Source organism: Nelumbo nucifera, chromosome 3, assembly GCF_055504915.1.
Source record: "Nelumbo nucifera cultivar China Antique chromosome 3, China Antique-T2T, whole genome shotgun sequence".
NCBI classification, from domain to species: Eukaryota; Viridiplantae; Streptophyta; class Magnoliopsida; order Proteales; family Nelumbonaceae; genus Nelumbo; species Nelumbo nucifera.
Window position 1 is genome coordinate 692,729 of NC_142651.1, and position 60,515 is coordinate 753,243.

Here is a 60,515-nt window from a genome sequence, read left to right on the forward strand (position 1 = left end):
TGTTAAGTGGCATTTGAAAAGATATAAATGCCCTTCGAGCATAATTTTAATTTTCTTAAATAAAAAATTCAAGAATTTAGGATTATTCATTTTTATCAAGGTTTGGATGATTGATAAAAAGAATTAGATGACATTTTAAAGGTATATGTGTTCAATAACTGATTAACAATAAATATCGGATTGACCCATTTTAAAAGTTTGGATAATAAATTATCACATTTTAAAGTTTAGAAACCAAAATCACACTAGCCCACAAAGTATAGGATATTAATTGAAAATTTTGATAAAATTAGCCGTTTGTTAATCCTCAGGCTTTCCCATTTGTGGCGCCTATGTTTGCATCCAAACATACATGGCAGCTGCCAGCTGGTGCCTGGAGTCCGGATCCGTGTTGGAATGGGTTTAGTTGGCAGGAGCTCCCAACTCCAGCTGGTATCGCCTATGTTTGTGTCCAAACACATATATAATTCTATGTAGCTGAAAACTGAGAAGTGAAAACACTAAACAACTAATTGGATTTGGAGCTGACACTCTTCATCGGTGGCACAAAATACCAATTACCGAACACCGTGTTTTGGTAAAAAATACTTAAGTCATTACCTCTGTTCGGGGTGTTTTGGTAAAAGCAGTGCGGACTTACCAAGTTCCTTAACCCCAATCCGGAAACGGAAAAGGACAATGATGGTACTTTAAGTATTTTTTACCACAAAGAGAGGGTATCCTCGCCGTTGAAAATCTTTTCCTTAAATCGTTGCTTCCGTAGCGTTAAACACCTCTCTATCCTATCACTTATATAGTTAGGTAGATTCTGTCTCTCTCTCAACGCCTCCCCGTGCCGCAGAAAACACTCCGTTAGATCCTTTTATTCTTGTGTTTATTCGACTCCAGATTACGAACCGATCGAACTCGGCTTTGATTAGCTTTCTCCGCAAGACAAGTCTCGGTGGTGGTTCTTTGGATCTCTTCTCAAACAAAAGCCCAGGTAACCACCTCATCGAATCTCCGATCTCGGTTCTTATTATCAGCACACATCTAGATCTCTCTTTCTCTCTCTCTGTAACAGCTTCGTTTTTATCGCTTTCGTTTCCTTCGATGATGAAGTGATTCTGAATTATGAATGCTTCGTTAATAATACTCTGTGGTTTCCGTTCGTCTTGTGATGTTGCTTCGATACCGATCTGATCTTTCTCGTTTTATTTCGGAGGTTATAGTCGAAAATTTGATCGATTTTACGGATCGTGTTAATTAGTTACTGTATCTGAATCCGATCTAGTGGTGCCTTTGTGATAGTAAGAACTATGATTTTCTTCTGTGTAACATAGCATTGTAAAAATTTTCCTCAAGTTTTTGGTTCTTTTAAGTGTCCTACTTTACGGATCTGGGAATTCTATCATTCAACATCGTCCAGAGGGTGATGAATTTTTATCTGTGATCTTCCTTTTCGCGTGTTGCTTTTCGTTTTCTCGTATCGAGCTATTCCATTATCGTTTTTGATGCTGTTGCTTTTTGTTACTTTGTTACTGAAAGATCGGGCTTTTGAGCTGGGCTTATATTCATGAGGGTAACATAGATCGTATGCTTTTTCCGTATCCTCAATTAAACATGGTTATGGTGTCATTTATTTAACACTTGACCATCAGCTTCTACCCATGGTGAGAGACTTGGAGTCTCTCTGATGGATGTCTGGATGTTTCTTCTCTTTACGGTTTGGTGTCGGGCCTTTTTATCTTTTCTTATTTTCCATTTCAATGTGGATCATGTCTCACTGTCTCATGTATGCTTTTATGCTTTGTTATATGGGGTTATTGCAATATTTGTTTTCCAAATTTTTTAATATGTAGCTGAAGGGTCAAGCTTTTTTAGCAGTATAAACATCATGGCATTGTTCCGATAAGAAACCTGTCTTACAAAGACAGTCCTAACATTTTTTTTTTGAAATTTTCTGCTTCTGTTATTATGTGACTGCTTGTTAGTGTTTTGGTGGCTCACCTATCAAGGTGCCACACATTTGAGGGGTGTTGCTGCAACACTACCTGAATTCTCCGAACTTCCATAAAGGTGTTTCGTCTAAAACCTTCAGCATGGAACTATAGGTATTGTGTTGCTGCTTTTGAGGAAACAGGCACCCACAAATATATTTTGTGCCCTTTTTGCATGTTTCTCTCGACATCATAGTTTTCAAGGCTCCAAGACGAGGCTAGGCAATAGGGGGGTGCTTTGTTGCCTAGTCGCCTAGGCGATGGATTTTTTTATGTTGAAAGCATTGATCCTAGGGTAGTTCCCTAGGTACTATAACCAAATTTCCTTAATAATTATTCATAATTTTCATAAGAAAAGTATAAAGTTCATATTTTTTTGATAAATAAGTATAAAGTTCATATTAAAGTATAGAAAATCAACATATTCATGAGAAGAAAAAGAAGGAAAATAAAATCCAAAAAATATAGGGGATGAACCCTTATTTTTGTTATAGAAAAAGAAGTAGTAGAAGAAGAAGACTATATGGAAGAATAAAATGTGCTGACTAGATAAAATTTTAAGTTCTTCCTTACTTATTGGTTCAGGTTTTGAAGTCTTTGAGGGTTCAATACAGCATTTAGCAATGTTTGTGTTAATTAAACCCTAATAAATAAGAAAACAATAAAAAGAAATTAGTATATAAACCCCCACCGGATGGAGTGGTAAAATTGAACTTTGATGGCAGCTGCCAAGGTAACCCAGGGCCATCCGGAATTGGAGGAATTCTGAGAGATAAAGACAGCAATATGTTGTCTCTTTTCTCAGGACCAGTGGGTGAAGGTGATTCTGTAAGGGCAGAGCTACTAGCAGCGGTACAAGGTATACAAATGGCTAGGAGTGAACAATTTGTTAGTAGAAGGAGATTCCAAGGTAGTAGTGGGCTGGCTGAATAGCCCAGACACAGTTTGTTGGGGCTACAGGGATCTGTTAAAGAAAGTTAGGTTCCAGTGGGTTAGCAGATCAGCAAATGTAATGGCCGATTCTCTGGCCAAGCAAGGGTGATCTGTTTTGGGCTACTTTGTAATTTGTATCTAAGGTTTGGGCATGTTTAGTGTTTATGATTCAATCCTTGGGGGAGGTAACATCTTGTGCCTCTTCCTAGGCTGCTTGTATTTCTGATATTTATTTCAATAAAATTACTCTCATTTATAAAAAAAAAATTAGTATATAAACACACAAAATGATTATTTTAGTTTAATAATGTTTATTTTATAATTATAATCTCAAAAATGAATAAACAAAAAAGTATTTTATAGTAGGAAGTTAAAAACTGCTTGGCGAGCCTCAAAGGGCGCCTTGTCGCCTAGGTGCCTGCCTAGGCATTGCCTTGACAACCATGCTTGACATGCTGTGGGGCAAACTCATGCAATGCCATGGTTAAAATGCACAGCCATTCTGAACTCTACCTCAATTAGTGACATGACCTTTTTTTCAAATTTAACATTCCTCGTTTGCATCATTTGACCATGATTCTATGATTTAATAGGCATTTTTGGATGTTTGCATGTATCTTTTATGACTTGATTCTAGACATATTTATGTTTCTTTTTGGAGAGAGAGCTTTTGTGGGTTTCAATATCTCAAGAAATTTGGCATGGTTGGTGATTTGTTGCAGGTGTTAGCTGTTGAGATGGCATCAACAGCTGGGGCCACAGGATGGTTGAGAGGAAGGGTAAAGGCTGTTCCTTCTGGAGATTGCTTGGTGATAATGGGAAGTACCAAGGCAGAAATTCCCCCAGAGAAGACTATCACATTGTCATCTCTTGTTGCCCCTAGACTGGTATTTCCAGGAAACTGAATTCAAGCTTTTAGCAGTCCTCATTATTAATTCTCTCTCTCTCTCTCTCCCTCTCTCTCTTTCTCTCTCTATTTTGATGAGTACTTAACTCTTATTGATAAAAAATGAATACTTAACTCTTTTTCCCTGTAAGGATGCCATTGGTTGTTAATATTTAATGTTTAGTTATCATTCTTTGACCATACCACTGCTCTCTCTATCTACCAATTTAGGTTCTTAGTTTCAAGGTTTAAGCTTAGTTGCAAGCATTTGCTTCAAATTATTATCCCTTGTGAAAGAGTATCTGAAGAAATAGGAAGGGATATGATAAATATGGAGATTTAGATTAATATTGGAGAGGAAGTGGAGTGAAAGAAAGTAGATATATGGGAAAAAAGAGGAAGTTTTCAAAACTTGAAGTAGAACCCTTGAGTTTTGTTGAAATGTGAAATCATGATGCAATCTTATATAAGATTTTGTTCCTGGTGTAGGCCAAAATTGTCTCATAAGTACATTGATTTTATCAATCAAGATAACACATATACAAGAATAGTACCATTGCCCATGAAGTCCAAAGATTACAAAAGGTTTCTAGGTGATACATTGATTTTATCAGTCAAGATAGCACTTATACAAGAATAGTGCCATTGTTTGTGAAGTCCAAATACTGCAAAAGGTTTCCAGGTGCTAAGATTGGCATATGATTATGTTGTGACATACATAGATATTGGAAACAGGGATACAACCTCCATTTATTGAGATCTAGGATCATTTTTACCTGACATGTGCATGTGTGCCAAGTATATAGTGCAAAGATTTCTGGCATGTACCTCAAAATTCATTGCATGGGAAACTGATGCGTAGCAATAAACAAATATTAAGTTACTCAAGTAGTTTCAGAATGCAGTAAAAGAAAATTAGAACATTTTTTTTTCAAAATCTAACTGTAGCTCCTTTTTGGATGTATATGCTTTCTCATGGCACATTGTTTAGGACCAATAAGTATGGTTTTGAAATTAGGAATAGCTCCACTTGGTGATAAAATGAGAGAAAGTTAGGCTAAATTGGGTTGATCATGTGCATAGAAGACCATCAACAACACCCTTAGGCTGCGTTTGGCACATCAGCTTAGAGCTTCAACCACACAATAGTGGAAAGGAAAAATTGCTATTGGCCAATATTACTACAAAAGTTATAATACAGCCCAAATAAATTTCTGTCTATAAATCCCTTGTTTTTCTAGAGTATCCGCTGTTCCATTTGTAGTCTTCACCCAATTAAAGTTAATGGTCAAATCCTTTGAGGGCCTTTCTATCTCCTTGAACACATGCTAGTAAATCCAAGTTAGTTGATTGCTACTTGTCCAAGAAATAACCAGCTCCGAATCAGTTGATAGAAGTTTGATTGCTTTGCAAATCTCAAACAGTGCCACGAAGCCAATAGTTCAACTTTTAGGGAGTCTCCAACCCCTATAGGTCTAGAATACAGAGCCACCAACCTACCTGAGGAATCTCTAAATGCCTCCTATACTTGCTAGTCCCAAAGTGTCCATGGAGCTCCCATAAAAAATTAGCTTTGTTTTATTACTTGCTGGGGGTTTCTATTCCATGATCACTCTATCCTGTTTTTAGACAATTGTCCACTTCAGCCCATGTTCTCATTGTATAATTCACCGAAAAGGTTTTGAATCAGACACCTTTATCCAATGTGCAACTTTAAACTTTATAATCTTTTAGATCTCCTTTGACTTGCTTTTTTTATTGAAGATTCTCCCATTTCTTTCATCCCATGTAGTCTATACCTTTGCTGCCCTGATCGCTTTTCACATGATTCTCCCTCTTTTCTGTGGTTGTCTTAAGAAGCTTAGACTAAAGAGGCTTATTACATCCTAGGGGAACCTGCCTGTGCGTTGCAGACTTGCAGCTAAAGAGAGAAGAAGAGTACTCCCAAACATAAAGCTCATTAGGGTGGGAGAATAGTACATGGGACAAGGTTTTACCACTTGCATTACAAAGGGAACATATATGGGGTGAAAGGCATTTACTAGGCCTTCTTTTTTGAAGCATGCCACAGGTATTTATCTTTTCAAGGAAAACATCCCTACATAGAGCTTGAACTCTAGGTGGGATAGCCTTACTACAAATCTCTTTCACTTGGAACTTCTCCTCCAAAGGATTGGACTATGCGAGGGCATTTGAGAATGAAGCACATGTGAAGAAGTTCTCAGGAGAAGCTGACCAAATTTTAGTGTCTTTCACAGTTTTGATTCAAGTTTAACCAACAAGTGATAAGGGACTCACATTCATTATCCCTTAAGTCCTTTCTAAAGCCAAAATTCCAATTTATCCCAGAAAGAGACAAGGTCCTAAACCTAGGGATAGACTGAGATTTGCAATTTGACAAGGAGTAAAGTACAAGGAATTGCAATTTGAGAGGAATTTTGGCTAGCCAAAGGTTTTCCCAAAAAATGACTTTATTCCCACAGTCCACACCAAATCTGGTGGAATTAATGAAAGTCGAATACACCTATTGTATTGATTCCCAAGTAGATGTTGAACTTGAAAGAGGAGTTGCCTTTTGCATCCCAACCGTCGTTCATCATATTCATCCCATGTATGCTTGCAAGGGCCCAATGCCACATCCTATGATCCTATCCCTTTTGATTGGAATCCTACAAAACCATTTTCTAAAGATAGCTGTGTTCCTATGAGTTAGGTTCCCTATACCAATCCCTCCCTGCTCCTTAGGTTCTCTATACCAATCCCTCCCTGCTCCTTAGGTTCCCTATACCACATCCTATGATGCTATGAGTTAGGTTTGCTATGAGTTAGGTTCCCTATGAGTTAGGTTCCCTATACCAAACCACTGGGAGGGAACCCAATGGTTGAGAGTTTTTGGTACCCTGTAATTGAAAGATTCTCCAAGAGGTTAGCAAATTGGAAGAGGAATTAAATCTCTTTAGGGGGTAGGATAACCTTAATCAAGTCAACCTAAGCCAACTTGCCAGTTTATTTCCTGTCTACCTTTAGAGTACTAATGAAAGTAGCTAACCAATTAGAGAAGATAATGAGGAATTTCTTGTGGGAACCAGGGGATACTAAGAAGGATCACTTAGTGGAGTGGGAGGTGGTTTCTAGGAGTGGGGATAATGGAGGCCTTGGGTTAGGAAATATAAGATTAAGAAACATGACTTTGTTGGGGAAATGGATTTGGAGACTACCGATGGAACATGACAGACTTTGGTCTAGAGTGATTGTTAGTATTCATGTATTGGCAGATAACGGTTGGGATGCAGGACTCGACCCTCGGGCTTCTCAGTGTTCTCCTTGGAAAGCTATTCAAGGTATTTTGCCTCTTATGCTTCCTTATTTCAAATATGATGTTTTAGTTGGAAATAAAGTCTTGTTTCGGGAAGATGTTTGGGTTGGTGAAAACTCCCTTAGAGATAGATTTCCTTCTGTTTACTCCTTGCCTAAAAACAAAAGAAAAGTGATCTCTTCAGTGTTTGTTGATAACTCCTAGGATTTGGGCTTGAGAAGAGGTCTAAGGGATTTTGAAATGGGGATGGTTGATGATTTGATCACTCAGTTAGGGGAAGTCTTTCTTGATCAGTCCTGTAGAGATAGCAGAATTTGGAAACCTTCCCCTTCTGGTTTTTTCAATTGCTCTTCTTTCTATAACATTTGGCTTTAGACCTCTAACCTTGTAGGGAGCTTTCCTTCAAAGGAGGTGTGGGGTAGCCCTGTACCTCCTAAAATTTAGGCCTTTTGTTGGGAAATGGTATTCCAAAAAATCAACACCTTGGATTTATTGCAGAAAAAGAGGCCAAATATGTGCCTCTCCCTCCATGTTTGTTGCCTCTGTTTGGGTTCTGGTCAGACAATTTCACATTTACTAATCTCATGTCCCTTTGTGTTCTTTATTTGGTATTGGTTCTCTTCTCTCTTTGACTACAGGTGGACTCCCTCCTCAAGCATGGTGAACCTCTTTGATCCAACTTTTTACAGGCAACCAACGGTTCGTGGAAGGATTATGTGGAGAGCCACTAGAGCTGCTGTATTGTGGTCAGTGTGGGAGGAAAGAAACAATAGGATCTTTAAAGGCAGATGTAGATCCAAGGAAGAGGTTGTGGAAGGAATAACTACTAAGGTTATCTATTGGTTGAAATCTTGTGATATTTTTAAGGATTTCTTAGTTGAAGACATTTATAGAAGTTGGGGTATTGTGGCATCTACTACTACTTCCAAAGCTATGATACAGGAAGTTTGGTCCCCATCAGCACAACAAAGGGTGAAATTGAACTTTGATGGAAGCTCTATAGGTAATCCAGGCCCATCTGGTATAGGAGGTGTTTTCAGAGATAATGAAGGCAAGATAATGGCTTTGTTTTCAGGTCCAATAGGAGTTGGAGATTCCTTAAGAGCGGAAATCTTGGCACTACATCAAGGTGTAAAACTGGCCAAACAGTTGGGGCTACAGTAGATTGAGATAGAGGGTGACTCCAAGTTGGTAATTGGGTGGATGCAATCAGGGCAGCTGGGAATTTGGCAATATAGACAGCTGATAAGGGAAATTCTTAGCATAACAAGGACAGTGCTGTAATGTTTGATGTTTATTGGATCAACCTTTTCTAATAAGGGTTGAATTCTGTATTTCAGGTTAATTTATCTCTAATGAAAGTTATCGTTTCCGATAAAAAAATGATAATGAAGCATGATTTTAAAATTTGGTGATGTTCCAATATTGAAATCTTAATTATTTTGCCTGTACTTATTGAAGGAAAAATTTGGGAAATTTTCCTGAAGTTTTGGGATTTCATACATGTATTTCACTTGAAACTTTGAATTAAGTATTAAATTTGATGACAATAAAAGCAGGCCGTCACCCAAATCTGGTCCCAGGCTTGTGAGAGTGGACTTGGTATGAAGTGTGCTACCCAGACATGGCTGGACCAGGAGTTGGGTACGAAATTTGCACTAAAGTTGAAGTATCCTACAATATGGCAGTTTGTACAGGTGTCTGAGTGTCAAAGGATATAGACCTAAACTCCTGAAATTTAGCATGAAGTGACTGCTCTCAAGCTTACGTGTTCTCATGGTTGTCAGCTGGAGATTTTGCAATTGCACCAAACAATAGTCCTTTAAACCTGATAACATTAAATAATATGAGGTGACTGCTTCAGGCTCATGCGTTCTCATGGTTGTCAGCCAGAGATTTTGCAATTGCACCAAACAATAGTCCTTTAAACCTGATAGCAATAAATAATATGATTATATATACGACATATTATAAAACAAAATTATTACTGCTAAAGTAATACACAAATTGTCAAAAGTAATTTATTATAATTTCTTGCTGGATATTGGATCCAAAATGGCTGCCAATATTTCTAGAGCTAAAACTACTAAGTTCTGATTTCTTTTACTGACCTTTGCTTGGAACTACGTTAACATGCCACATCGAGTGTAATGCCATGTAGTGGTTCAATGTCAAAGTGTCAGCATTGTTTTAAACCCATTAGCTTTAAGGGTCAAACTCTGCATTAACTGTATTTGAGTTACAGTTACAGCTATGTCTTTCTCATTTAATGTGTTGTTATCATGCCTTTATATTTAGTTTTGTGTCATTTACAATGCTTAATCTTGCTAATTTAACAAACTTATAACATCTATATTTTGTACGGTTTATTTGGTTGAAATACATTTTCATGTTTTAGAAGTATTCATCATATGAAATATACTGTAAAATTTCCTGTGCAATTTTTAGTGTTGTGTAGGGGGGTGTACCATGTTCATTGCAGGTACCTATGGTACCCGGTTACCTGTGAGTGCTTTATATGTCTGTTTCCAACATGATATGTACCTCATGCAATAGAGGATACTGCATGAACATTTCTAATTGTCTATGCCATTGCATCAACACATCCAACCTATGTAAAATGGTACATTTAACAAGTCACTATATTTATAACTAGGCTACAGGTAGCCATTGTATGCGTCCTCAATTTCAGCCTCTTAGGAATAGAAAATTGTATTCCATTACCCTTAGTCCATATCTGGTCATCTTAGACAGGTTCACTAAGCATGTAGAGGTATATCTGCATATCATAATGATAGGAATCAAATTTGGTTGAAATTTCAAATTTCAATCATATGATTAAACATCTGCAGTGTTTAAATGTCTAGGATGTCCTTTATATTTTTTAAATTGTTATTTGACCATTACTTCCTGCACTGATTTAACTTTTTCTTGGATGTTGTTCATAAAATGTAGGCAAGAAGAGGGGGGGTCGATGAACCGTTTGCATGGGATAGCAGAGAGTATTTGAGGAAGCTTTGCATAGGAAAGGTGCTTTTCTCTGAGACTTATTATTTCCTATTCGGTGTTAGTAATATTACTTTCCAGAAAAGACAGGTCTTATCTTACTTTTATTATATCATCTGGATTACCATAGGAAGTCACATTCAAAGTGGATTATACCGTTCCATCGATAGGGAGAGAATTTGGCTCTGTTTTCCTTGGTGATAAGAATGTTGCATTGCTTGTTGTTTCTGAAGGCTGGGCAAAGGTATCTACTTATTATTTTCTTTTGTGCAATGTACAAATTGGTGAAATTTAAGATTTACTTCCTGATGATACTTAAATAATATCCAAAACATTTGGTTGCAGGTTAGGGAGCAAGGCCAACAGAAAGGGGAAGTGAGCCCATTCTTAGCAGAACTGCAGCGACTTGAAGAGCAAGCCAAGCAGCAGGGTTTAGGTCGTTGGAGCAAGGTTAGTCTATCTGTTTGTAGACTGTAGCTTACACCTCAAATTGGAGTATGTCTTTTCTGCCAGGGGTTTTGGGCCTACATTCAGGACTAAGAGCCAATCGTGATTATTTTTTTAGGACTGTATATTCATTCAACTATATTGACATGCTTATATGTGATTAATTGGCTCCTTGTTGCTGTGCAGGTACCTGGTGCTTCAGAGGCATCCATTAGGAAATTACCGCCTTCTGCTATTGGAGATCCTTCTAACCTGGATGCAATGGGCCTCTTATCTGCAAATAAAGGAAAGCCTATGCAAGCCATTGTTGAGCAGGTTCGCGATGGAAGTACTGTCCGTGTCTACTTGTTCCCAGATTTTCAATTTGTTCAAGTATTTGTTGTTGGAGTCCAGGTAAGATATAATCATTTGATTATTTTTAATTCATTCAAGTATTTGGCTCCTTTCTTTGCCCTTATGCTTATATAACTGTAAACTCTTTGAGTTAGGCCCCATCAATGGGAAGAAGGGCTGTTGCAGAAGCAGTTGTTGAACCTGAAATAGTTTCTGATGAACCAAATGGAGAGGCTTCTTCTGAACCTCGACCTCCACTAACATCGGCACAGAGACTTGCAGCCTCTGCAGTACCTTCTATTGAAATTTCCCCAGATCCTTTTGGAAGGGAAGCTAAGCATTTCACAGAGATTCGTGTTCTAAATAGAGATGTGAGAGGGTTCCTCTTTCTGAATTGTGTTATTTTGCATCAATGCCCTGTCTATATTCTCACTTTTGTAATTTGCAGGTCCGCATTGTTCTGGAGGGTGTGGACAAATTCAGCAATCTTATTGGTTCAGTATATTATCCTGATGGTGATTCAGCCAAGGACCTAGCATTGGAACTTGTTCAAAATGTATGCCATTTTATTTCATGAGGCATTATAGTGCAAAAGATTTTCCTATATAAGTAAACATAGTGTTCAGTTTACATCTTATGGTCATTTTGATTTCAAACCACTTGGGAAAATACCAAAAGGTATGATATCAATTTCCCACACCGACTAAGGATGGTGCAGAAAGCTCTTGCCACAAGTTTTCCTTATTTCTAAATTTATGCCCACCAAGTCCTAAATCGAGTACAAATTCAAATTTTGTGCTCAATATTGTATTGGTTATGAACAAGAACAAAAAATAATGCTTATTTATAATTCTTTGTCCCCATTAGTATGAATAATAGTCTTTTACAATTATATATTATTTTCCAAAACCCTAATAAATAAATGAGTAATTGAAGACAGTAAATGCAAAAAGTAAAAGGTTCATAATTTTAGCCTTATAAAAGTACAAAACAAAGAGAAGTAAAAGAAAAATTACTTAATTTTTGGTGAAGTTCTATTAAACATTAATAAAAATCAAATAATACCATTGGATGTCTGAAAAGACATTTGTTGTAGTTGGGTAAAAATTAAATATGCAGAGGACCTAGTGGATACAAGCTTCATTTTGAGGAAAATGTTTGAAAAGATTTTGTTTTATATTTCTTCATTTCAAGTATCGGTCCAGGTATGCCCATATTAGTAATTTTGTCTTTTCATGAAAATTAGAAATTTCACAGATATGCTAATTTGATGAAAGTGTTGCAACTTGCTTTTTGAACCTTCAATCATTAATAGGCCCCACAACCATATATAATGTGCAAAATGGAACCTCTTACATACGGATTATATTCTGATTTTGTTGTATTAGACCTTAGCAAGCAGCAGTTCCTGGAATTTGTTTGACATAATTATATGATCGATTCCTTGGTTTCTTCATGGAATTCAAGGAGACTTGATTGTCAAAAAAAATTATTAATTTGTTATTTTTTTCTCCTTTGCAGCATACCTATAACAATTTTGGCAATATCATTTGTATAAAAAGATTTTTTAATGTTCACAAGATGCATCTTAGTTTCACAAAGCAACAGGAAAACAAGCTTCCATTGCTTGATTGAATAACCTATAATTCAGTTATTCTACATATTTTTGATGAATGAATAAGTAGTTTTATTATAGAGAAAAAAGGAGAGTACAATCAACCTTGGAAGAGGCACGAGATGCTACCTCTCCATTGGGAGGAGTACAGACCCATATCTTTAATGATGTTTAAAATTATTGAAAGCTCTTTTTTTTATGGCTCTTTCTGTATGGTTTGAGTTGGTACTTCATAATAGGCTCATGGATTATACATGCTTGGAGCACCATGCTGTGATAGAGACCCATCTGTGAGAATTCATATTCTGCAGTATTCCACTTGCTACAGGATATGATATTCTCCATCTGTTAAGGGAAATGCATCATGAATCGGAGTTTTGGGAATGTAGATGTGGGTGAAGCTGGGATAATGAAATTAAGGCCCTTTGCATGATGCTGAGTGAAAAATGTGGATAAGCCACTTTAGGATCTAGTTAAGTAAATCCAAGATTTATAAGTGCAGTAGTATTTACTTGCATAGTTCCAACTTGACAAACAAGAGAAACACCATAAAAATATGAGCTTTTTGGACTTAAGTTATTGAAGAACATATTGTACCTTAGGCCATTTAATAGTTATACCAACGGCAGCCATTCTGAATAGTCTCTCACTCTCATTCTCTCATGATAGGGTTTGGCCAAATTTGTGGAGTGGAGTGCTAATTTGATGGAGGATGATGCCAAGAGACGGCTGAAGTCTGCTGAACTTCAGGCAAAAAAAGACCGGTTAAGGATATGGACCAATTATGTTCCCCCAGCAACAAATTCGAAGGCAATTCATGACCAGAACTTTGCAGGGAAAGTAAGTTTATCTCTTTGTCAATCAGTTTCTAACTTATTGGTTTGTCAAACATTTCTTTGTTGATTGGATTTTCTCATTACTTTTTTTTCCTGTTGCCATATTCATTGGTTTACTCCAGGTTGTGGAGGTTGTAAGTGGAGACTGCATTATTGTTGCTGACGATTCTATCCCATATGGTAGCCCCTTGGCTGAACGGCGAGTCAATCTCTCAAGTATTAGGTCTCCTAAAATTGGCAATCCTCGTAAAGATGAAAAGCCCGCTCCCTATGCCCGCGAAGCAAGGGAGTTCCTGCGCACTCGCCTTATTGGCCGCCAGGTACACATGCAGTTTTCTGGTCTTAATTCTCTACAGGTTGTCCATTCAGAGCTGGTGGTATTCAATTTTAATAATATTTACATGATTTCAGGTAAATGTTTCTATGGAGTATTCTAGAAAGGTCAACATGACTGATGGCCCAGTACCAGCAGCTGGCGCAACTGACTCTAGAGTCATGGATTTTGGATCAGTCTTCCTGGTATCTCCTTCCAAGGTTGAGGGTGATGATGCTACACCTACGCCACCTTCTGGCAGCCAACCATCTGGGATAAATGTTGCTGAGCTAGTGGTTTCCCGTGGTTTTGGCTCAGTCATCAGACATCGAGATTTTGAGGAAAGGTCAAACTATTATGATGCCCTCTTGGCTGCTGAATCACGTGCCATTGCTGGGAAGAAAGGGATCCACTCTGCCAAGGATCCTCCAGTAATGCATATCACGGACCTGTTAATGGTTAGATTTGACAACTTAATATGAAATTCAATTCATCTTATAAACATTGGTTTTTAAACTGATGATATCCTCTAATGAACTGTTCCTCAGGCATCGGCAAAGAAAGCCAAAGATTTCTTGCCATTTTTGCAGCGTAGTAGGAGACTGCCTGCTGTTGTAGAATATGTTCTCAGTGGTCATCGGTTTAAATTGCTTATTCCCAAGGAAACCTGCAGCATTGCATTCTCGTTCTCTGGAGTCAGATGTCCAGGTCGAGATGAGCCTTATTCAGATGAAGCAATTGCTCTAATGAGAAGGAAGATATTGCAAAGGGATGTTGAGGTACTTCTATTCCTTTAACATCAAATATGCTTTCTTGCATATTTTTTGCTCAGATATTAATTTTTGTGTCTTTTTCAGATAGAAGTAGAAACAGTGGATAGAACTGGAACATTCTTGGGATCATTATGGGAATCAAAGACCAACATGGCTGTGACACTTCTGGAAGCTGGGCTGGCAAAGATTCAAACTTCTTTTGGCACTGACAGGATACCAGATGCTCACCTTCTTTTGCAGGCGGAGCAGTCTGCAAAACGTCAAAGATTGAAAGTAAGTGAAAATACCAGTCACTGCAAAAATTAAATACAGTAACAATACTCATGTCCTCCTCCCCCCCTCCCGGCCCATAATTGAGCTTACATATTTGTTTCTGCAGATATGGGAGAACTATGTTGAAGGACAAGAAGTTGCTAATGGTTCAACAGCAGAAAACAAACAGAAAGAAGTGCTTAAGGTACTTGGTCACTGCATTTTGTAGTAGGACAATCTTTTGCATATGTCATGAATTAAGTTAACCACTCATCTTTCTGATCTTTGTACCCAGGTAGTGGTTACTGAAGTTCTTGGTGGTGGTAAATTCTATGTCCAAATGGTTGGAGATCAAAAAGTAGCTTCCATCCAGCAGCAACTTGCTTCATTGAACCTCCAAGAAGCTCCTGTTATTGGTGCGTTTAATCCTAAGAAGGGTGATATCGTCCTTGCCCAGTTCAGTGCAGATAATTCTTGGAACCGAGCAATGGTAAGTTTGGTGAACTAGAGATCAAATATTCAAGTGCAAGACTAAAAATGATTTCTTTTATAGTACCTTCAAATGATTTGTCAGACTACTGTCTATGAAGCATTACAATGCCATAACTGTATGTTATGTGTACACTACAAGGCCTTGCATATTGCCTGCAGTCTATGATGCCTGGATACCTGTAAATGCCTAGGGTACTTGTGTCAGACATGTATATACCCAATACGACACCAGATAGTGCGTGGACACTTCTTGATGGTCTATAGCATTTAACGCTTAATATGTATACTATTATGTTAACTAATCATACTATAAAAATCTGTTTATATTAAAACACGTCTTGAGAAATGATAGCTCCTTTGAAAACTTGACAAGAAGTATGTAAGCATATTATATTCTATATTCCTGTACTCATGTTCATGTCTGGGCCTTTTGAAATGGAGAATCATATATCAGTTATCCTTACCTAGTTACCTTCGATAATTGGCATATTGGGAATGATTTTGTGAAATTCAAAACCAATTAAGTGTCAATTTGCTGTAAAATTGTCATTTGCAGCGAATTCACCCTGTCAGCAAGATCCATGTAGATTATTAAAATGGAACAGTCTATTTGGCACATTCAATCGGTTCATCAACATGAGATGAGACTTCCAATTATGTGTTTCGGTTGTCTTTTGACCATGTCCACTCATCCATGTTTAGAAGGCACATTGGCTCTTTGATGCATCATGCATAAAAGTTGTCCACCCTGTTCTATATTTCCTGTGTTATTTTATTGCTTCCATGTATCAGTGGTTTTCACATGGCAGTCTGAGAAAGTTTTACTTTTCCCAATGCACAGTGACTTATATGTACATTTTGACACTATAATGCAATACCTTACATTTAGTTAAGAAAATATGATGGCTGGAAGACATGGCGTTATTTCATTTATTCCATTTTTTTTGTGTAATAAACTTCCCAGATTGCATTCATGCACTTATATGTACACATGTATGCATGTACATATGCATGAAGTATTTTTGTAAGTTTGCACAAATGCATATTAAATTATTAATATAAGTATAGACATAGTTATATAAGTAATTATGCATGCACACTTTTTTCATATTTTTCTATTAAGCAATTCTGAAAAAAATCCATTTTTATTATTCATCTAAAAGAGAAAAAAATGCATTTTTATTTTCCTCACCCCAGTTTGATGAAGTTACCTCTTAGGATTATGCCAACTAATTGTTCTTTTGTCATGGGCAAAATGAAAGTGTCAATATGCTGATAAAAAAAGCGCAAGTGTCTATACGTTAATGGCTGTGATTCACAGCTTTAGCCCAAGGCTACACCAATGGGCACAGTAGATATTTCTCCAAGTAATGGCCCTTAACATTTAAATTTGCATCATCATCATCAACAAGTATACCAACTATATGGGGTCGGCTACATAAATCTTGTTTCACCAGTCCATTCTGTTTAATGCCATATCATTTGTATTTGCATGTGATTATGTGAACCAAGAAGTAGTTCCTAATAGTGACTTTATATTTATATTTAACATGCAAAGATTGTAAATGCCCCACGGGGAGCTGTTGAATCACCAAAGGACAAGTTTGAAGTATTCTATATTGACTATGGGAACCAAGAAGTAGTTCCTTATAGCCGACTACGGCCTCTGGATCCTTCTGTATCTTCTGCACCTGGTCTTGCTCAGCTCTGCAGCCTTGCATATATAAAGGTCCCAAGCTTGGAGGAGGACTTTGGTCAAGAAGCAGCCGAGTATCTGAGTGAGTGCACACTAAACAATACAAAAGAACTCAGGGCGATGGTTGAAGAAAGGGATACTTCAGGTGGGAAGGTGAAAGGGCAGGGAACTGGGACAGTTTTAGTTGTGACACTGGTTGACGTGGAAGCTGGTAGCAGTATCAATGCTGCCATGCTACAGGTATTGATGCTGAACCCCCTTTGTTTCACTTCTAATAAAATTATTACTTCTTGATTTGTAGTTGATTTGCTCCAGCTGTTTCTCCCTTGCTAAATGTTACAACAATTTATTATATGCTAATAACATCATTAACAAACTCTGAAACTTTGACTTGTAACCTAAACAGTAGCAATTTGATGTCCTAGGGCTTCAACCCAATCAAGCAACAAGAAACTGATGTCTTAACCCTATAACATGGATGCTTGCAATTAGGGGTGTCAATTGGACTGGATTTGGTCCAATCCGATCCAGTTATAAATGGACCAGGTCCAATCCAATCCAATGAATGTTTTGGACCAATTTGGACCGGTCCAATTCAATGTCTGGACCGTCCAATCTTTTCAAATTTATTTTGATTTAAATTGGTTTCAACCCAAACCCGGTCCATTGACACATGTATTCTTATCTTATACCAATGGACCAGATATTGGCTTAATCCAACCCAATCCAATATAAATTTGTTACAGACGGACCAGGTCCAACTCAACCTAATTAATATTTTGGACCTGATTGGTCCAATCCAATATGTCTTGTTGGTCCGTCCAATCCGTCCAAATTGATTTTGGACTGGAGGGGATCCAATCCAAAACCGGTCCATTGACACTCTTACTTGCAATGGAAGCTTGCTTGCAAGGCATTTGTTTTTGATTTGTCATTGCAATAGTAAAGATTTAATATATCATAGAAAAAAGGAAAAGTATCTTTTTTACCCTGTGAGTTGGAGGTCCCAGCTGAATCCTCTTGTATATTGAAGAAACATGTCATCTGGTCTTCTGGAAGCCTGGAATTTTGTCAAACAAGGCCTGAAGTTTCTTAGGATTTTGTTTTTTCTACTGCTTCAGGTGCATCTTTTCTCTGTTGCCCTAACCAGTCATTGAATTTTGACTTGTTATTGACACATTATTATGCACTAAAATGACAAGTTCTGCTTACAAATATTCTGTTTTTAAATTTAGCTAAGCGATAATTCAAAATGATATGCTTTTTTTTTTTTTTTTTTTTGTATTCGGTGCCCTGCACCATTAATAACTTCCCCCTACACCTCTTTTTCCCCCAAAATGCTGGTTGTGGGATTTGATTCCGCATTGAAGCTGGAACAAACCAACCAATACACCAACGAGCCAGCCCTCAGTAGTTTATGCTAATACTTATAAAAATGTGCAAAAAAGAACTATCTTGCATATTTAAGTTGACTTCATTTGTGAATTTTTGCATCCCATACATATGATTCAAAGTATTGATTGCATATTGAGAGTTTCAAATGATCTATACTCACTTTTTTTTTTGTTTTCTCCGATATTTTTCAGACCTGTCACATCATCTAATTCCATATAAAACAAACCAAGATATGATACGATATCGGCGTATTGTATCGATAATTTGAACTTTGCCCACACGTAACTAGACTTATAATACATTAGTTAGTATTTATAGATATTAACATATGTTAAATATTTGATGTGTAAAATATATTTTTTAATTCTGGATGCATTTTGCGTATTGATGTGTAATAATGGATTTTTCTAAAATTTTAAATAAATAATGTTTTTATCAGATAGGCAGTTTTACATAAATTATTTCGAGTAAACATTTACATATATCTAAAAATTACAGTGGATTCATCTCTATTTTGCATTAAAATATAAATTACAATTGTTTCTTTTAAAAGTATGCATTTTTATGTGGTTATAATGTAATGATATCAATTTATTTTTGATTGGTAACAGTCAATTTTATTGATATTTGATAAAAGTAGTGCCTCTTCCCAGCATGTTACTCTGAACTAATTTGACTACTGAGAAAGCAGGCCTTAAGACTGTTTGGTTTAATAGAAAACTAGCAAGCGAACCCATGCAACAAATGCATTGGGGGGGGGGGTGCTGGTTAGGTTTGGGTAGGCAAATTTGAGTTTTGACATCAATTTGATTTCAGGCCAAGGTCCCATGTTTAAGGTTTGTCTTGGGTTGGCACTTAACCCCATCTAATCCATCTAATTTATACCCGTATTACTAGACAGGGTCAAAAGGGGTTCAAAGATATGCAAGCGGGTTTAATGGGAGAGCAAAGATATTACAAACATTGACTATTGAAGAGGGAGAAGGAGACTTTAGAATGATTTTTATTAGTGAAGAGTAATGAGAAAATTAAGACATAGGGGGGTTTTTAATTTTTCACATGTGTGAAGGAGAGAAGGGGAGAGTCCTTGTATTATATAATAGATAGGGGAGAAACAGAAAGTTGGGAGAAGGTTCTTAAGGAATTTCGCAAAATTTGTTAAGAACTTTCCCTCAACTTTGATGGGAGTAGTAGGGGGAATCCTGGACAATCAGGGATTGGGGGTGTTTTTTTGGGATGAGAATGGGGTCATTTCTGCCTTGATCTCAAGCCCAATTGGAGTGGGTGACTCTTCAGAAAGCTAAGGAGATGAGTATCAGAAAACTCATAATTGAAGGGGACTCGGAGGTAGTGATAGGGTAGCTGGATAAAGACAACAATGGCTTATGGAATTGTAGCAATGAGAGGAGGAAATTTAAGTGGCTGGTACGGGAGATGGAAGTTAAGATGAGTTGGGTTAAAAGATCAGCTAGTTCTTTAGCTGATGGATTAGCTAAACAAGGGGTAAAAAGGGATTTAATGTTTTGGGTTAAGCTATAATTTTATTGTTTCTTCCTGTTCCTTTTCCTTTCTTTCTTGAGGGCCCAAGTTGTATTTGGAAGATAAGAGTGTTTGTCTTCCTTTTTGTAATTATTCTTATGTTGAATTAATGAAATTGTTATTGATAAAAAAAACTTTCCCTCAACTTTATGCTTCTCTCTTATTTTCTATTAAACCAAACATGGCTAGGGTTATTTATTTATAGAATTAGTGTTATTGATGTATTTGCGAGATTTATGTGAGCCTCTACCATATTCATAAGGGGCTTTACCTGGCGCTGGTCCTAGCCATGGGGGCGCTTGGGGAGGGGTGAACTTGACACCTAACCATCGGCATTTTTTGCACAAGGTGGTTGCTCACAGACTTCAATCATGCTATTGCACAAACCAATGGCCCCTTCCCTAATTCATCATATCCATGGACCGTGGCATATCATAATTATTCCACTGTATACTTGTGTTTTCCAATTGTATCCCTATACGCCTCTCGATATTGCATCTATAACATTTTGTGGCTTATAGAACCTTGACTCAAACCAAGTAAAAGATCAAAGGCAAATAGAGTCTAGCGTATGTCATGCCAGCTACTAGTGGGATGAAATACTATCGTCTTCTCTCCTTTGTGGGCTCTTAATATTGTATCTATCGAGCACTTGTTGTACTTTACCAGATTTTTTTTTAGTTTTCTAATTGCCAATCTTTAATATAAATTTGGATCTGACCTACACATTGTTTTCCCAATTTCCAAAAGCTGCTGCTTTGGTTATTGCCAAACGTTTACTTGGGACTGTAGAAAGTCTTTGTTGTTACCCATTCCCATTTGACGTGACAGTATTGGAAGTGGCATCTAAAAGTGAGGAGATTTGTATCTATCAATTGGGTGGAATGGTTTTGATATTGAGACGTAATTGGTTCCATTGTTTTGTGTACTTGAGATATTTATTTGAACTGTATTATCTATAGGAAGGACTTGCGAGGCTAGAAAGAAGAAAGAGGTGGGACACCAAAGAAAGACAGTCGGCCCTGGATAACCTGGAAGAATTCCAGGCCAAGGCAAAGCGTGAGAGACTGAGGATGTGGCAATATGGGGATATCCAATCAGATGACGAGGACACATCTCCAGCTCCACCAGTCAGGAAAGCTGCTGGCCGCAGATAAAAGAAACGAGTCCGGCAAAGCTATGCTAATTAGCACGATCTAAGTCGCACAATCGCCTTAGAACTAAGCTAGCGAAGTAGGAGGATGGATAGTGGAAAGTTGAACTTGTTGGCAGAGCCTTGTTTTTTCCATTCTTCTCTTTACGATTTTTATTTTTATAGTTGGTGCAGTTCTCTAATTTTCCCGAATCTTGAGGAGGTGACAACAATTTTTCATTTTTACATGCTTTTTTTTTTTTCTTTTTAATAAAGGCAAGTGAAACTCGCAACGGCGGAGACAATTTTCTTTATATTGTTGGTGAAATTATATGTTGAGGTCTTTAATTTGGTGGTATACTTAATTGTGCCTTTTGTTCTCATGTTTGTGATCATTAAAACTAACGCTATGTTTATTTAAAGGAAAGAGTAGGGAAAGGGGAAATGCAGGGAAACCTATACAAGATTTGTAAAGGTTTTTCTTCCTTTACTTTTCCTACTTTTTCCTTCAAACCAAACATAGCCAGCCTTAAGGTGAGGGATTGTTAAAACTTAAAAGTGGTTGGCCACAGACCCCCGGTGTTGGAATATGAAAATACCGAGACACTTCTTGTGGTAAATGAAAGTTTGGGGTGTATAGTTCCTCTTTATTTTAATTAGCTGCTATCATATAAGACAGACAACTATCAGCTTTTGCCATAAAACTTGGAATCCGGCTTCTATCAGGGCGGAGTCCATGAGTGCATCGTTCGCGCAGCATGAGGATGCACCACGTGTTTGTCTCATGCGTGTGATTGAAATGTGAGATGGATTAAACGAGTTCAAATCTGTGCCTCACAAGGGGGCATTCCACAACGTTCCACAACATATCCCCGCCGTGTATTGGGAGCATTTCTTGATAATGATATCATCGAGGCTGGTATTATCATCGGAGAGATGTTCACAACACAGGATGGGGATGTGCTGTGAGATATTGTGGGGCGCAGATTTGAATTTGGATTAAACGCTGTTAGCTTCTTGTTTTATTCCACTTCTCGCTCCTCTCTCACCAGACACCAAATCAAACCAGACGTGTTCACCTTTCTAACTGGCGGCAACCAACATATCACAGGCAACCAGAGAAGAGTGGGAAGTGTTTAACAAGGAAATGTCACTCTACCATAACCAGCCATGAAGAAATTTTTGAGTCTCAACTCAGTGGTGGAACTGGAGACACGCTCAGTATGATGACTTCCAAGTACCCTTGTATCAATGCCATTAACTTTGATCTCCCTCATGTCATACAAGACGCACCCTCCTATCCTCGTAAGTAGTTAACCTACCTCATATCCTTTGTATCAAATAGAAAAAGTTGTTGTTGCTCCAGGAAATGTCTTATCTGGCAGCAACGATTTCAAACAAAAAAAGACATTGTTTCTCAAAAAACAGTGCTTCCTACCCATACATCAACAGCACCATAAAACGGTACTGCATCTGTAGCATCTAGACCTGTTCATGGGCCGGGCTGGGCTTTGACTCTTTATTAACAAAAAAATGTTAGGCCTGAGCTCGAGTCTGGCCCGACCAACGGGCTTACAACTTGGGCCCAAGCCCGGCCCTGATAAAAAGCTCGAAGCCCGACCTAATAAAAGAATTTCAAAATTTTCCCTATTCAAATAGACATTATCTATTTTAATTCAGATGTTTTTCCCCTATTTAAATGAACAATGGGCCTACAAGTGAATCAACAACCATCTCAAATAAAAAAAAATATTCAAATGGACATCACATAGGGTTTTTACTTAGGTTTAACTATAGGTTAGGCCGGGCAGGGCTCGGGCCGGGCTATTTTGGCAAAGCCCGAGCCCGGCTCGAATTTTATGTGGGCTGGGATTTTTGGCCCGAGGTTAAGCCCGCGGGCCAAAAAGCCTGTTCAAGCCCGTCCGGGGATTGGGCCGGGCCGGGCCGGCCCATCGGGCCACCCGGCCCATGAACAGGTCTAGTAGCATCGATGCCAAACATATACTAAACAGAAGAAAATAGTTGTGTGATCAGATCACCTTGTGCTATCTATCAAAAAAAGATCACCTTTATGAATGCTTGAGAAAAAAAAAAAAACCCTGAAGGGGTAAACATAAAAATCTTGCCGCTCGAAAGAATCTATGGAAGTAGACACTAAAATAAATATGATGAGGGCAGACTTGGCCCTCCACTGACATCATGACACATGGTATATCAGAACAGCTGGACTACATCCCAGCATCACCTAGGCGACAACTTGCGTTAGCCAAAATGGGGTCCCAGCTGGCGACCTGCCTTTGCTGCCGACCTGGCAACCTACTTTTGTTGTCGACCTGGCGACCTGCCTCTACTGCCGACCTGGCGGCCTACTTCTACTGCCAACCTAGCGACCTGCCTCTACCGCCGACTAGGTGACCTACTTCTACCGCCGACTTGGCGACTTACCCTTGTCGCCGACCTAGCGACCTACCTCTTTAGAAGCTTGCCAGTTGTCTTCAAACCTTTCGAGATCACAACACATAACCGTAGGCCTTATCCTCATCCTGCCCGAATCGGAGGGAAATGGTAAGCCTTTTTAACTGGCACGTTATTCTCCTTTCAAAGCGGAACAGACCCCTATGTCGTGGGCCTAGGATTCTGGGAGCATTTCGCGAGACCCACGGCAGCCTAGCTATATAAGGGCATCAACCCCTGAGACCCAAGTAGATGCACAATTTAGTTCTCGTAGCTCTCCATCTCTCTCACATTTAGCTATCTTAAAAATCTCTGATTCGTCGGCTTAAGCATCGGAGTGCCCACCCCAGGTAAAGCAACCCAGGCACTCTGACACTGTTTCCTTGTAGGTCACATCAGAGCCACCTCTCCAGCTCGTCACCATTCAATTAAGCATCAAAGCCACCTCTCTAGCTCATTACCATTTAGTTAAGCATCAGAGCCACCTCTCTAGCTCATCACCATTCAGCTAGGCATCAGAGCCACCTCTCCAACTCGTCATCACTCAGTTAGGCATCAGAGCCACCTCTCCAGCTCATCACTATTCAGTTAGGCATCAGAGCCACCTCTCCATCTCGTCACCACTCAGTTAGGCATCAGAACCACCTCTCCAGGTTGTCACCATTCAACTAGGCGTCCAAGCCCCATTACAGGTAAGGATTATTCAGCAAGGCATCCGAGTCACTTGCCAGCCGGGAGCTGCCAAAATGCGCATCATTAGAATCATAGAAGGTATGTAAAAACCACGTCTTTAACAGCCAAGGCTTCCATCAAATAACCATGCTTGAAACAATTTAGAACGGTAACTAGGGAGGTCTTCATCATATTGTATTTTTTGGCACAGAAGCCTTATCCTTTCCCAATTCCCATGTCTAGCCAGTTTCTAGCTCCTTAATAATTAATCAAATCCAGTTCCACATAGGTAGTAGGTAGGACTCCAGATCACCTGCCCACAAGAACTCTGCCCATGTCTACTGACAATACATTACCACCGTGAATTTGGAATATCTCCCCCTATATAATACCATTTAGGTGGATGAGATGTTCTCCATGTGTAGCTGCGATGTTATATGGGTAGACGTGGGCAGAGTTTGTGTGGGTAGGAGATCTAGACTTAGTAGATAGTAGCAGTACACATCTGTGTCTTGAGGTTGAGGTTGCAACAATATTGACGATGTTTAATGACGTAGTAGGTAGTAGCAGTTCCCCAATTAACAACTTGTGAGATGGACCTAATTAAGAAACATCTTGTTGTGTTGTAGAGATTAACGGGTAGGAGTACGTAGTAGGACTGGGAATTCAATCCAAGTTGGAACACAGTTAAAGCATCTTAGGATCCTTTTGTCCAAATCACACAAGGAGAAATGGAAAAAGAGTTTGGTATTTTTGGGATGGCGTTGTTTTTTGTTGCTTAGGTCATGTTTGTGAGTCTTTAAAAACAAGTGTTATAATTATTTGGGTCGGGCCCATACCATTAAGCACTTATTGGTGTTTGGGAAATAAGTCTAAAATAAGTGCTTATTTTTAAAATAAGGGTTTATTTTTTAAGACCAAAATTTCAGCTTTTTTTGAAGTGTATACAATAAGCATTTATTCACTTTTTTCTTCCAGAATTATCCCTAGTTGAATTTTAAAACACCACTTATAAAATTATTCCTAGTTGAAAGTTATAGAAGTACTTTTGTAAAAGTGTTTTTGTAAAAGTATTTCTATAAAAGTAATTTTATAAAAGTATTTTGATAAAAGTACTTTCATAAAAATTATTTTGTAAAAGTAGTTTCATAAAATTTGAAAGAAAGTGAAGGACATAATAGTTACAAATGCTCATGTAAGTGCTTATTGGAAAAAAAAAAGACTATTAAGCGCCCAATATGAAATAAGTACTTTGAATAAGTTGGATGCCAAAGGCAAATAAGTGCTTATTCTAATAAGCACTTGTTTTTAAGCATTTATTCAATATAAACTTATTTTTAACATAAGCACTCCCAAACATAGCCTTGGTATTATAGGCTTATGGTATTTTATGCAATGCCTTCCATGTTCTCTTCGCAATTTACAACTTTTGATGAAGGCAATAATTTAGTTTAAGGAATTTGTCTAAAGACTCACACTATATGACTTTTCAGCATTTCTCTTAAACTCTTCCTAACTTTTAAAAACATGCAAGGAATCCCATGTGAGTAATTTTGAGTTAGACTAATGGGTGTTAATAATTTATATATATATATGGGACTTGACTTGGTTTGTTGTGGTTGTGCACGTGTCGGACCCCCAAAAGAAATAAAAAAAAAAATGAAAACTGTTTGGATAAAAATAGTACGTAATATTATTGGGTAGTTTTGTCTTGGTTTATTGGTGGAGAGGGAAGAGAGGGGGTCAAATTATATTGTTGTGTGGAGTTAGGAGTGAAAAGGGAGGGATTATGGTTAGAAGCAGACGAGAGTTGAATGAAATCCGTAAATGCCGGCCTGGCCTTCTACTATAAAAATCAATCACAGAGAGAACCGATGGAGGAGAGAAACACATAATAATTAAGAAAACAGAAGAAGACATGAGAGTTGAGATGAAGTTATGTTTGTTGTTGTTGTATTTGTTTGTGTTGAATGGAATTGTTTCTGGAGATAGCGATACCTTCGATGTGGTAAAATACGGTGCCCGAGGGGATGGAGTGCATGATGATAGTAAGGTAATTAATGTGTTACGTTAAATGATATATACAGAGACTTGTCTCTCTCTCTCTCTCTCTCTTTCTGTTTGTCTGTTTGTCAGTCTATTGTTATCTGTAAACCTATACATACGTACGCAAAAGAATCAATTACAAGTCATAAGCTGATGGTGTTTGTGATTGATGATTAATCCAGGCCTTTCTAGCAGCATGGAAGGCGGCATGCGAATCCTCAGGTGCGGTGAAGGTTCTGATCCCGAAAGCCAACTACATGGTCGGTCCTGTTAAGTTTTATGGCCCCTGCGATAAAGTAAAATCCATCACCGTCTACATGAAGGTGTGAGAGATGAGAATTCCCAATTTTAATTCTAAAGATTAAGTAGTACAGTTTATTTGATGTAGGATGGAGTGGAAGATGATGATGATACATCTCTCATTCTCTCTCTGCTCTTCTCTTTCATCATGTATGTAAGCATGTTAATGAGTTAATGTTAATGTAGGGTTACTTGAAGGCCACAACTGACCTAAAAGATTACGGAACTTATGACTGGATTACATTTGGATTCGTGGAAGGATTGACATTGACAGGAGGTGGGACTTTTGATGGCCAAGGAGCTGCATCATGGTCCTTTAATAGTTGTCGTCTCAAGAAAAATTGCCAAGTTCTTCCTACGGTAAGTATATATAAGGGGTCTCTCTCTCTCTCTTTCTTTCTGGGTGGGTGTGTCTATATATATATATATCTTATGTTGATGTTGTTTTTCCAGAATCTGAAATTTGTTTCACTGAACGACACGGTTGTTAGAGGCATAACATCGTTGAATAGCAAGTTTTTCCACATGGGATTGGTTGATTGCAACAACTTCATGGGGAGAGATCTGAAGATAACGGCCCCAGAAACGAGTCCCAACACTGATGGCATCCACATTGAGCGTTCCACTACTGTCAGCGTGTATAGTTCAATCATCGGAACGGGAGACGATTGCATCTCCATCGGACATAGCAGTTATGACATCACCATCAGTGGGGTGACTTGCGGGCCGGGTCATGGCATCAGGTAGTCTTACCGATTGATTCATGGATCACCATTTAATTAATATTTGCTGACTCAATTCATCATCTTGGCTCTTGTTGTCTCATGTCATAAATATATATTAAAAAAGCATTGGAAGCTTGGGAAGATACGAGAAGGAAAAAGACGTAAACGGAATTGTGGTGAAAGACTGCACCATCACCGAAACAATGAATGGGGTTAGGATCAAGACGTGGGAGGACTCACCGGTGGGAAGCCAAGCCTCCAACATGACATTCAATAACATAGTGATGCACCGCGTGAGCAACCCCATCATAATCGATCAGACATATTGTCCCTATACTTCTTGTACATCCGCGGTATGTTGATAATAATTCAATTTGATTGTTGCTTCAATTCAATTCAATTTGTTTGATTGATTGATTGATTTTTCGATGTTATACAGTCATCATCTCGCGTAAAGCTCAAGGACATATATTTCAAAAACATCAGAGGAACATCAACCACTCCTGTGGCAGTGTTGCTGGAATGCAGCAAAGGCCTACCATGCGAGAATGTCTTCCTTGAAAATATTCACTTAGAACTATCTCCTGGAGGTGGACCCACCAATTCCACCTGCGAAAACGTCAAACCACAATACAGCGGCACCCAGATTCCTCCGCCATGCAATACGTAATCACTAATCAGTTATCAATTATTTAATTACCATTTACCATTACCCCCCCCCCCCCCCCCCCCCCCCCTACGGTAACAAATTGGCATGTTGACTGCCCATCATCCTTTTTTTAAGTCTATGTAAAAGCTACTGTTTTTGTAATTCAGTATTCATGATCGATCTACTACTTAATTTATTTCTTTTTCTTTGCCTCTATTTCATTTTTTATGAAAATGTATTACAATATCATCCGATTCCGATCCACTAAATAATTTTTCACTTTTAATTACAAAATTCCCTGAATTCGACTTAAAAGAATCAAGTGAAGCCTGAAGGGAAAATATGACATTTTTTAAGGATAATTTGGTAACTGAAGTCTCTATTATTATTATTATTATTTTTTTTTTTTGTGTTGAAACTATAAGAGAGATTTTTATTAAAGTGAAACCTCACGAGAGTTATTATGATTGTCAAGGGAGGTTCTTATAATGTTTGGTTTCAGCAAAATGAAGAAGAAGAGCGAACGTGCAACCCATATTATTAATTTGCAACACGTCTTCCTTCTTTAAATTGAGAATAAAATTGATCGATAAGAGTAATTGTCCATGTTTTATGAGTGGCAAGAATGACATTTTTATTTCATTTTTCTTGTGGATTAAATTGGTCCCAACAAACATTAAAGTTAAAACTGTCATTTTCTAATTCAATTTAATGGAAGGTCAATTAAGTATATCAGTTGCAAACTATATATATATATATATATATAAGGTGTTTTAGTAAAACACAAACTATAAGGTAGGTTTTAGTAAATTCATTAAATTATATAGACTATTTTAATAAATGACCTTTTCTAATATATCTATGTGCTGTTTTAATTTTAACTATAGTATCATCTATATACGGTGGAAGGTGCTCCATTAATGTAATTTCCATCTAACTTCATAAAATAATAATAATAATAATAATAAATAAATAAGAGAGTCCAAGTTCTAGGGGTGTCAGTTGGATTGGATTTGGTCCAATCCGATCCAGTCCAATGTGAGTCTTTTAAAAATGGACCAACTCAAATCCAATCCAACGAATATTTCGGACCAGTCCAATTCAACATCTGGACTGTCCAATCTGTTCAAAATTGTTTTAATTTAGATTGATTCTAACCCAAACTTGGTCCATTGACACCTATATTCTTATCTTCTCAATGGACTAGATATTGGCTCAACCCAAACACCTATATTCTTATTTTCTCAATGGACCAGATATTGACTCAAGCCAACCCAATCCAATATAAATTCATTACAGATAGACCAAGTCGAATCTAATCCAATAAATACTTTAGACCATTAAGTCTGAATTGATCCAATTAACTATGTATTGTTGGTCCGTCCAATCCATCCAAATTGATTTTGGTTTGGATGGGTCCAATCCAAAATCAGTCTATTGACACCCCTGAGTCCAACTATAATACCATATATTAACGGGATGTTACCGAAAAACTATTTGACTGGAATCATGAAAGTCGTAATCTAATCAGGGCTTACTCATCTAAAATCATGGGGAGAGGGCGATTGGTCAAAATTCTTTCAATATCATATATTTCCACTTCTTAGACCATGGCTGCTCGTTTTTATTTTTTACGAGTCTTAATGAGCATTCCCCCTAGACCTGGCAACCGGGTTGGGTGGGTCGGGTTTGGGTTGGGTCAAGGTATTTCAAGTTGATTTTAGGTCGGGTTGAATTTCGGGTCGGGTTGTCAGAATGCTAGACCCTAACCCTAAATGTTCGGGTTAAGGTTGACCCATGGATCAATTCGGGTCATCCAAAAAATAATTGAAATTTAAAAAAATAAAGAAAAATTACATGAAAAATGTCAAAATTAAAAGAATTAACCTTAAAATTCTAAATATAAAATAAAACTTGAACATTTAACAATTTAATGAGTAAACAATAAAAAGTAAAGACTAAATAGAAAAAATTAAAAAGTGGAAACTTCTAACAATGCATAAATAATCCCAATTAGACTTGACAATCGGATCAGTGGGTTGATCCATGACCCAACCCAACCCAACCCAGTTTTTTCGGGTATATTTATTGTGTATATAAAAAATAAAAACATTATATTTAATATAAGCATGGCTTTTAATAACGAACCGATCAGGGGTCCGGTTACTGGTTCGAACGATCCGGCCGGTCGACCCGAATGACCAGCCTGTTTTGACAAAAAATTAAAAAATTGGAAAACGATCAAAACCATTCAAATGGTTCGAACAATTAACCAGCCGATTCAGCGGTTTGCTGACCAAAATCAACAATTTTAAAGGAAAAAGCAGTTTTAGAGAAAAACAGAACCAAGTGACCGGTTCTCGATTTTTCCGGTTCAACCGTCCGGTCCAGTCCGGTTTTGAAAACAGTGAATATAAGTTTGATTAGGCTTACCAACCTTAAGAGTCAGCTTTATTGGGCTCAAGTTTACTCAAAGAAAGTGAGAATGCCTTTATTTTTGTTCCAATTTCAATCGATCTTATCGTTGGATTCTAGCTGACAATGATCTATCATTGGGTTATGATATATCGTTGATGATCTACATTTGGTTTGTAGTGTTGCATGAGACTATACATATATCTTGTTCAACTAAACCTACACCCCCTGCACATGTTATTGCTGTTTGTGCTACACATTGTTTGTTGCAGAAAATCACCATTCTAGTGTTGTTTGCTACTATTTGTCCATTTATTTAGAGGTGTAAATGGATCGAATTCGAATCGGATTAAATAATATCCAAATTTAAATCCAATTAAAAAATTTGATATCCGATGGATATTGAAAATTAATATTCGAATTCGAATTTGATTAAATATTCAAATATTTGATTTGATTCAAATTCGATTAATTAATTATTTAAGTAATTAATAAATATATAATTATTATATATTCAAATATTTGTATATTATATTTAATTATTATATATAAATTATATAAACATTTAAAAATTTATATATTATATATAAGAATAAAATAATCGATCGAATTTGGATATTTATCGAATCGAATTAGGTCATATCCGAAATCGAATTTGATTAGCTATTGGGTATGAATAGGATATCCGAATTCGACCGATTAGATATTCGAATTAGCTATAGATATAAGTATTAATTCCTTAGCCTTTTTTTTTTAATTTTCTTCTTTTGAATGAAATAATTTATAATTAATGCATTAATTTTCTATTAATTATTGACTAAAATTAGTTTTGTCTCGAATAAACACACTTCACCCAAATCAACATAAATCCAATCTTGACCCAAGTCCGGACCAGCTCAACTTGGTCTAAATATGAATAGACCCGTTCACCTTGGTCTGGTTCGTTTGGGTCGGTCGGCCCAGTCTGAACCCGATCTGACCTAGGACTGGTTGATCGTCCAGTCCGGACCATACCCGGATAACCCAACCTAAATCTGGACTGGTCTGGTTCGCTTCTCTTGACCCACTTCTGGCCAGTCGATTTAGTCCCAAACCCATGCACGAACCTGATATTGGCTGGTCCAAGTCAATCTATCGTTGACTGAACCGGTCTGGTCTGGTCCGATCGGACCAATCCAGATTTAAATGGTTCAACCACCCTTGATGTGTGATTAACTTGAAGACAATCCAATTAGATAGTTTAAGTTGGTTTGATTGGTTTGAACTTAAGTGGTTCAGTCAAACTCAAAACCCGAATATAGTCAAATAGCTTCGCCACTTGTGTAAAAGTAACATGCATGTAATGTGATTTGAACATTCACCACTTTTGTAAATAGCAACTATTATTACCACCAAGCTATGACCAACTTAATTGTTAAGAGAGAGTTAGTTTTTGTTTTAAGTACATAAATATACGATTAATGGGTTTGGGCGGGTTCGATTGGGTTAAAGCGGGTTTAGGCTGAACCTAGACCTATTCATGGGTCGGGTAGCCCAGCCCGTTATTAAGTCAAGCTTGGTCATAATTTTAGGCCCACAGGCTCAGGCTCGAGCTTTCTCAAAAAAGCCCAAACTGAGCCTAAGCCCGACTTTGATACTATATATTAAATAACAAAAGTATATATAGGTCTAGTTGAGTTTTGAGTTTTGAAGGTTTTGAATATAAATAAACACTTTTTTATTGAGTGAAAAAAGAAAAAATTATGTTTTCAAATTTTTGGCCGGGCTCGGGCCCGTGCTTCAGGCTTTATATAAGGTCCAGGCTTGAGCTTGGGCCAGAGTGTATTCTGTTGATACAAATATAAACCCCAGCTTGACCCAACCCATGAATATATCTAGTTGAACCCAACCCATTTAATTTTATATAACTGGGTCATTAATGAATTGATGGGTTAGAATGTTGGGTTGAAACTCAACCCAAATCAAACCCAACCCAACTCGTCCAATTGCCACCGCTAACCATTATATTATGTTTCTTCAGCTTTGTTGATCAAACACATTCAAATCTTTCATTGAGGGGCATGTTAGGGAGTTAAGACAATGATAAGTGATGTTGAGTTAGGATAAGAGATTACCAAATTGGGATGGGAGTCATGAATTTCAGTTTGAGAAGAGTGCTAGAATCATGCATCTATAAATATGATGATGTATTTCTCATATTTGGTTATTGCAATATATATATATATATATATAGGATTGGGGTGCTCTCTTCATCCAGGAAATGGAATCCACACGTGCGAGTAGATTCTCACGTGAGAGCAACCCATTTCCTATTAATTATATAAATATTGTTAGATAAATATATAATAGTTATTATATAATTATAAATATTGTTATTATAATTATCTAATTATATAAATATATAATAGTTATTATAAATATAGTTAATAACTAGATATCGAACCGTTCAAACCATTCGAATAGTTTTGACCATTTTTTTAATTTTTTGTCAAAACGGGCATTTGACCCAGTAATCGGACCCCTAACCGGTTCAGTCTCTGAGTCGGTTTTAAAAACCATGATGTTATGTCATTCGAGCGTGTGACTCATGTGACCCGAAAATGGAACCGTTTTAGCCACCGGTTTTCGGGTCGACGGTTCAACCATCCGGTTCAAACATACAACCCATTCTGACAAAAAAATAAAAAAATGACCAAAAACCGTTGAACGGGTCAACGGCTTGACGGTTTGACCACTTGGGTGAATGGGTCGTTGACCGATTCGACTATTTTTGGCCAGGGACTAGGATTGGGGTAAAACGGAACTAGTTGCCTAGATGGTTCCCAATTGAAAAATAAAAAATGGATGATCCGTTCTGACAACAAAAATTATAGGCAAAAAATTGAGTGTGTGAGGTCCATCAAGCAGTACCATACGTGTTATGTTATTTGAGTGTGTGACTCATACGACCTGAAAGGAATCGTTCCGGTCATTGATTTTTAGATCGATGGTTCAACTGTTCGGTTCGAATGGATGGCCCGTTCTGACAACAAAAATTAAAAAAGTAAAAAAATGGTTTGACCGCCCGGGTCAATGGGTCGTTGACCGATTCAACGATTTTTTGCCAGGGACAGAGATTAGGATAAAACAAAACCGGTTGCCTGAATGGTTCGCAATTAAAAAAATAAAAAACGGCCAAAGCCATTTTACGAGTCAATGGGTCGATGGTTCAACCACTTAAGACAATGGATCATTGACCAATTCAACAGTTTTTGGCGAGAGACCGGATCAACGGGTCAACAAGTCAATGGTTCCATTTCAACCCCTATGAAGCAAGGCCCCTCCGCTAGTAATATTTTATAGGGAAAAAGGCTCTTAATTAATCCACCCCTCCCCTAAACCATAAACCATAAACCATAAACCATGATATGAGGAGTCGTATGGCAAGTTTCGACCTTCAATTAAAGTCTAAAATGCAAGCAATCAACGCCACAATACTAGCTAGCATAACAGCTGTGTGATTTGATTTCTTTCATTTTAGGGGTGCTCATGGTTTGGTTAACTGAACCGTGGGGTGATTTTCTGAACTGAATCATCTTGTTCAGTTTTTACATTTAACCGAACCGAAATCGAATCAATGCAACCGATCGGTTTTTCATTTTTTATGCCCTCAAAATAAAAAAAAAGGGAACTAGGAGACAAGGAGAGTGGGATTTTGAGAGAGTGTCGCCGAAGCAAGAGGGATCGCTAGTGCCGAAGGCCGTTGGTCCATTGGGGAAGAACGAAGAAGAGAACTGGGAGTGTGGGAATCTGAGAGAGAGAGAGCTTAGAGAGAGAGAGAGAGGGAAAGAAAGGGAAAAGGGAAAGGCACGACATGTGTCAGGCTATTGTGGAAGCAGGAGGGATTGCTAGTGTCGCCGAAGCATGAGGGATCGCCAATGTTGGAGGCCGTCAGTGATTCGATCGGAGGGCGAAACATCGAAGGCCGTCATCTGTTGGTTCATTGGGGAAGAATGAGGAAGACTAGAAGAGAACTAGGAGTGGGAGAGTGGGAGTCTGAGACAGCGAGAGTCCAAGAGAGAGAGAGAGAGAGAGAGAGGGAAAGAAAGGGAAAAGGGAAACTGAAAAGTCTGGCTGAGAGCTCAGACTGCGGGTGTTAGACAAGCTGTTCGCCAGTCTACCAAACTGGCGAACTAAAAAGTCTCAGTAGATTTCAAAATATATATTATATATATATATATTTATATATATTAACTGCTGTTTTTTTAAATGGTTAATCGAAATTGTCGGTTTTTTGAAAATATCGAACAAAAACTGAACCGACCGATTCAATTAACCAATTTTTTGGTTTGATTTCGATCAAATTTTTTGGTTGACTCGGTTTTTCGGTTTTTTTCTTACAGCTTCTATTCTTAGTAAAGGAGGTGAGATTGAGAAATAACAAACGACGACAAACATGTATCGTGGTTTGGGGTCTGTCTTGAGTCTGTCTACACTACAAGAATGTATATATGTAGCCCACAATGGATTAAATCATATTCGTATGCTCTCCAACTTTTCCTTGCTCCATGAATCAACTCCTCCTTGAATATGAAGATTCAATTCACAGCACACATTGATAGTCTACACACCAAACAATGGATCAAATCATATTCGTATGCTCTCCAACTTTTCCTTGCTCCATGCATCAACTCCTCCATGAATATGAAGATTCAATTCACAGCACATATTGATAGTCTACACACCAATAGAGAATCCATTTAATTTGTCTTAAGTTTCAGCCTTTTGTATCCGCCTACAGACTGTAATGCATTGACACCCCTAGTTAATTGGACCGCTCACTAGATCACACTTGTTTTAACTTTGAAAGCTACATTAATTTGTTCTGTAATGCATGTTTGTAACCTAACAAATCTGCTATTCTCAGGTATTTGCTCAACCTCTATTCGGGTTTGTGGAAAACCGGTGCATCACCCACTGGCTGGCAAATGGATCCATAACATCGGAACATGCCGTAAGAATTCCTTTATATGGAAAATACTACATCAACTTCTTTCGAGTGGTTTGGAGAACGGTTTATGTGGCTTTAGAATTTTTATTCTCTGGTTGCAGTTGTTCATCCATCCTCTTGATCAAATGGCTAAGTTGGTGAATTCCACCAAGTGTTGCACCAGGAATATGGTCTTGCTAATATGAACAATTTCTTTAGGAAATGATATTTTTTGGTGTTTGATTGCAGATGGAGATGGAAACCATTTTGTTTATTTTCTGAGGAATTAGGGAAATAATTAATTTCTTATTGAGTATTATTTTTGGAGGAAGACATTTTATTCACCTTCATCATTTTAGTTGTAACCAAAACTGGAATAGTGTAACTCATTGCTTGCTGATTCAGAAAAGGAGAATTTTCTCAGTGAAGTAATTCACAATCATCTTCTACTCGTTGAAATTGATTCTGAATCAGCATATGTATCTATTTAAGTGTTTTTTAATTACCACTAGTTACTATCAAATTCCAGTTTTTATTATCTTTTTGAATGATAGTGTGTAGTCCACCAAAACTACATTCACATAACCATACATCAATTATTCATATGCATGTATCATGCATTCTTATGATTCAGAACTTACCAAATGTACGGGCAAAATAGGATTCATGTGGTGGATGGCATTTATCTGGCATAACTTTTGTTTTAATTGTTTGAACATTTTCATTATATTATGATTTACAGTTTTTCATTTAGTGTTTTCAAATTCCATTCTGCACCTGGAGTCAATAAATTGATCAGTCATTCTCTGGAGCAGATTATTGGCCCTTGCTTCATGCTTGCCATTGACAACATTTTGGATCTTTTTGTTCCTTTCTATAAGAAGCTTGCTTTCCATTAAAGGGTTCTCCTCATCATATCATTCATTAACAAATTTCATTTTACTTGTTTTTGGATCTATAATGTGGCTTTGGCCCCCATTGGGGATATTGCTAGACCTGTAACTAGTAGGTTAGTGTTAGCAGGAACTCAGGCGGGGATATTGCAGGGTGCACATCAGGCCCATGCTTCCATTTGGGGAGTAATGCCCAGTGACCACCTCAAAAGGAATTGTTTTTCAATCTTTAATATGCTGGAAGACCTTTCATTCAATCTTTAATATGCCCAGTGACCACCTCAAAATGTAGGAAAAGGATAAGAAAATGAGGGCATTTGAATGAAGTTGTAATGTCAGGAGAAGAAAATTTGTGTTTCATTTAATTTGGATTGGATTGGGTCCATTTGCATTTCAATTGGACTGGACAGAATCCAGTTTGTATGGGGTTTGGACCGGATTCGGTCCAATCCATTTGTAAATAGACCAATGTTGGACTGGATCGGATTGGACCAAATTCAGTTCAATTGACGGCCCTACAGGCTACATCTACTTTTCCACTGCCCGCCCACATTCTTCTACTCTGGGAAGTGAGAACTATATATCTATCTATATTCTACAAGTAATTAGTTAATTAGTAATTTGCTTGGCTGCTGCCAGTGCATGCCATCATGATGTCAACTCTTTTTAGGTTCTATTTAGTCTGCAGTTAGAATTGGAGTCATCAGAATGATGTATTCCCATATTTTGTTTGGTTCAGAGAATAATCAGAATGAAAACTAGAATGAGCTGAAATGAAATTTCATTCTCAAAGGGACGAGGATGTTGGAATAACTATTCTCACAAATAGGGAAATGCCAATTCATCAGAAATGGAAATAAAATTTTAATTCTATCCAATCAAACAGTTGAAATTAGAATAACCTTTAAACTTTTCTTCCCACAAACCAAACAGGGCCCTTAATTTTTTAGGCCTATTTTTTTTTTTCTAATTAAATTGTGTGTTAAATCTTAAATGTAGTGGCCATTTTTAATTTTTTGTATTGTAGATGGCCGGGTCATTGTGTGTGTGTGCGGTGGGTATGATGTATGATGTTATGTGTTATGTGATTCCTCTCTTGGTTTTGTGGTGAACTAGCTACTGGGTAGATTTGAATATTCCTTTATCAATAGATAATACAAAGAATAACCAACACACAAATTAAATTTTGGTTTACATACCCAAACCGTTTTTATTGTTTAGACTTTAGAGAGGAACAACAAAGCATGTGACGTGAGTATGTATGGCTGGCTACAAACGAATCGATCCGGTCCAATAAATTTGATTTGTCTATTCAATAACATTAACAAATCAAACTAAAAATTATCATAATATATTTTATTTAAATCAATAAAATGAATTAAAAATAGATATACATCCATACCATATTCCATCCAATTAAGATTTTGCAGTTCCACATCACATGTGAAGCGCATGGTCCAAGCCTGTCTATAAATCTATACCTAAAGTCCGAACCAGCCAATATTCTGATAATCACATTTGTCTTATTCCCCATTTTTTATGTGAACACGTGGGTGATTAGGTCAAACGGGTACAACTTTGTTCGCAAGCTTAGAATATCTAAAGTACTTCCGGTGACCAAAAAGCAAATTTCTCATATTTAAATTTCAATTCTGTATACTTTTTTTTTTTCTTGATGTCATTGCACCTTAAGACAAAACTGGGAAGAAAATTCAAATACAACCCCCACGTTTGGTTTATTTTCTAGGCATAATGTGAGACCAAACTGTCCCCACTAGACGCCTCTACTGACTATTATTATTATTATTATTACTATTTTCATTATTAGGGAATTATGTAGGAGCAACCAACAACCAAAATCCGAGTCGAGTGAGTAACTGAGTACTAAAAGTTTGGAAAAGCTGCACTTTTTAGTACGCTGATTGGGTCTGGTTTTTATTTCAAGGGTTATACACTTATACCGTCATTTATAATTATACATGTAGATCTAATAAGTCAGTGCTGGTTGATGTGGGCCCTCTCTTCTTTCAATTGGGTCTGGGTGGAAGATTGTTTATAGTTTTCTATTTTCTCTTTCTAATCTATTAGTATATATTAAAATAAACATGGTTATGTCACATGATCTCTTTTTTATTTCATTCCTAACACTCTCAACTTACCACCTCATACTCATGTTTTTTTCTAAATTATAAGTTAAAATAAATGAAATAACTTAATTTTAATAATTTATTATAAAATTATTAGAATTAATTTCATAATTTCAAAAATAAAATTGAAATAATTAATAAAAAATAACATAATCAAAAAACAAAAAAAAAATGTTAACAGATTTAGCAAAAACTATTTTATTAATTAAAATTGATACAAATTAATAAAAATTTTAATTAAACTCAATATTTTTTTTTAATTTAATTTAATACAAAAATAAGTATCCCTCTTTCTAATACCTTCTAGAATTTTGTTTTTTTTTTTATTAGACAATACATAACCCAAGAATAATGCTAAAATGGATATGGTTCAGCTTGGCAATTAGAAATGTCCTAAGATTCCTGTCTAAATGTCACTTAACAAAGCTTATGCGTCGCATTTAAGAGTAATAGAATTAATAAAATGTAAAAAGCAAAGGTTAAGATCAATCATTAAAATCAATACAATTTTCTCTAACAATAACTAACCCAAAAATAATTTGCATTGGAATTGGTTCCACTTGGCCCAATTGATATTGTCATAAGGCTAGGGCAGCCCAATGCATGAAGATCCTGCCAATGTGGAGCCTAGGGAGGGATAGATGTATGCAGCTCACCTTACTCCTATACATACAGAGATTGTTTCTAACACCTTTGATATTGTCATAACTCTTAAGGCTCCTATCACAATTATTTTTAACAACACGCACGCGTGCATTGCATGGGACTTGACTAGTTTGTAATTAAGATGCTCATTATTTGGGTAAATAATCTTCCAAGCTAACATCCTGACATCCATCTGAATCTGATAGTGGGTTTTGATGTCCAAAACCTAGGACAGGTGGCAAGTTAACAATGGGAGCCCCAGTCCCAATTACCAGTAGTCTCTTTTTCCTTGCCTAGTTAGATTTTAGGCCCCGTTCGCTTTTCAGTAAGTTATTTATCCAGGTAAGTGCAGTTATTTGGGTAAGTTTTTATTGGGAAACACTTATTCGGGTAAGTGTATTTACCCATATTCTTTTATTTCTCATGTAAATAAGGCAATGACCATTTTAGCCCTAAAAATCCATTATTAAAAGGGTATTTTTGTCCCATTCAAGTGTTGCCAATTTTCCCTCTAGGTGGAAAAGTTATTTACCCACCTAGGAGATAGGTGGAAAAGTTATTTACCGAACAAGTGATACCCAGGAATAAACTTTCCCTAGTCCCACATAAATTTGAAAAAGAACATGGGATTCTTGGTCAATGGAAACCAAAATCCCGTTGACCAACTTTCCCCCATCTCAAAATCCAAAAAAAGAACGCTCCCTTAGAATAGGGTTAAGGGTCTCGCCAAACCTAATTAGGCTTAGGCATTAATTACTAAAATTTTTTGCTTGACGCACCAGGGTTGTAAATAGGTCGGATTAGATCCATCCATTAAAATCCGGAATCGGAAACCTTCCTTGATCCTAATAAATTGGATTGAATCGAAAAAGCCTATCTTTTATTTAATGGATGAAATTCGATCTTCCACGATCCGATCTGATTTATTAGTTATGAGATATTATATATGTATGTTTTCTCTCTATATATGTTATATATATATATATATATATATATATATATCAAATCGAATCGGATATTTGATACTCTTTATTGAATCCCATCTGATCCGTTTTACAGCCCTAATACTAATTTCGATGAAAATTTAATCAACTTGATGCCACCACGAACGACTTTTCCCTGGATAGAATAAGATTGGGCCGGGGCCGGCCTATAGTTATTTTCATGTTGAAGGGGCAAAAGAAGAGAGAAAATCAGATAATACACACACACATACTGAGAATTGGGGAATATTAACCATCGGACTACAACGCCAAAGAAAGAATCCGGCCACTGCTATTTAAAAATTTTCAAAGTCCACACGATCACATAAGGTGTTCAAAATAATTTGAGGAATATTAACCATCGGACTTGGACTCGATCGAGTATATATAAGTTTAGTTTAGGATCTCTGATTGTCGCTACGTACCTTACCCTCAAAGGACAGGGTACCCATATATAATAATGTAAAGAACTAGAGATGATGATGAAAATCTTTAATTAATTATCCTACGCAACGCAAGTATGGTATATAATTAAAAGATTATAGCTAGTGTGAAGCTCGATGCCATCCATGAAACATGAAAGCCCAAAGGGAAGAAGTAGGGATCAGTCTTCGAGTCTCTGGCGGCCCGGGGGCCGGGGCCGGGGCGGGTGTGGGTGGGCAGTGTTGAATTTATAAGCTATTCTGAAATAATAAATAAACATTCAAACGGTATTAACGTATTCATGCCTCGTTGATACCAGACCAGACATATTGTTGTCTAATTAACTTTAATTATAACCTACTTGTTTAATCTGTGTTGGTGATTGGCGAAGCCATTATCAACCTTCATTCATGCATGGAATCTAATCTAATAATCTACGTTAAATTATCTATTTAATTACTTTAATTGCAGATCAAGACCTTGAAGCCTAGGAAATAACGCATTTAAATAAAACATGACATCTAAATTTATATTCAAACCCCGTATCGATCTCATAATTCTAGCTTTAGTTAACTTCAAAGTTAATATATAAATAAGAGAATCTCTGCTTATTCACTGATCGATACTGTTTGCTGCAACCATGGGGAACTGTTTGGACCACAATCTCTTTTAATTTGGACCACAGCTCAGAGAAGGAAGTTGATGAATACAAAGCCAACACACTCAAGTAGCCAAAGTTATAATTAAGCTACCTATCTTAAGATCTCTATGCAGTGTCTGCAACTAATTTGTTTATATTTAACCTTATATGATGATGATGATGATGATTATCAATAGTTGATCAATGTGATGTACCCACGTGCATCGATTCGTGTGTATAATAGTTGGTCGTTAATTTGAGTCTTTAAGGAGACGACAGACTTGAGAGTCTGAGACTGATGAGTAGTGAGTACACTCCCACCCCACCCCACCACCCTCCAAGGCCTCCATTCCAAATTTGAAACACGGACTATAAGCTTATCAATTATCATATCATATGTTATCTCATGAAATTAACCTGGATTTGGTGGATGGGGACCCATCTTTTGGGACTAAAGAAGAGAAGCGTAGACCTCCTTCTCAACCCCAAGCCCAATGAAGAAATGGTGGGTGGGTTCTGGTTAAGTGGTTATGATTCTGCTTCTGCTTTAAAATTCTCAGCCTCAGACCTCATCAGCCTCATCTGATGGTTGGCGTCACAGAAGAAAGAGTTCGATTGGATTGGATTGGTGGTCCGAGTTAGTCTACACGGCTACATTGGCTCGTTCTATAGCTAGCTACACAGGCAAAAGAGAGAAGAGGTTCAGTCAAACAAAAGTGTCAAACCTCCTCGAGCTGTCCTTGAAGAGAGAGAGAGAGAGATAAGCTTTAATTTCCCCGGGTCTCACGCCTCTCCAGTCTCCAGTCTCCTCGCAAAAACCAATCTTATCTTTGCTTTGCCTTGCTTTGTATTTGTACTCCTTAAATAATTATTCCATTTCAAACCTCTTACTTTAATATCCTTTTTGCTTATTCTAATAATTACTTACTTTATTCCATTCATTTTATATTTTATTATATGTTCTATATTAATTCAATATTTCAAGTTCAACAACAACAGCAACAACTTTAATTGATAATTTGATAATTTAGGGAATATATTTATATACACTCACATAGTCACATACATAAATGCATTCCCCCTAGCTACTCGCTGCTCCTCCTCAACCTCAAGTAGTCCTATCCTACTATTCCTATCTATCTGCCTCTGGCCGGCCTCTGTGTGGTGGTGGTCAACCAGCAACCTCATCGAGTCGTATCTCTCCTAGTCCTAGCTTGCTCGAATAGAAAAGGAAAACCCACCCAATAAGACCACTAATCTTGCCCACCATCACAAATCCATCTTTCCTCTCCTCCTAGCTTGCTAGTCTCGATCGGCTGAAATGAAAACCTCTCATTTCCTATATAGCCTCCTCTGACTCTCTTTCCTTTCGCCTTTTCTTTTTCCTTAATTGTTTCTCTCATCTGGCTTTCTTCTTTGTCTTTCCCAAGTCGCAGCCCATCTGGGTTTCTTGTATATACTTGTTCGTTCCTAATCCCCTCCTAACACACTTCCGCACATATATACAGTTGCTTTGAACAACCAAAACAGATTGTCCAAAACAATTAAACCTTCTTGTACGTATAGTACTCGATCGTTTTAGTTTTCCTTTGGTTTGAGTTTTCTCTTCCTCTTTATTGGCTTTTATTACAACACACCTCTCTCTCTTTTTCTTCTTGTCATCTATCGATGAGATTATGAGAACATGGGCATAAAGTTCTTGAGCCTCCATATGATTCCCTGGTGCTTCCATCTGATGGGGAACCACATCTCCTGTGTGCAAGAGCTGCAGTCAGAACCACCACTGGAGACCATCAAGCTCATCAAATCAGACGGCCTCGTGAAGATTTACCACAGACCCATCAACGTATCAGAGCTTATGCTTGAATTTCCCAGACACCTAGTCTGCCACTCCGACTCATTCTACATAGGCCAGAAGATTCCAGCTCTCTCCGAGAACGACGAACTCAAGCTTGGCCACAAGTACTTCCTCCTCCCAAAACATTTCTTTCAATCGGTGCTATCATTCGTCACCATCGCCTCATTTGCTTCCTCTCCATCTCAGCAGTCGTCGTCGTCTTCATCGAGAAATTCCAACAATGAGTTCCTGAAGAAGGCAGCAGCTAGATGCCAACCGTTTGACATACACAAAACTCCATCTGGTTCTCTTCAGATACGCGTGTCGGATGAGTTCATATCGAAGCTCATGCTGGAGGGGAAGATAGAAGACCAAGAGCAAGAGCAGAGTTCAAGTAAATCCAAGAGTAAAGTTTGTACTACGCCTCAGTTGCAGAAGGATTACACGCACCTTGTTGGGTGTCGGCAATGGAAACCGAAGCTCGAGACCATAAGAGAATCCGAAAGAAGGAAGCTTTCGCCTTCGTTTGGCATGAAGAGAAGGAAAAAGTCGCAACCGAAAGGTACCCAAAAGAGTCAGAAACCAGAACAGTTTCATGTAGCACTCACAAAACCTCCTTCAAGCTCAAAGACAAAGCTCAAGATCAAAGGCAAGAAAGGCTTGTGAAGAAACTGTCATGTTTTAATTTGAAAATTTTGAATCTGTTATAATTGTGTAGAAAAAAAAAAAACTGGGTTTAATTAGTTATATATACATAAGAACCCTTTTTTTTTTCAAGTGCAATCCAAATAATCTTTATCTTTAAAATTTTAATAGATTCATCTTATCCAAATAATTAATCCTTTTCTCTTTCTAAATTCTATCTGCGGATGGATAAGTCCATATTCAATAACCCGTTCAAGATCAGATCAAATTTGTATCTGTACTATGAAAGTTGGTTTTTCATTGCAAGCTATCAAGTTGGAAGTAATTCCATCATTCCATGGTATCATATTCACATCGTGCAATCGAGGGAGGAAGCTAACAAGAAATTTATCATATTCCATTGTATCATATTATCTCGATCGATCCGGTTATTTGAATTTTGAACATGGGGCTGATCAAAATCAAGGACTAGTCGATTACCACGTGATGTAGATGCAGTGGACACAACTGGCTGCACGTGTTTACAGAGAGAGAGATCAGAGATGTTTGTCCCAACGTTGACGTCAGTCAAAGATGAAGGCTCTGCTCTGGTTTGTCAGTCATAGAAACGCAGTCGGGTTGTTGTTGGGATATGGATTCGAGGAGAGCTGGCATTTCCGGTCGCCGGGTCACATAACAACAAGTTAGTGGTCAACCGTCAAACGACGTCAGCTTTTTAGAATTCACATCTCCATATTCTAGATTTGCGCTTTGAATTTTGGTGGGGTCCACCCTTTCTGCCAAAGTTTTTATTTTTCTTTTCTTTTTTCTGGTAAAAGACCGACGGACCTCCCTTTGTTTTTTCTATGTAAATACTTAAATTTCCCCTCCTTTTAACAATCTGTTAAGATATGGACGAATGTGACATTAATTTTTTTAAATCCCAACTTTACCCCTTTAAAATCCTTTGGCCATGTCTAATGACTGAAATGACGTCCCATGTATATTAGAGATATCTGGATAACAAGGAGTTGAAATAGCTCAATAACAGTTATTCTTTTAAGATTTTAGTTCTTGGTGTTGTTAGGCAAGACCTGTCACTATTTTTTTTTAGAATTCGTTAATATTTTTTTATTTCATTTCTCGTAAGGTTTAAAATATTGATACAAACCATATGTCAGTAGAAGTGTATCGGCCTGTATCAAAGTTTATTGTACCTTTTTTTAAAAAAACTGGTTTAGAAGGGTCGGTCTAAGGCTGATCTACCCCTTAAAACAGGCCACACTCCGATGCGATCCCTATAGGGGTGTAAATTGATACGATATGCCTGATACGAAGTATATCATATCAAAAATTTGAAGCTTGATTTCAGGTACAATTTACAGAAGATAAATTTTGATGGGTTACTTATATACATTTGGCAATAAATTCTAACTTTGAATTTCTAAACCAGCACTCTGTTTCATTAAAAGTTCCTCAATACGTACAGACAGAATGAGATATAGTAGCTGTTCATCTCTGTCAAGGCCATGATGATGCATAGTTAAAGAAATTGGAATCCCAGGAGAGGTAAGACCTTCAAAAACTTTAGATGAATTTAATAATCTTAAAAATCCTAAATCCATTTGCAGTGGGCCTCATTTAGTAATGTGAATAATGGGCACAATATCTCTCTATTATCTTGCATGAATGCATCACTCAAGTGGTTGGATGACACTATTTTAAAAATTTGAAGATTTAGCAAGGATAAAAGGGACTTTTTGGTGATTCTCTCTATTAGACATAATTTTGGCAGGGGATGGTTTAGTCCAATTTGCCAACTGATAGTGGCTCAGTTGGTAGGTTCTCTGACTTGTCAGAGTAGAGACCTGGGATCAAATCCTGCTGCCACCAGGGGTTGGGGGGGTTAAGGGAAAGGGGATGGGCTATCAGTATTTTCAAGAAATACTAGAGGAGGTTTAAGCATTTTACCCTATTTTCACTATGTACTAGAATTGGAATCAACCAAAAATTTCTGTTTTGCCCCATGAAAAAGAAAGCGAAATTTCTTTTTGTCTGAGCTAATATCGACTGTTAGTGGTATTAGCAGCGACACCGTTGGGGGGGGGGGGGGGGGGTGAAGAAGGAGGGGAGGAAGAAATGGTGATCAACGATGTGTACTTAGACGGAGGAAGGTATTGAGAAAGGTCTAAAAGAGATGCTTAGGACTTGGGTCGATTAGCGCATTGGATGAGGGAAGGTATTGAGGAAGGTCTGAAGGAGATACTTAGAATGGGAATGGGAACCGTATTCCCATGGGGGTGGGAATGGCCATTCCTCTGGGGAATCCCATTCTGCCTAGAATAGGAATGAGATAACCATTTCGATTAACCAAAAGGTTGAAATCCAAATGGGCCATTTTGATTCCAATTCAAAGTGCATGTTCCATGAGCCAAATGGAAATAGGCGCTTGTAAATTACATGGTGTGAATCATATAACCTTTCAATTTGACTAGTTTTAACCATTTACTAAATGTCATCACCTAATTCCAATTGTTGTTTTTGACACTCTTTATCAAATACACACCAATAAATTTACAGCAACAAAAAATCCTAGGATCCAAGCATTCACTTGATTTCCATGAATCCATCTTCAAAACCAAAAGAAATAATCTTTTTAGGATAAATGATGAAAGACCTAAATCTAAAACTACACACACATATTACGAATCGATCCATCCCAGAACCCCCTTGAACAACCATCTAATTTCCCTTAAGCAATCCCAATCAACCAAAAACAATGAAATTAACAATTAGAGACCAAACTCCTAAGATCCATTGTACATCATACTAAATTTCCTTTTCATGGCCCCGAATGCAATATTCACAAGTTGGCTTTAAAAAACCAGAGCCAACACATACACCACATAAAAAACACTAAGATACAATACACCAAATCAAAATATCACATCACAAAACTCTAACAATGAACCATAAAAATTGCCAAGATTTTATTCTAACGACGTTAGATGAATAAAACCAAGACAACAAGATTAACCCATTCTCTGCTAAAGCAACCTTCCACCTAATTCAGCATCTTAGATTATGCTTGTAATGCAAATTTTTGCTCAAATTTCTTTTGTTTAACCATTTGATTGTCAAATATTCTAATCCAATGGTTACAATTAAATCACACTAAACTTTAAAGTCTAAATGACCACACCCCTCTTATCAAGTTCAAAAACCACAAAATGATCTATCCAATTGATCTCAACTTCTTTCATTTCCTTATAAAATAAGCAAGATTCTATTTTGAGCCCTCTCGTTGAAAAGCTAGAAGCCAAAACTTTAATCAGAACCAAATGTCTCAATCCTCACCTCTAATCAAAGATCTTTTTCTTTTATAAAATTTTAAACACTCAAAAATGCCTATCCACCATATTTTAACCCAAATTAGCTCATTTAACCTACCATCAAAGCTTGAAAGCCATAGATCTCCATTATAGAGACTGTATTTGACTAATCGGACCTCACCATTAACCCAAAAAACCCAGCACATCAAATTTCATAACCTAATTCCATTGTTTGAACATTAAAATAAAAACATTTTATTTCAATGCACTAGATAACCATGGTGCTAAAAGAAGGAGGTGAGGGATTTGGGAATTCAGTACCTGATGAGGGCAAATTTGGCCCTCCAATGATATTGTGACACATGGCACCTTAGAACAACTAGGTGATGCCCGAAACCACTTTGGCAACAACTTGCCTTAGCCAAATTGATGGTGTCCCACCTGGCAGCCTGGCACAGGCACAACCTGGCAACCTAGCACAGGTGCGACCTGGCGACCTGGCACAGGCGCAACCTGGCACAGGCACGACCTGGCACAGGCGCGACCTGGCACAGGTGTGACCTGGCACAAGCACAAGCTAGCAACCTGGCCCAGGCACCAACCTGGCGACTTACAAGACATGCTCACCAACGAATTCGGCATGCATATCCTAACACTCTCACAATCTTTAGAAGTTGGCCCAGGTGCCGAATAATCTGGAGGGTGGTCAACGTGCATGGCGGTTACCTCCAGGAATCTCGAACCACTTAAACGACCTCACAGAAATCTCGGATATGGTGCGTGAAGCCCACGCCAAACAATGCCTATATAAAGGCATCAACCCCAAGGGCAAGGGGAGAGCAAGTAAGCAAGTAAGCATATTCTGGCTCTCATACTTTATGATTTTTAGCTCACAATCTACTATGAGAGTATTGACTTAAGCATCGGAGGGACCTTGCCGGGTTAGCCACCCCGGGTCCTTTGGCATTTGGTTCCTTGCAGGACTCTAAAGAGCAAGAAAGCTTGTCACCTAACCTGCCCAGCTCGGCACCTGGTCAGTTCGGCACCTGCCCGGCACCTAGTCAGTTCGGCACCTGCCCGACACCTCATAGGCAGCTCGACACTTCCCAGGCAGTTCAACACCAGGTGGCTCACCACCATGTAGCTCACCACAAGGCAGTTCGCCACCAGGTGGCTCACCACCAAGTAGCTCATCAAGCTAGCTCACCACCAAGTAGTTCATCAAGGTAGCTCACCACAAGGAAGTTTGCCTCTAGGTAACTCACCACCAAACAGCTCATCAAAGTAGTTCACCACCAGGTATTTCGGCACCAGGTAGCTCACCACCAAGCAGTTCACCACTAGGTAGCTCGCCACCAGACAGCTCTCCTCTAGGGAGCTCCACTTCAGCCTCTGAGTCACAGGCCACTTGGGAACAGACGTCACTGACGAGGTACTTAGCCAAAAGTACCCATCTCTTGAAAACATTCCCTTTAATCCATGGCTTACATTGGTTTAAGGAGAGTCATTTTCAAGAACCTTGGATTCCTTCTGTCTCTCATTTTGATCTAAATTTTATTTGTAAATTAAGTAGATCTTGTGTAATTTGGAAGTCTAAATAAGACCTCAAATAAGGTTGTGATTCCAGCTAAAAAGAGGGGTTCCTAACCCCTTTGGACCTTCTCTCTCCTTATCCAAAGAACCTTTTGAATTTCTGTTTGTAGACCTTGTGAAAGAATGGGGTCATTGTTTCTTTTCCAAATAGCTGAACTGTTTAACCTACAAAAAGGACCCATTTCCACCTAGAAAAAAAATGGATGGTAACTCGTTACTTAAGCCAGGCATGAGCTTTTCTAAGCTCACACTATACTATTGAATAAAGATCCTTCTTGCTACTGTTATTTATATCCAATGACGAGGAAAAAGAAACAGAATTTGATGCTTGATGGTGAAGATTGAATGCCACCGTTATGACTAATCATGTGAGTTGATGTTCTGACCAATGTTTTAAAAATCGGATTGGAAACAGAACCGTTTTGGGGACTAGTTCCCGAGTCAAACAGTCTGACCTTTCGGTTCAAATGGATGACACGTTTTGATTTAAAAAATAAATAATTAATTAATTAAAGTAAAAATAGCCAAAAACTGTTGTCTAGATCAATGGGTGGACATGACTGCCAGTTAATGGGTCACTGACCAAATGAATGGTTTTTGGCCCTGGAGCAATTTTAGGGTGAAACAAAACTGGTTGCCTAACCAGTTGCCAGGCTAACTGATCCAGATTTTAAAACCATAATTTTGACTAACCACAAGGCTGTATTTGGTTTGGAAGAAATAGGTATGGAAAGAAAGGGAAATGTAGGAATTAAGATATCATACAATTCAAATTAAATAATCTTTATACTTTTTTTTTGGTGGGGGAATATTAATATAACACATTAATGGGGATTTAGGGTAGGAATGAACATTATTTGATTAATGTTACGGGAAAGATATGGTACGGAAAGAGTTTTTATCCATCGAAGCACCCCTTAAATTTTGATGAAAGCAACTTGATTTGTTACCTATTTTCTAATAGCAATTGATTGGTCGTAAGCATTTCCAGTATCATACATACTTACATAGTGAGCCCATGTATTCAATTAATTTATGAGTGGTGTGGGGTATTATCAATGAAACCACAGCCCATATGTTGTTCAGGGATTCTATCTTCCTCAAAGGATGGGAATAGAGATAGAGCATGTTTCTACATTCATAGGGATACACACGTGATAAACCATCTCAGCTCAAGAAAAGCTAAACTTGAGACACGTGAGAGAGAGAGAGAGTGGACTAGACATCAACCATATCACCTTTTATCAACAAAGTTTAGTCTTTTTCTTTAACACGGGAGACGTGTGGGTGTGGGGGCTCTTTCATAAATAATAAATTAATAATAATGTTTTACGACCTGTTTTCTAAAGGCAACTGCTTGTCTTTTATTTTTTCTTTGCCATTTGATTGGGTGGATGTTCACCATCCCATCCAGACTTAGTATGCGATAGAGATTTTGTTTATTAACTAAAGTACAAAATATTTGTATTTTATTTGTACTTAAAACAAAATAATAATAATAATAATAATATCAATTATTTATGACAAATAGACATCATTATGTATCATTAGGCGCTATATCAGTAAAATAGTTCATAAATATATAACCATTTCAGAAAAGTGTTAAAATGAACCGATAGACGTATACATAAATTAAGGCCAACTTTTGTGAATATATATACATATGGAGCTCTGATTTGACAATAATTGTAGGCATTTTGATGCATAGAGTGTGGATTGTTAACATTTTGAATGTTTATACCTCAACAGTGGAAATCAGAAATTTGCATTGGGCAAATTCGTACTTCTCTGTTTAATGTTTGATGAGTGTGGACTACAGCCCTACGATCTACGTTCCATCATTTTCCAATTTGTGATCCGCCACGTTGATGGGAATTGGGAACGAAGAAATGAGGTTGGGGGTGACGTGTTACTTCTAAGGGGGCGTTTTTTTTTCGGATTTTGAGAGGGGGGAAAGTTGGTCAGGATTTTGGTTCCCATTGAACAAGAATCCCATGTTCTTTTTTTAGATTTATGTGGGGATTAGGGAAAGTTTATTTTCCTGAGTATCACTTACCCACCCATCTCCTAGGTGGGTAAATAACTTTTCCACCTAGGGGGGAAGTTGCCAACACTTGAATGAGACAAAAATGCCCTTTTTAATAATAGATTTTTATGGATAAAATGGCCATTCCCTTATTTACATGAGAAATAAAAGAACATGGGTAAACACACTTACCCAAGTAAGTGTTTCCCAAGAAAAACTTACTCAGGTAATTGCATTTACCTGGGTAAGTAACTTACCGAAAAGCGAACGGGGCATGAGTTCTGACTTCTAAGGATTTCGAGGTGACTACCTGGAAAGGCCGCACTTGAAGAAAGAGCTCCTACTACTCATCTCCAAGCCCTGTCCATCGGAAGATTTCAAGGCAGACTTTCAGGAGAGTTCAACTTCAAGGATGATCTAAGGAGGAAAAAGATGATACTGTTTCTTCAACTCCACACCTAGTTTCTCTCATGGTTCCACTTCAATTCCATAAAACCAATGGAATTCCCCGTCATTAATGGAACCCCAGCTGAATTTAAAATCGTTTGCCCCTTCTAATGGAAACTCAACCTGCTTTACTTAGGGGGATCAAGAGCCTATGACTCTCCGCAAATTTCATCACTTCTCTCAACTGTTGTAGTCCGAGTTCCTTGAAGTTGCTAATCCAATGAAAAGGTGAAGATTAGATCTAAGGATGTGGCTAACTCCTATAGCGGAGATCTAGTACACTAAAGACCCTATCGGAAGAACTTTTAGGTCCCGTTCGTTTTTCAGTAGGTTACTTATCCAGGTAAATGCAATTTACCTGGGTAAGTTTTCCCTGGGAAACAATAACATGGGTAATTACTCATGTTCTTCTATTTCTCAGGTAAATAATGTAATGACCATTTTAATCATAAAAATCCATTATTAAAAGGGGCACTTCTGCCTCATTCAAGTGTTAGCAACTTTTTTATTAAGGCCTCATTCGCTTTTTGGTAAGTTATTTATCCAGGTAAATGTGGGTAAGTACATTTACCCATGTTCCTTTATTTCCCATGTAAATAAGGCAATGGCCATTTCAACCATAAAATTCCATTATTGAAAGGGACATTTTTGTCCCATTCAGGTGTTGGCAATTTTTCCCCAAATGGGAAAGTTATTTACCCACCTAGGAGAAGGGTATCACTTAAACTTTCCCCCCTCTCAAAATCCAGAAAAATAACACCCCCTAAGTGGGTGGAGATGGGTACCACTTACCTGATACCCAGGAAAATAAACTTTCCTTGGTTCCCACATTAATATGAAAAATGAACACAGGATCCTTGGTCAATGGGATGGGAACCAAAATCCCATTGACCAACTTCCCCCCCTCTCAAAATCCAAAAAAAGAATGCCCCTTTAGAATTTGAGTCCCAAACGGAGTTTCTTCAAATGGTTGGAATGTCATTCAACCAGCTGGGATGGACATGGAGCCTTCCTTAGGTGGCTTTTGGATTAATGAAATTATGGGGATGTTTGGAACATGGCCGTTTTTCAGAAAAACAGTGTCACATCGGATCCACATAAGCATTTCAACAAATGCCTGTGTATCTCATGTTTGGTTCAGCCGATTATTAAACAATCGGGCATGCCTTGAAAACCGGGACCCCACCGATGCATGAAGTACCAAATTTGGTGTTTCATGCATCAGTGAACCATTTCCCCCAACGGTTGACTAATGTGTATCCTATGTGGTGCTTACCTATCAGCACATGCATGAAAAACGGTGATGAAAATCACCTTACCAAGTAGCATAATGTTTCTCATTGCCTATGTGGCAGAAGCGTTTTTTTTTTGTGAAAAACAGGTTTTAGAAGCATGGGCGTTTTTTCTTGAAAATCGGTCTCAAAAAACGCCCATGCTTCCAAACACCATGTATATTTCTGCTTTCGGGACCATTTAGATTTGAACTGTCCGTATTGTTCATTATGTGGTGGTATACTGAAGGACACATTTAAAGGCATTTTTGTCTTTCAAATTTTTCTCTCAACCTAAAACCGCGAAGTATATTTAAGTAATTAACCCTTTTCTTGTTGTGAGTTTCAAAATCTAGTTTCAAATAAAATTGTTTAAAATAAAAATTTTGAAAGCATTTTCTAAAATTTCTAAAATTGAAACAAAAAATATGTTCTTGAAAAATTTGTTTTCGTTTAAAGTCATATAATATATGTCATCATCCTGCATTCTTTCACAGTTTTATTTCATCGTGTTAACATTTCATAATTAAACAATATCTGTGCTCCATCATTTGTGCTTTCCATGGAAAGAGATCACCACTGATATCAGTTTCAGTTTTCACAAAACTGTGCTCATACCCTCTTTACAGCCACTTGCAGCTAGCTGGGTATTGGGAATATCTCTCCATGGCTGCCTTCTTAAAATTAAAAGTAACCCAAGAATTTCAATTGTTCAGAACCCTGATAAGGGTTGAGCTTTTCTGGTTTCTCACCAAATATAACTTAAAGATCCCACCCCGTAAGGTTGTCAATGGTTGAAAGAAAGTTAAGGGTGATCATTTCCAGTCCAGAAATTTCTGAGCTTGAGCCTAAGACTTGTGTTCAGGCCCAGTCCATGTCATATATTCATTGCCAGTGGATCTTGAGAGTTGAGAGTTGTGAGCTGCGATCACTATCAAATTAACCTCTCACCAGTCATCACTCATCACCGCATAATAAAGTTGCTGCTTGGAGCTTATTCAAACCTATACTCTCACTAGTCACTTCTACATTAAATCAAATTTCAATGAATGATGTTAAAAATATTTACATTTTACATTTCACAACATTAAGACTAGTAATGTCAAAATGTCAATAGCTGGATGTCTCATCTTACCATTTGTTCTCGTATAACTGATGCACCATAGGTTATGCTATTGTTTGAACTGTGTAATGATTTTTGCATACATATATATGTATGCATGTAATTATTTTTTCATCTCTTTAAATGCCCCCACTAATTCAGGGGGCTTTTGTCAAAATCTGAAAATTCAGCAGGGTAATTGCCACCAGCCGGCCCAAAGTATAAGATATATAGTAATATGTAATTTATCAAAAAGTATATATATATATATATATATATATATATATATATATATATGTTATCTCCTTAAACTAATGCCCCACTAATTCCTTCCATGAGGAATAGAAGATTGGAAGACCAAGAGGTGGAGTAGAAACTGGAAAGTGGAAATCATATAATTTCTTAGCTTTCTCAAACAAATTAAAATGTTAGAAAAAATAATAGTTCTGTGTGTCACATTTGGCAATACTACTAGGCCCGAGCACAGCGCTATATCCCTGTCTGGGTCGTTCCTCTCTGAGAGTCTGACGACGAGTCAAGCTTCATTGCTACTAAAATATCAGAGAGAGGTTGTTATAACTTACAACGGTAACAACCGTTAATTGTCAAGCATCCCCTTTAATTTCTTCATTGTCAAGCATCCTCTTTCTTTTTCCCATGTAAAAAGACGAAGCACTCATGGATTTACTACTTTACAATGTTTTGTAATGGGAACTCTGTCTGTTTTGTAAGCGTGGTGGTGGCCGGCAGAGATTCGAGCTCGTTTTCCGTGCCTTTTCTTTTTTGTGCGTTTATCATTTGCTTTTGATTTTACAAACAATAATCAAACAACCTGTATTGTAGTTGTATATGGTCCATTTCAAAAGAAAGCAACCGGCAGTAGAAATCTTTCTTCAAGTCTGATCCTTCAAATCAAAACCTAGACTCAGATTTGGCCTAAAAAAATAGTCGTGCCATTTTTTATTTCCTTTGTTATAACTATTCTACAATTACAGTATCAAGTGCATGAGAAACAATAGAAAGAAAGAAAGAAAAAAGAAAATCGGATCCGAAGCCGATAATTACGGATCGTTTCCACCCAACAATCTCCACAGAACCTAGCTGTTGATCTGGTTGGGCTCCAAATTTCAATCCCGAAAGAGAAGTTATAGACATCAATCTTGTGTTTTCTTTTCTTTCTTTAAACACTCCTCTCCAACATCTCTTGATACCTCTTGAACGATTCTTGCTTCTGCATTTTCATCTGCCGATGAAACCTCTTTATAAACAAGTCGGCAACGTGGTCGATCTCGTCTTCAAGGCTGAAGTTCTCTCTGTCCTCCTTAGAGTTCCTCACCAGATCTATAACCGACCCACCCTGGTCGACGAAGTCATCATTCTCGTCGTCGAACAGCGAGTGGGTGAGGTCCGGGTACTTATCATCCTCGTCTTCTTCTTCTTCTTCTTCCCCGTCTACCTTCACCAATTCGGTGCAACTTGGGTTGGGGTGCACCTCATTGGCCCTGCTATTGAATTCAATGGTAGCCTGGCTCTGGTCGTCCATCTCGTCTTTGTCTTGTCTTTTATCTTGCTGTGCGGTCAGTGCGTGGAGTTTGTGAGAGATTGAAGCCAACAAAACCTTTTTGTTCTTCAAGAGCGAGAAGATTATAAGGCGAGTCTTCATGGCGCTTGTTTTGCTCTTGATTGCTAAGGACTTGGCCTTGACGATGGTGGTTATCACAGAGATGATCTGTTTTAGGAAAACAGAAGCTCGGTTCTTCATGTTTGGTTGTTGGAATTAGCTATTTCTGAGGAAGACCCACAAAAGAAAACCCGAACGAGAGAAGAAGGCTTGGAAAGATTTTGAAGAAGAGATTTTGCAGGATTAATTCCAAGTCCTTGAAGCTAGGAAGAAAATAACAGAGAGCTAGCTAATTGAGATTGTGATCAGAGAGAGGTTTTGAAGATGTCAATTATATGGAGAGATACAAAAGTAGTGGGTTTGCATGAACTGATGAACGAGAACAAGAGGTTACTCTGATGAGTTTATATGGACAAATTAAAGCTAGTCTTAGCTTCTGCTGCTTTTCCTCGTAAAGAGGGGAGAGAGAGAGTGGCTAATGGATGAGTAGGTGTTAAGAAAAGCTTGGAAAAGTTAAAGCAATAAAGAGACAAGAAGGAAAAGCATATGGAAGGGGATACGTGGCTCGAGGAGATTAAAGCGGGTGTGGTATGAGAGACAGGTGGCTGGCGAAAATTAGTGGGATGAAGAATCAAGGGAGTGTGAGGCCGCGGTTGTTTACAAGCTTTTTGAGGAGACAGAGAGAGAGAGAAGGCTGGTTGATTGCAATTTGCATACGGATATATAGACTGGGCCTCACCTCACTTTTGAAGAATAATTGGACTGACTGGTTGTGTGTGGTTGGCACCATATGCATCATGCATGGGAGAGCCGTTGAAGTAAAGATCTCCATCTCTTCTTTTCCTAACTCTTTTATTTTATTTATCAGCACTACTGACAATTTATAAACGTTGAAGTTGGAAATTACCTATACATTTGCACTTAATTAAACCTCCACGTACGACCAGAAAAATAGAATAAAGGGAAATTGTCTAAAGCTAATTATGAGTTTTCAGCATTTCTTTTAAATTCATCACAATTTTTTAAAATGTTTAAAATCCATCATCTTACTAACTTGATGTTAAACAGACTAGTGGGCGTTAATATATTATCATTTTAATTTTTATAGAAAAATATAAAATACATTAACGAATGTTAATATATTACCATTTTGGTATTTATACATTAAAAAAAAAGAAAAGTTCAAAAAAAATATTTGCAAACATAAAATACATAAAAACATAGAAATTACAAAAATATATAAAATATAGAAATTGAATAACAAAATCGGAAAATAAAAATTGTAGAAAAAACACCAAAAATTATAGAAAAACACAGAAATTGTAAAAAAATAACAAAATTACAGGAAAACTTATAGATTGTAGAAAATAGAAAAATGTAAAAAAAACAGAAATTATAAAAAAAAAATTGAAAATTATAACAAAACATTAAAAATGCAAAAGAAAATAAGAAAATTGAAAACTGAAGACCATTTTTCCTCTAACTCGCCATTCAAGGGTAATTTGGTCATGAAAATTGTTGTTTATGCTAACATGGACACCTCTCTTAAGAAGCATTAACGGTGCACTAACGGAATGTAAGTTTTGGAAAATAAAAACTTACTGACATGGTGAGTTTTAGACATTTTGAAAAGTTATTGTGAGTTTAAGAGAAAAGTTGAAAACTCATAGTGAGTTTTAAACAATTACCCTAAAATAAAATATGAAGTTGCGACGATATTAAATGACCACTTAGTAATGTAAATCAAATGAATTTCGTTTTAATAAAAGACAAGGAAAGAAAGAAGAAAGCTGACTAATTTGTATTATCATTTAACATAGAGTTTAACTTTTCATGAAAGAAGAAGAAGAAAAGAATTATGATTTCGGATTTCAGTTTTCAGATAGGGTTTTAACCTCCTCCCAAATTTCGAACTTCCAAAGTAAAGCAATTCTCCGATCTTCATTCAAATATGTATGTACAAACCTTTTCCAGTTTTTTTGTTTTGTTTTTTTTTTTTTTTTTTGGCAGAGTTTTGAATGGGAGAAAACAGTAATTAAGTAATCCTCTTTTTTTTTTGTCAGAATAGGCCGACCGTTTGGATCAAACGATCGAACCGTTGGAACCAATAATCGGATCCTTAACCGGTTCGATCACTGGTTCATTTTTAAAAATCATGGAAATTATATTTGAGAGAGGGAATGAATCATTTTTGAAGTTTATAATTTCTAAGAACAACGTTATATATGTTTATGTAATGGACTTAAATAATAACAACAAAATGACGATGTTGCTTCCTTGAGGGGAAACAACGTTAATTTCCGTAATTAATTAACAACGTACCTTCCCAATTAAGCAAGTTACAAATTTGTACTTTTGTGCCTAACTTGTTGAATTGCACCTTTGGCGCAATGCAGTAATCCACCTTAGTCCTTACTCATGAGCACAAGATGCAAATAATTAGAGAAGATGGAGAGATACATTTATATATATAAACAGGAAAGTTAATAAGGATTAATTTCTGCTGCTCTGAGTCTGAGGAAAGTGTCCACAGGAAAGTAATAGTAGTAGTAGTACATTTGTACCAGTTATAAACTGATTGGTGGAAGAAAGAAACATTGCGGAGACACACATGGAATTGCTTTTGCGATTCCACTCCCATATATAAGCCATAATGTTCACATTGATAATATTAGTGAAGAACACAGAAAATCTTAGCACCGGCAGAGATGGCCCCTGGTTTCCTCTTCGGACAAATGTAAATTATTCAATCAAAAGCAAATAGCATAAAGAGATAGGGGGGGGGGGGGGGGGGGGGGGGGGGGGGGGGGGGGGTGGGGGGGGGGGGGGGGGGGGGGGGGGGGAAAGTTGAGAGTTGAGAGAGATGCATGGCCAATTGCCAATTGCCAATTCAATTGCAGTGCCCTGCATTAAGGGAATGCCAAACATGTTTACTTTTTCTTTTGGGCAAAATACAAAGAACTTGCTCTGAATTTTTTTGACAATCATAAAAACACCCCTCTTAAAATTTTACTTTAATAAAAGCCTCCCCTAAACTTTTGGAAAACTTTATGAATGTGAGCCAGATGGAAAACGTTCAACCGATGTATTAATTTTTTTCAAAATGACCATCCTACCCTTTTAAAGAATTCTTGAGCCCTGTTATCATTCTCGCAGGACATGAGAACGTCATTCCCGCTAATTGAAGGATTCTCAAGCTCTATTAGTGTGCTGCAGATTCTTTCTTTTTCACATATAATTTTATTAAAATAATCCTGATTTTAACTTGAAATAACCCATTTACCGTCCTTTTTCTTTACTCCATCAAGTCAAGAAGAGAGGTAGCATTGAGCCACCGCAGATTCTTTCACCCCTCAAGTTTTACGCCTCTAGTTTCATCTTGATAACGTGAAACCTAATCTACAAGGTGATAATGTAACTGCCTCCAATTTAAAAAATTTGCCCTCTCCCTCTCCCTCCCCCTCCCCCTTGTAGGCTATTGTTTCTTTCTTGCTCGCTTGTTATCCCATGTGTGGCCCTGTCTGCTAGTGCTAACGAATGAAGGAGAAGAAGGAGCAATACTAAACAAACTCTAGTGTAAATCCTAAATAAATATGAATTCTAACGTCCCAATCCCGCAGACTAGCACAGGGCTCGAGAATTTTTTAAAAGGGTAAGATGGTCATTTTGAAAATGCATCAATTGAACGTTCTACATCTGGCTCAGTGACGGAAGAGAGGTATGTGTAGAATTTTCTAAAAAATCAGGGACGTTTTTGTTAAAATAAAACTTAAGGGAGATTTCTTTGATTGTCAGAAACTTTAGGGGATGCTTTTGTATTTTAACCTTTTGCTTTTCTTTTTTTTTTTATGATGACCAAGCCACTACTCCACCAGAGAGCGGGGTATTGTTTCGTGTTCTGGGCCGGGTCCATACATAGGACTCCTCAAACTTGCCTTTTTGTCCGATGCATGATTGTGCATTACAAATATCATCTGGATGGGTCATACCCATTACACCATCTGGGCCCAATGTCATATCGTCCATACATAGATCCTGCAGGTCATTCGCATATGAATATGATGCATTCTTTTCATAAAAACGACAGTTGGGCTTTAAGGGCGGGGCCTTAAAATAGACCTTGAGTTTACTTTGTCAACTATTTGATTTCCTCAAACATGGTAGAGAGACCTATAATCTAACGTACACCCCCTGCATATTTTGATTTCTTAAAATTGATTTGGCACAGGCAGAATACCTGATTGATTAGTGCTTTGCATACGGGTCTGGTAGGATGTTAATTATCGGATCCGGACGGACCGCACAATTTGGGTTTTGCCTGAGTTTGTGGTGGGCACTGGCCAGTTGTGTGGGCCCATGGGCGTGGCCCCAGAGACCCAAGAAGCTGTTTCTTTGAAGGGAAGAGAGGAGATGCACATGCATTTCTTTTGTTTGTTGAAAAACAAATACAAAAAGATAGAGTTGGGTAAACTTTTTAGTTGTCAATCACAAATCACAAGTCACGATAAAAAGAAATCCCGTAAGGTTTAGTGAGTTGCATAAATAAATAAAACGCAAGTCGGTATTCAACAAATAATAGTGTTAATTTTTACTTTACAAGAACATGCTCTCTTTAGTTTAGACTTTATTATATAGAGACTGTAAAGTTAAAGCCTAAAGCCTACTATAGTATATACAACAACGCACTAATAGTTAGTGTTCGAATCTCCTACCCACAAGAACCATTACAATCGAAGATGGAGAATATCTCACTTATAACTTATTTGAGTATTATCATTTATGGAGAAATGTTTTTAATATACAGCTGTCAGCTGTAGTTATGTGTGGGTAGGAGAACTGAATTGGAAGAATTAATTGTTGGTAGAGATTTTGACTGGACAGGGGTGTAAAGTTGATGAGTAAAGAAATTTGTTGTTTTTCAACTATCATTCTAAATTGACATCATATCTGAAAAATTTGTGACCAATTAATCAATATCATTAACATCTTAACCAATGTGATGATATTTATAAAAATTCACGTGTGAGTTTTAATTGGTCAAATCTATTCTCATATCATATCTTTTCGGTATGGCATGCAAAAGAAGAGAAGAAAAAGCGAGCAAGGTTTAGCTGAATCCTTTAGCTGTAGCCGGCTGTGGAACCAATGACAAGGTTTCATGCCCTTAATAAATTACATGGGGCCTGTACCTTTTATAATGACGCCCATGAATTTATTACTGGTGTGGAACCTTATCATGAATAGCTAAAATGTTTAGCTAATCTAGATTCAAAAAAAGCGCATATATGAAGATTATGAGATAAGGCGCGTGGGCAATTGAGCCATTATGCTTGCAACTGCAGATTGGCTTCAGTGGATGAACCTTTCAAGCAAAAGCCTTTACAGCCTTGTATAAGAAATATTTCCATAATTCTGTACTTTATTTTATAGGGAAATAACTAAAACATGCATAGAGTCCACCCCGTACTTAAAAGGTATTCCTTAAAACCCACGACACAATCAAACTGGATCCAGGATCTTGCACGGTTCATGTCTTTTGAATGTATTGTCCAATCCGATCAGGTCTTAAAACATTGGCTAAAATTTTGAAAAATAAATTAAAGCATGTTCTGAGCCTCTGATTGGAATAATGGAACATGAGGATTAAGATGGGTGCATATATAACTTGAATGGTTTGGTTGTTCCGTGCAGGTCCAGATCCTTGCCTGAGCAGGACCAACATGTTTTGTAGGCTTGTAGTTGTAGCTGCGCCCCAACT

The 60,515-nt window shown here is 37.5% G+C and overlaps 3 protein-coding genes and 1 long non-coding RNA gene across 5 annotated transcripts; 3 read left to right on the plus strand and 1 right to left on the minus strand.

Annotated features, from left to right (window-relative positions):
• The first annotated feature begins 713 nt into the window (after positions 1–713).
• Positions 714–21,301, plus strand: TUDOR1 (TUDOR-SN protein 1). Its single transcript, XM_010252137.3, has 17 exons — positions 714–982; positions 3,635–3,799; positions 10,070–10,144; positions 10,251–10,364; positions 10,466–10,570; positions 10,754–10,960; positions 11,056–11,271; positions 11,349–11,456; positions 13,185–13,355; positions 13,474–13,671; positions 13,763–14,122; positions 14,213–14,443; positions 14,522–14,710; positions 14,817–14,894; positions 14,985–15,179; positions 16,740–17,117; positions 20,774–21,301. The coding sequence occupies exons 2-17, from the start codon at positions 3,650–3,652 to the stop codon at positions 20,966–20,968; spliced, it is 2,970 nt and encodes a 989-aa protein (XP_010250439.1). The 5' UTR covers positions 714–982; positions 3,635–3,649; the 3' UTR covers positions 20,969–21,301.
• A 4,628-nt stretch (positions 21,302–25,929) lies between these two features.
• LOC104593249 (exopolygalacturonase-like) lies at positions 25,930–28,005 on the plus strand. 2 transcript variants are annotated; one of them, XM_088900656.1, is made up of 7 exons: positions 25,930–26,122; positions 26,298–26,438; positions 26,602–26,775; positions 26,869–27,158; positions 27,265–27,493; positions 27,580–27,818; positions 27,869–28,005. In XM_088900656.1, exons 1-6 carry the CDS (start codon positions 25,988–25,990, stop codon positions 27,808–27,810), a joined length of 1,200 nt encoding a protein of 399 aa, XP_088756782.1. In that variant the 5' UTR covers positions 25,930–25,987; the 3' UTR covers positions 27,811–27,818; positions 27,869–28,005. The 2 variants fall into 2 exon arrangements, with proteins under 2 accessions (XP_088756782.1, XP_010251320.1); XM_010253018.2 differs by having other exon boundaries at positions 27,580–28,005.
• Positions 28,006–41,413: 13,408 nt separating this feature from the next.
• LOC148800887 (uncharacterized) lies at positions 41,414–44,331 on the plus strand. The gene is made up of 2 exons (XR_016083727.1): positions 41,414–42,866; positions 42,949–44,331. It is a non-coding gene; the product is annotated as an uncharacterized LOC148800887 (long non-coding RNA).
• A 9,735-nt stretch (positions 44,332–54,066) lies between these two features.
• Positions 54,067–55,197, minus strand: LOC104592692 (uncharacterized). Its single transcript, XM_010252140.3, has one exon. It carries the CDS (start codon positions 54,896–54,898, stop codon positions 54,317–54,319), a length of 582 nt encoding a protein of 193 aa, XP_010250442.1. The 5' UTR covers positions 54,899–55,197; the 3' UTR covers positions 54,067–54,316.
• Positions 55,198–60,515: the final 5,318 nt, after the last annotated feature.

Excerpts from the sequence above, each read along its gene's own strand:
- TUDOR1 (XM_010252137.3), top strand. The coding sequence starts at position 3,650 with ATGGCATCAACAGCTGGGGCCACAGGATGGTTGAGAGGAAGGGTAAAG. Across the intron at positions 11,272-11,348 it reads TTCGTGTTCTAAATAGAGAT|GTCCGCATTGTTCTGGAGGG; the intron begins GTGAGAGGGTTC and ends TGTAATTTGCAG. Across the intron at positions 15,180-16,739 it reads ATTCTTGGAACCGAGCAATG|ATTGTAAATGCCCCACGGGG; the intron begins GTAAGTTTGGTG and ends TAACATGCAAAG.
- LOC104593249 (XM_010253018.2), top strand. The coding sequence starts at position 25,988 with ATGAGAGTTGAGATGAAGTTATGTTTGTTGTTGTTGTATTTGTTTGTG. Across the intron at positions 26,123-26,297 it reads GAGTGCATGATGATAGTAAG|GCCTTTCTAGCAGCATGGAA; the intron begins GTAATTAATGTG and ends TGATTAATCCAG. Across the intron at positions 26,776-26,868 it reads ATTGCCAAGTTCTTCCTACG|AATCTGAAATTTGTTTCACT; the intron begins GTAAGTATATAT and ends TTGTTTTTCCAG.
- LOC104592692 (XM_010252140.3), bottom strand. The coding sequence starts at position 54,898 with ATGAAGAACCGAGCTTCTGTTTTCCTAAAACAGATCATCTCTGTGATA.